General features: G+C 36.0%; 1 protein-coding gene and 1 pseudogene across 1 annotated transcript; both read left to right on the plus strand.

Annotated features, from left to right (window-relative positions):
* The first annotated feature begins 10,443 nt into the window (after window positions 1–10,443).
* On the plus strand, window positions 10,444–13,290 carry LOC143566557 (protein RICE SALT SENSITIVE 3-like). Its single transcript, XM_077053226.1, has 7 exons — window positions 10,444–10,910; window positions 11,007–11,057; window positions 11,136–11,243; window positions 11,413–11,518; window positions 11,601–11,642; window positions 12,289–12,345; window positions 12,487–13,290. The coding sequence occupies exons 1-7, from the start codon at window positions 10,780–10,782 to the stop codon at window positions 13,183–13,185; spliced, it is 1,194 nt and encodes a 397-aa protein (XP_076909341.1). The 5' UTR covers window positions 10,444–10,779; the 3' UTR covers window positions 13,186–13,290.
* A 17,267-nt stretch (window positions 13,291–30,557) lies between these two features.
* Window positions 30,558–32,080, plus strand: LOC143566559 (26S proteasome non-ATPase regulatory subunit 13 homolog B-like; annotated as a pseudogene).
* The last annotated feature ends 40,009 nt before the right edge of the window (window positions 32,081–72,089 follow it).

The following is a 72,089-nucleotide window of genomic DNA, read 5'->3' on the forward strand; positions in this document are numbered from 1 at the left end:
TGATGCGTGTGACAATGTGTACATGTGTGTAAAACATAAGTATTTGGTCTGGAACTGGTACCTCTCTTAGAGCATTCCCAACCCATCCCCCATAATCATGTGAGGGGAATCGGTAAATTATAGGGTGGAGTTTTGAATGGTTGTGAGTGTAAATTATAGGATGGAGAGAGAAATGTAGTGATTTTTTTGTAAATTTGGGGAAACAAAGTTTGTCCTTATTTATTTTTTAATATTTGTTGAATTTGTTGTGAGTAGATGAGAGAGAAAACTGTAATGATAAAAGTATAAAACGTATTATTTAATTAAACAGGAAAAAGAAATGTAGTGTTTTGTAGTGTAATTATATGGATAGGGATGGGGGACGGGCTGTGAGCCTGTGAATGCTCTTAGCCACCTCAACTCATTGGTTTTACAAATGTGAACATGTGTGATTTTGGGGAACACAAAATTCTGATGTTTTCAATCTAATAAGATCTGGAAGTTATGGTGAAACATTGTGATATTATAACATATACTTGTTCATGTACATTTTTTCCTTGATAAACTCATTAATGTTTGTGTTATGATGTATGTTTTTCTGTATTGTTCATGTCTCTCGTGATTGTACTTCTTTACAAGGAATGGGATATTTGACTCTCGGAATTAGTTTGATGATCGTACATGGTACGTGGATAGTTTTTTGTTTCCTTCTACGAGTGACTTGTCACTCAATAAAGCAAGCATAACACAATGTCTTCTACTCATCCTAAGCTATCCTCTTGGATGAGTCAGTAGTGGACTAGTTGGCAGCCTATGCGGCATACTTCTAGATATAATCAGCATACTACATCCATTTTGACCATTTATTTGCTTTTAAAAAGGTTGGACATATTCATGCTATTAAAAAGGTTGAGGGTATTCATGATATAAAAAGGTTGAGCGTATTCACATCGTAAAGAAAGTTTAAAGGTATTTATGCTATAAAAAGGTTTAGCGTATTCACGTCGTAAAGAAAGTTTAAACATGCATATTCACGCTATAAAAAGGTTGAGCGTATTCACGATATAAAAAGGTTGAGCGTATTCACGCTATAAAATGGATGAGCATATTGACGCTATTAAAAAAGTTGGGCGTATTCACAATGTAAAAGGTTGAGCGTATTCACGACATAAAAAGGTTGAGCGTATTCACGCTATTAAAAAGGTTGGGTGTCTTCATGTTAAACATATTTATGCTAATAAAAAGGTTCAGCGTATTCACCTTTTGATCAGTTGTTCAACTAACAATTTCTATGTGTTCAATTTCACCAAATCAAGCTCATAATGCTAATAACTCAGGTTCGGTTACCGGAAAACCCTAGCGGTGGATTATGAACAAGTTTGGTAGCTTCAGGATCGGTTAATTCGAGTTAGAAAGGCACCACGGAGGCTCCGGCTTCCCGAATTCAAGTCGGCCTTAAGTTTCAAATCTTGTCTTCTTGAACATCGATTGAGCACCGATTGAACAAACAAAAACGTGAGGAGTTGTACGGTGGTGGCTGTATGTGGGGGTAGCTTATCGGCATGATGGGTGTGGCTGTGTGTATTGAGGGTGGTGGTTGGGTGGGAGAGACAATGAAGAAGACAAACAGGGGCTGGGGTAAGATATTATTATAATTAACATTATAAATTATTATTATTATTATTATTATTATTATTATTACTATGATTTTTATTATTATATTATTAGAAAGAGCCACGTCAGCAAGAACAATGTCATGTCAGTAAGAATAATGTCACTTTAGCAAAAAAAAAGCTAACGGTGTTAGGGTTCGTTAAGTTCGAGAGTGCCAAAAACAAATAGAGTGAAAGTAGGAAGTAGTGGGTAATAAATTGAAAGTTGAAAGTGACATTAACCAATGAGTGAAAATTGAGAGTATTAAAAACCTATATCTCTTCAACTTCTAAGTTTTAACTTAAATGTTGATTATTTAATTTAAATTAATTTCAAAACTTGAAACATGACTGGTTGGTGCTTTTAGAATTTTCTTTTACATTATAAGTTGTTAGATTGAAACTATAGTGATACAAACCCATGTGTCTAGACCCGACCTAAAGCTTTCCAACGTCAAGTTGACAAATACTCGACAAGAAACATGACTGAAAATTCAATGCATTTATTTTTTGTAGCTATGCTATTACTTATACGATTAGACATTTTTCTTTCATTTTTAAAATTTCAGTCGTAAACTGATCTGGTTTGGTTTTTAAATTGTTGCAGCCACACCTCACAGTGTTTAAGATCTTAAAAGGAAACATTTTTTCCATTAAAGCTACCAATTTTATCATGAAACAAACACGGAACACCCAAAACTTGTAAAACCTCCTTCCACTCTTCTATTTGTTGAAAATCAGGCCTAAGAATCAACGTAAACATAAAACTTGATCTCAACCAGTGAAGACCTTTTCTGTTTATTATAATTCTTAACACTTGCACACAAATTATATGGCCTTAACAATCTATTTTCTATACTATATATAATACATTAAACAAGGGCAAATTAAGACACTTGATTTTAAGAGTTTTACAAGTGCTAATACATAAAGTACATGTGTAATTAGGGGTAAAATTGTCTTTTAAACACAAATCACTCAACTTACAAGTTTGCCCCCTCATCTTTAACCATATTCTTTTTTTAGTTTCAATTTTAAACCAACTTCTCACCCATGATTTTTAAATATCAATAACTTTTTCATTCGTTAATATTTTTGTAAAATTATTGCACCATAAAAACGAGTATTTTATTATCTTTAATTTAAGTATAATATTGTTATAATTTTTTCAATTAAAAAAATTAATATGTTACGTAGGGGTGTTTAATGACGGTTTTGATTGTTTTTAAGTTAAGCTTGTGAGCTCAACCGTTAGTACCCATCTTTTGTCATCCAAAACCAAAACCAAAACTAAACCATTGAAAATTGAAAGTCAAACTTCTATTAACGGTCTGGTTTTGGTTTGGTTTAACGGTTTAAGCTTTGATAATAGAATTTGTTTAAAATTATTATTAATTTAACCGTATCATCAATTCCAACTAAGTTAAAATATGATAGTTAAAATGATAAAGGAAGTAAAACTACCGACTAAAAGAAAAAATTTCAGCCGTGAAACTAAACCGATGACCAGTTTCAAGGTTTTAAACCGAACCATGAACACTCATAACTGTTACGTGATTAATAGGGTCCGCGTTCAAATACCCGCTGCATCGCACGGGTACTCGTCTAATGTTAAATAACATCTAAGCATGCTATGACCCAAACTCTTATTTTCAAGACTTTCAAACTAATAACATAAACATGCAAATAAACAAACATACTAACTGATATCTCTAAACATTTAAATTATTCATTAAGAACAAATTAATTAAACCTTTTCAAATAACCCCTTTAAAGCTTTACCTTTCTCTTTTAATACTTTTCAAGATTAACTTCTTTTAACACTATTTGCCATTTACAAGCTCGCTTTTATCCTCCATAATAACCATCAGTCTCATCAAAACTAACATGTTAAATAGAAAATACACAAATAATAAATTGGTTTAGATTCACAAACTAACTCAAACTTAATAAGTGAAACTCAGACTCGATCTAACTCACCAAACACACTTATTTTTAAGGGATAATTCCCAAGATAACCCAAATGAAGAAAGAGAGAGAAAAAAATGATCTAAAAAGTCACAAGACTCCCAAAATAATCCAACGAATTTGTACTGAGACGACACTTTGGAAATATAACCGACGGGATTGCAGAACCAATTAAAAGTTGACACTTGGCATTAGTCTGACAAACACGACCAGATTTTTGAAAATGTTGGGGTTCTCGTCCAAATTTCTTACCTAAATCCTTTTGTTAAAAGCATTATCTCAAAATGGTTTATTTATGTTTCTTATATGGTCCATTCAAATTCTATCTATATTGAGAAAAGAGCTTTTTGAAATACGTCTTCCAAGACGCATTTTAATTGAATTTGTTCCAAGAAGATCAAATTCTCATCTTTCTTATCTAGTAAGATCAAATACGATATTCTTATATCTTATGATTTATCTTATCTTCTAAAGTATTCACAATCAGAATAACCGATCCACCATTATCATCATCTCAATGTTTCCACCATTTTATATAATATTTAAATTAGTTTAATTATTTTCAACCATAGTTTATTATATATATTTATATGACATAAAAACTCAATAATGATTATATAGAAACGATAAGGATGGAGTTGCGATTGGTGAATTGTTGGGAAATATCTTGTTGAACTTCTGGTGCTCTTTCTAGTGGCTTGAAACAAGTTATTAGAACCATGTATTGTAGATGGTCCTATGAGATCAAATTGAATTTGTTTGGAAGTATACTTGAAGTTGAAGGTTAAAGTGGAAGAAGATGAAGATAACCATTATTAAATATAATTGATAGCGTAATTTAAGAAAGTGGGGTCCACCTGAAACCTAATTAGAAATATAGTCGGAGTAGACGAAATATTTAAACACTCTATCGAGACGGAATACCAAAAATCCTATCGTTCTAGACGAGATTTAAACTTTCAAAACTTATAAGAAAAAAAGATGAGAATTTGATCTCCTTAAAACAAATTCAATTAAAATGCGTCTTGGAAGACGCATTTCAAAAAGCTTTTTTCTTTAGATAAATAGAATTTGAACGGATCAGATAAGAAACATAAAAAAACCGTCTATAGAGACTGCTTTTCAAAAGGATTTAAGTAGAAAATTTGGACGAGAACCACAACATTTTCAAAAATCTGGTCAGGTTTGTCAGACTAATGCCAAGTGTCAACTTTTAATTATATTGGTTCTACAATTCCGTCGGTTATATTTACAAAGCGTCGCCTTAGTACAAATTCGTTGTGTTATTTTGGAAATCTTATGACTTTTTGGATCATTTTTTCTCTCTCTTTATTTGGGTTATTTTACGAATTGTTCATATCTTTAAAAAGCTCGAGCTCATATAAACTTGACTTGATAGTTGATACCAGTACTACTACTTTCATATCAAACTCAAGTAGTCTACGACCAAATAACTACTCATTTGCGTTCAATTTACTATAGGATGCAAAAGGAATATTATGGCCACGTGACACCTTACATCCTACAAACTTAATGACGTTGTGTAGAAACAAAACAGAATAAAACCAAATTAGAAAATCTGACCCACACCAGATACGCTTCGTGGGGGCTGTACCAGATTCCTCGGCCGGGATATTATTATATATTTCACGCGCCGGTACCGATCACCGCTTCCACGCGCTAGCTTTTTGCAAGTAGGATGTAGCGCGAGATTCCACGTGCGAGTGGGTTAAGATTGTAAAAACATAGAAACCGCGAGTCTCACCGCAACTCGTGCGCCAGAAATATTTATTTCGTTGGGGGCACCGACTCACTGGTCATGGCACGTGAGCACGTGACACCTTAATCTTCGTTTATAATTTTTTAAGTAATAGTAAATCCTTTGATTGTTATAAAAATATTAAATCCAAATCTAATCCCTCAAAAATCCCGTCCTGCTTTTGACCAGTAAAGATTCCCTTCTACTCGTCCTAACGAATATTCGTTGTTTCTAGTTTTTTTTATGGGAAATTATTTGAGATTTAAAACATTCTAAAACATATGTAATCTTTCAATATTTTCGTTGAATGTAATCAATTATAAGTATTATTACTTGATAAATTCCATCCTATGTAAGTGTTTCTGGTTCAACATGTTCTTCATATCCATAAACATATTTTAGATATTGAGCATAATAGAAGTTGGTGCAATATATTACTATGGTGACTTGTTAGTGTATTTTGATTTGACCAAGGGTTAACTAAAATAATCTGATATTTATGAGCTATAGATGGAAATTCACATTCACTTTTTAGTTATTTATATGCATCATGAGGATACAAGTTGGCAACTCAATTTTAAAAGTAACTAAAATTTAAAAATTAAACTTGTTGATTGAAGTCAAAAGCTGTTCATATTGACCAAACAACTTGCGCATAAAAAGTTTTAATATATATTTGCTTTAAAAAGTTATAGTACTATATAAATATATAAAATTAAATACATAAAACATGCGATGAGTTAAGCTACATTGAAGGTCGTTTGCAACCTTGTTCTGAATTATTAAAAACTTGTCTGATTGAGAGGTAACCCTTAAATTGGTCAACATGTATTCTAAAATTACTAATTAAATGGTTTCATAAATAATTAAAATGTGTCTTTTAAGTTTGCCAAACACATTGTACTTTGATCAATTTAGATGCAACATCTTAATGAAATCATTAATAACCTATAAAAAATCCTCCTAGTTTTTTTCTAAACCATTTTAATTTTTTTTTGAACGGCCAACTAAATAACGCCGGGTACCCCGTACGCGCATTGGCTAAACCATTTTAATTGTATTAGCATGTCGGGTATAGTTTGTTACTAAAAAGATATGTACAAGCCTATTTTTCAATTAAGCGTAACAACGTTTGGGTTTTGTTATCAATTACATATAAAATTTAATAGCAAATAGCCAAATAGTCTAGTGGCCCTAAACTATTACATTACCATATTATATTTACTTAAATTGATAAATATATATATCACAGAAATATATCTTATGCATACAGTAATAAAAAAACAAACTATCGAGATAATACAAAACAATTTGGGCGGTTATGATAAAAAAAAATGTAGCCTTGTGCGTCATTAGTTCATTACCCGTTGTGGGTTTGAACCCTAGCTTCAATCGTTTCAACTTCATGCTCAGTAAAGCCGATTGAGAGCAGTTTTGGTTATTGAGACGCTTTTAGGAGGGCATTTTTAGGATGACGTTTTTTGTGAGAAGATGGCGTTTTTGTGCAAAGCCAATTGCGTGTAATCGAAGATTGAACACGCGTAATCGGACGGAAATGTACGTTACGGACATTAAAACATGCTTAACCATCACCACACGTGTAATTCATGCCGATTATCTGTTTTTCATAATTTTAAAATTTCTTTTTCTGAAAATTAAATAATGTCATTTTTTTCTAGTTTTATTATTTATATTTTTTGTTTAATTTGAAAAGGCAATATATAATTATCTTTTAGAAACTTTTAGTAAACTTATAAACTATATTATATAACATCAAATTAAAAGAATACACCAACAATCATACCTACTAATATTTACACATAGTAAAGATATTTGTGGAATTTGAGAAGGTTAGACGTTGACAAATCATACATTTATGCTCTATCGGCTTCCCGGGAGACATCCAACTATAAAATTCTATATGGACCTGAAAAACATATTAGACACGTAGAGTGCTTCTCATGGAATTTAAACAAAAATGTATAAAACCACGTATCAGTGAACTAGCAAAAATAAAATTGGTGAAAAGTTCTAATAGTAACAAACAATTAATCATGGAGATAGATTGACAGGAAGAATATAACTTGAGAAGGTTACTAAAAGTATATGATAAGTTAAGCCTCTTAAGACAAATTTATATGCTCCTTTTAAAATCATTAATCTTAATTTTACGTTCTTTGGCTCTGATTCTATTCACCCTAGCACTGTCGTCTGTCTTATATTCACTAGTTGTGTACCCGCACGATGCAGCGGGGCGCGCACGCAACTTTACATTGAACGTATAGTCTGTGTCGGTACATACGTCACCTGATAAAAGTGTGCACGTAGCCTAAAATTAGACACGCAACTCGTGCAAAGCCAATTGCGTGTAATCGAAGATTGAACACGCGTAATCGGACGGAAATGTACGTTACGGACATTAAAACATGCTTAACCATCACCACACGTGTAATTCATGCCGATTAACGGTGTAGGGTGTTGGGTTGAGCCCTTACCAAGATTGGGTTATGTGCGTTACGTGGTGTTGGACACGTGTTTATCGGCCCCGTTACATGTAAACAACTGTATCTGCGTAACATGTAACAAAAATCAAAAGGCAAACCTGAAATATACAGTGTTTTGAAACAAATCATTTTTTTAAACCAGTCCGTTTTGGCCCCAAACCCGTTCCGACTCGACGGCATTCTGACCTAGCCCCTTTCTACTCGAACCTGAACCAAATTAACCATTTTTTTGTATTGACTCATTCTGACACTAATGTACTTTTACAAATGACCCGAGCTCGCCTGACTCGAAATGTTACCTGGTTTTAAATGCTAACTTTTAAAACTAAAAAAGTATAACAATATCATACTCAAATTAAAGAGAATAAAATGCTCATTTTTATGATGTAATTTTTTTGAAAAAATATTAACGTGTGAAAAAATTATGGTCGTTAAAAAGTCACGGGGCAGTTAGTTTTGAATTAGAAGGCATAGGTGTAACTATGATTAAACTTTACAAAAAAGTTAGTGAAGTTGAGGGACCAAAGTTGTAAGTATATTTTGAAAAAAAATGGAAGTTACGTAACATTAGTGAGTAAAGACTTGATTACCCTTAATTTTTAAATTTTTGATGTATTATGTGTTATATATAAAGCAATGAATTTGGTACATCTTAAAATTTAAGAGGTCTCTACCTCATGCTTCTTTATATATAAGCTCAAATTACCATCATATACTAGTCACTCTAAATCTCCTTGTGGAAAACCTCGGGTGTGTTTGGTAAAGGGCTTTTAGGAGCTTTTTAGGGGCTTTAAGCTACAAGCTTTTAGAAAAAGCTCATATCTAATAAAAAGTATTGTTTGATAAGAGAAGCTTAAAGCTTTTAGAGGATGAGAAAAAACTCATATCTCATATCTTATTCAATCTAAAACCATGTGTGTGTAAACATCCACCTCAACACTCATCTTCGCTACTTCTAGTGTATGTGTCTTCTTGATGGCCCAACAATCTACTTCTTATAACATAATCGATTTGACTCCAACCTGATATAAAATATTAATTGAGAATCTCCTGTCGCACAAAACCCACCTATATAATAATTTATTTCTTTTGTGTAATACACTTTAACTTGCATAACTATTTTACTAACTAGAAGTTTGTTTTATTATTGCAACTTAGTTTAATTTGTAAGTTAGATTTGGAATAAAAGCAATTTGGTAATTAAAAATTAATGTAAATCGATCGTAGTGATAATATGAAAATTGATGTCTTTGATGTATGTGTGAAAAATCTGATATATTAGTTGACTAATTAATTTGTGACAAAATTGCATAAATTATTATTTATGTTTGTATCAAATTTCAGTGATTGTTTTTTATTTTTTTAAGTAACATAATTTGTACTTTACGTTTTTAAATGTTACACCGTTTGTCCTTTTAGCCTAACCCAGTTAGTTTTTCTCGTTAAATCTGGTCATTTGCGTTGCACATGAGGGCAAGTTCGTCAATTTACCTATTTAATTATAAACATTTTAATAAACAAAAAAAAAACAATTAAATAACTTATACACACACAAACACATATCTCTCTTTCTCACACCCCGTTACCACCACCACATGTCGCCACCAGTACCACCGCTAGCAACCACCTGCCAACACCCACCCAACATCGACCTTCATACAAACCCTAATTATCAATTTTCCATGGGCTTCTCTGTTTTCCCTTATCTCTTCTTGGCTTTCCCCAAATTACATCAATTTACAAAAGTTGCAAGTTTCTAGGGTTTTTATCAATCAAAATTAGTGTGAAAATTGACAAAAAACGAAGGGGTTGAATCAGTCTTTTGTTTGTGATGGCGGGTAGTAACCACCAATCTTCGTTTGACGTCGTTCACCGGACCACCAATATTCTCATCTTCTCAATCGGCTTTACTGATGTGATCGGCGAGAAGAAGATTTTGGCCAACAACTCGGTGCCAGAATTTTAGATCTAGAGAAACGGTTTGTAAACGGAAGTTGATGAGGAAGATAGTGGTGGTTGCGAAAGCTTTGCCAAAGATTTTGGCAAGAGGAATTTTGGCCGTTGTCACTTATACACCAGATGGGTCAAGAAGTAGCTGATGGTTGGGGCCATGGTGCTTTAGGGGCTGTGTTGGTAGTTGTCACATTGTGGTTGCCGGAGATTGTTGCCAAGTGGTGGATTGGAGGAGAGAGAGAGAGAGAGAGAGAGAGAGAGTCTTATGTGTGTGTATGTATTATATTTTTTGTTAGTTTAATTATCAAATGTTTTTTTAATAATAAATAGGTAAATTGACAAACTTGCCCTCATGTGCAACGCACATGACCAGATTTAACGAAAATAGCTAACTGGGTTAGGCCAAAAGGATAAACGGTGTAACATTTGAAAACGTAAAGTACAAATTAAGTTACCTTTAAAAATAAAAGACAACTACTGAAATTTGATACAAACAAAAAGAACAATTTATGTAATTCTGTCTTAATTTGTGGGTCTTTAGCCGTTTGAGATTCAATTGTTATATTATTTTGACTTAAGGCTGAATGTGTCAATTAACATCACCTTTAAATTGACAAAGGCCTTCGGGTTTAGATTTTCATTGCACTTGCTATTTAGAAACATTCATTTTTTTATTTAATTTACATGCACACTTATATATAACTTCTTTCACAAAATAATCAAATTTTAAATTTATTTTTCATATATAAATACTCTAAAGATAGTAAGAAGGCGCGAGTAGAGACACCTCGTTAAAAACAAAGAACAGTCACCCCTCAGTCTTCGAGTAATTGCCAATTAACAACATCATCATCACCAGGTAAAAACACAACACATACATCAACTCATATATTCACTCCCATTACACCAAATAGCTTCTAAGTTCTCACTAAAACCTCCTAAAATTAATATTACAGAAACACACATGGCTGGCTCAGCAGCAACAGACAGAGGCAAAGAAGCTCTAGGCATGATGGCACTTCATGAAACCCTCAGAAACCTTTGCATCAACACTGACTGGACTTACTCCGTCTTCTGGACCATTCGTCCTCGCCCGTATTATTCGCATGCTCTTTTCGTTACTTTACTATACCTATAACTTAAGTTTTTGTTACTTCATTTGAATATTTAAGTATTTAACCATTGTTTCAGTCGACTTCGAGGAGGTAATGGGTGTAAAGTCGGAGACGACAATGGCAGCTTGTGAGTTCGAGTTCTCTTTTATTGTGATCAGTTAAAAAATCGAACAAACGGTTTAATGGTTGTGGGTTTAACTCGCAGGATGTTGATGTGGGAAGATGGTTTTTGTAGAGAAATGGATGGATGTGATGATCAGGTTAAGAAATCATTCAGCAAAATGTCAATTCAGCTTTATAATTATGGAGAAGGGTGGGTACTTGGTAGGTGTTTAATAAATAATTTACTATTTCTTATAATGATTATAAAATCTAAATTTAAGTTTAAAACTTGAAAGTTTGTAAAATGCATAGGTTATTGTTTTAGTTTTAAGGTTGTTTATTAATTTATCCTCATTGTGTTTGGTTTTGTTGAGATGCAGATTGATGGGAAAAGTTGCTTCTGATAAATGTCACAAATGGGTGTTCAAAGAACCTTCAGAATCTGAACAGAATATCTCTAATTATTGGCAAAGTTCTTTTGATGCTGTAGGCTTCTCAAGAACACACATAATATTAATAATGGATAAATTGCTCTTGATTTTATGAGTTTCATTTTTTTTTTTTGCAGATTCCTCCTGAATGGACAGAGCAGTTTGATTCAGGGATTCAGGTGAGCTTTTTGGATAAAATCACCTTCCAATCGATTTTTGATCAAGTGTTGACACAACCTTTTGTAATTGATGTCATTATTGTTCTTTTGACCACCTCTTCCTCATCATCACCGATGATAAAAAGATCCAAGAAATATCAAAATCATGTGTAACTTTAAGCCTTTTTTGTCTCTTGAATACAATTATTTTTATAAAAACAGAAATTAAATAGGATTGTGCTTAACGTACCCCACCGGACATCATCTTGTTATTTCATCTTTTGAAATCACTCACCCGTGTTGTATACATATCTTATATGCCAGTATACATTTAGTATACCCCGTATAACATGTCATATACTCTCGTATGATAGGAGGCATAACAAGTATGGGTGCATTTAGCCAAACCCAATTAAGCCCGGTAACAATTCTCCACATGAATTCTTGCCCTTTAAAAATGTTAAATCAGTAATGATTTATATTTAGTGTAAAATGAAAGGACTTAAAGCCGGGGTCTCATCGCGAACTGACGCTTCTTTATGAGTGAGATTTTAGGGTTTGGTAATGATTTATATTGTTTTTACGAGTGAGATTTTACCAGATATATTTGTTTCCTTTTTTGGTAGTAATGATTTATATTGTTTAGTCCTTTACTTCCTACATACAGACTATAGCTGTCATTCAAGCTGGCCATGGACTCTTGCAACTTGGTTCATGCAAGATTGTAAGTCTAATATTTATTTCACTTCATATATCATGTTTTGTGTGTATAGTGTATACGTACAAACGGGTCGGGCCTGGCTGGGCTGATTGATAAAAAAGTTTCCTTTTTTGTTACTAATTTGATCTTTTGGCATATGGTCAGATACCGGAAGACCTTCATTTTGTGCTTAGAATGAGGCATACGTTTGAGTCGCTCGGCTATCAATCCGGTTTCTATCTTTCTCAACTTTTTGCATCAACAAGGGGCAATATTTCATCACCTTCTACTGCCACAATCCCACTAAAGCAGCCCACCATCCCAACCCGCCCGCCACCCCTCTTCAATTGGGCCCCACCAAGAACAATGTCACCATCGCCCAACTTCCACAACCCGGCCCACCTCGGCTACCCATCAAAAGACGAGACCCACATGTTCCTCCTCCCTCACTCCTCCGAACCACAAATGGAAAACATGATGGGCTCGGGCCCAGACCACGTCCAAAGCGACATCAAGTGGCCCAACGGGCTGAGCTTCTTTAACGCGCTCACAGGAAGAAGTGATGATGCCAAGCTACTTTTTAACTCAGAAGGGGTAGGGAACAAGGCCGAGGAGTGGAACCTGGGCCCGGAAATGAAGAACCCAAATGATTTCTTGAGTTTGGATAATACAACCTCGGATCAAAATGCCGGGAAAGTGGACCACAATAAGTACAAAAGGAGCTTCACTTTGCCAGCGAGAATGACGACTTCTTCTTCGTCGTCTTCATCACTTGATCACCACCGCAAACACAACCCGAATGGAGAATTTAGGAACCCCGAGGCGACAATGTACTCGGATGTAATGGACACTTTCTTGGAATGATGTGATGTATTAGTGGATTATTATAATCAGTAGCTCGTCATTAGTTTGCATTTCATAGTTTGTTCCTTAAAAACAGTGTGTGTTTTAATATAATGTATGTTTCTTTGATCCAATTGTTGATCTGGATAACTAGCTTTTGTTTTGTTTGCATAATTTCTGAATGGTGGCTCTTAATATTGTTGTACGGATTTATGCATATCAGCATTTGTTTTGGCTTATAGACCATTATGCCTTTCATAGATAAAACAGTGCCACGCCCCCCTAGCAAAGACAGGGGGAGGCTCGGAGATTTTTTCTTGAAAGAGGGGCCAAAATACAAGGGTAAATCACAAGGGGAGCTGGAATTATTTTTTTTCAAAAGAGGGGTTACCTCCATTTGTAATGGCGGGGAGTTTTATATATCATAGGGGTGTCAGGTAGTTTCAGGATACGAGGTTGTGCCCTCCATTTGAAATGGCGGTGAGTTTGAAAAAGTGGTCTCCCCTCCGTTATAATGGCGTGGACTGCAAAAAATTACTCCCCTCCCTTTGTAATGGCGGGCAGTATGAAAAAGGTATCTCCCTCCATTTGTAATGGAGGGGAGTCTGAAATAAGTACAGTTCCTTATTTCCTGGATGCACAGATATCTACCATATTTATTTTACATCAAGATATCTACCAACTGTTTCTTTATTGCATGCACATTAAATATTCTGCATGCACCAACCTCCATCCAACATTTAACTTATTATATATTTACATGCTTTGGACTTCATCATACCATCACAACCATCCCACAATTGTGTCCTCTTTGTTTATTTTCCTTCGAAGCCATCAACCTACATGCAACATACCTAACACACACTAAATAATCACATATTTTTTTTATCTCATAACCACCAAATTCAAACAAAACAAAAAATGTTTTCTCCATTTTTTGTTCAGCCATATTGGGGTGGTGAGGTATCATACGAAAACGGAGTTATTTCGTGCGATAATTATACTAGAAACACTACCATTATTATTCAACAAAAACTTTCATACGTTGAATTTTTGGATTTGATTTATCTCCATCTTCAAGTTCAAAAAGAATTTTACAGTTTACAATTGAAGTTATACTACACTCATCTACGCTATTCTCAATCATCCAACATATTTAGCGACCCTAGTCCGAAGTGTTGTATTTTTTAGCGGTCAACGAGGGTAACTTTCGCCCTGCATTTACGCTCATATTGAGCCAATAGTGTCATTCACACAATCCAGTTGTATGGATCTCATGCGTGGTTTTTCTTCTGTGTATGAGGCCCCCCAACAAACAGTTCATTCTTATAATGGGTTTATGAACCCACATGAACTTGAAGCCGGCCCATCTTCCAACGTTCATGAAATGGCTAACGCCGATGCTGACTTTGAATCTGAATCCGAATCAGATGTTGAGCAAGCCAGTGATGAAGAATCAGAACCAGATCCGTCATCAGTAGAAACCACAGACGATGATGATGAAATCGTTCATGAAGTTATTACACAATATAATTCTACAAATATACAAGCATTGTCACACGATACTGTGAATTATTCCCACAATCTTGATGATTTAAGAGCTTATGAAGCTCCTGATTTTAATGACGGCGACATCGATGAGGATATGGAGGTATGGAACAAAACTGTTCCATACGTAGTGCGTCTGGGTATGTACTTTGAAAACAAAGATGATGTTATGTTTGGTGTTCGGTCGTGGAATATTGAATGTGGCAAGGAGTTGTATGTTGTTGAAAGCAAAAGTGCCAAATGGAGAGCAAGATGCAACTCAACAAATCCTAAGTGCAAAACTAATTATAGTAGCGGCCCTCCATGTAATTGGTATGTCAACGCCGTTAAGAAGAAAAATGATCACATGTGGCAAATTATCAGATGGGTTAATTCACACAACTGCTACGGGACGGTAGTTGGAAACAACAACAGAAGCTCGAAATCTAGGGATATTGCCACACGTATCATCCACAACATGCGTGAAGACATTGCATATTCTGTAAAACAAATTTGAGCGTCGATAAAAGATCAACTTCACGTTGATGTTTCTTATAGCAAGGCTTGGAGATCTCGGAAAGAGGTGGTAGAGAGGATCTATGATTCTTGGGAGAGTAACTTTCGGGAGTTACCACAATACATTGCAGCATTACAAACATCTAATCCTGGTACCGTTGTTGAATGGCTACATGCTCCCACCAGACCTTCTGATTGTTTTACGTTTAAATTTGTGTTTTGGGCATTTGGGTCTGCCATAAAAACATTTCAACATTGCATGCCTATTATATCAGTGGATGGTACTCACTTGAAGGGATCTTACCGGGGCAAAATGCTAATTGTTGTCACAAAAAATGCCAGCAAATACACTGTCCCTATCGCTTTCGCAATTGTTGATGAGGAGACGGTGGAAAGCTGGAAATGGTTTTTCACTCAACTTTGGGTTCACATCGCATCACATCGGGGGGAAAAGTTGTGTGTTATTTCGGATAGAGACAAAGGTATCATTAACGCCCTAAAAAACCTTCGAGTATGGAGAGAAAACGGCGTTCATCGATTCTGTCTAAGACACATTCGAAGCAATTTAATGCAATAGTTTAAGGTGTCTAAATTGAAACACCTTTGTTGGATTATTGGTAGCACCACACAGGTAAGGAAATGCAATCATTCGGTTGGTATAATGAAGCGCATGAATACAAATGCATGGGAGTGTTTGAAAGGTATTAAAGATGTTGAAGAACCCCCCATTTGCATATCGTCAAGAAGGTCAAATGGTGAGGAAAACATATCATAACTTGCCATAATTAATTGTGAAGACTGCCCGAGCGGATTACTTTGGGATAGACTAAGATGCGGGCTTGCCATTTGACTCGTATGTGGGCTGCCCATATGACTCGTATGTGGGCTGCTCATACGACTCGTATGTGGGCTGCTCATATGACTCGTAGATATGCCACTCGTTTGCTCCCCCGGGTTCGGTTGCTCTACATTAACTCCACGACCCCTTACATGTCTTCTCCGGATTCGTTGGGGGATAGGGGGCACTTGACGACCAATATTTTGGGTCTCATGAGTCGAATAATAACTCATATGATCACCTAAGCTAGCGTACCCCATGTAACGACCGACCAACTCTCTCACCGGATTTTCGTTTGACGTTTGATGCACCTGGCTCAATCCTTCCATCTGCATTTAACTTAGTATTAGATTTATTATTTAAATATATAAATTAATAGCATGCAATTTAAAAGAAATTAATAAATTAAATATTAATAAATATTTCACATACCAACATCATAACCCTCACCCCATCATTTGGATACTCTTGCGGGTTTTGGTAACTATGTGTCGGATTAGCCATGTATAAAACTGTATGAGACTTAAACCACTACATGTACTCTGGGCTCACAGCGACCGAAGTCCACTCAACTTGAGTGACAGTCGTGTGACTACTAGCCATCCATGAGCTAATATACCTTTGATGTTCGTTTAACTAGTCGCCACTCTGACCACCCGCACGACTAATGTTGTGGAGTTTCTTATGTTCATCAACATTCAAATGTGTATTCATAGGGATTGGTTGAAACATGCCAAATTGTCTCAAAACCCTACTAGGAATATGGGGTTCGACAATTTCCCAAGAATTGAGATACGTCTCACTCCTCCAACATTGTTCACCATTTCTACAAATTTGGGGAAGTCTATGAAGGTCATCATCGTATGGCTTACACATGAATTGAAACTCCGAATATGAATTAACCTCCGAACGGTATGCACTAAGTACGTGTGATGAAGCTTCAAGAAACGTCAAAGGACCTTGCAATCTTTGGGAAAAAAATTATTTAAACAACTAAATTATATTAATAACACTTTGCAATTTTTTCATATATTTTTCTACAACTATATACAAAAATATAACGCATACCGTGAAGCTAACGGTTTATTCCAATCAGTTTGGCGTAACTGTTTTGGAGCTGTGCTAGGAAATCTTTCCCATGCCCATAACTGCAACAAAAAAACTCCACCGGCAATCTCATTTGTATTAATATCGGTGGCTTTATAAAGATTTCTGTATAAACAAGATAAAACCGTGCTACCCCAGCTAAGCTCACCGCATGCAGCTAAATCTTGTAGGTGATTTAAATATTTAACATGCACCCAGTTGCTTGAATTTTCAGGAAATAGTTGACCACCAATTAAAAGAATTATAATCGTTCTTGCTTGCTGGAAACATTGTAATTCTGATGGATTTTCTGGAAATTGTACTTCCATTAAACATTTTAGAATAAAAGGCATATATATTTTTTGCCTGCTTATGCCCGTACCATTTTCGAGTCGAATACCGGTTAAAGAAAAAAATATTCCTGGATTTATTCAACGGTCCAGTGATAATCATTACCACATACGGCATTACCGTCAACCTGCAAACCACACAAGACTTCTACATCTTGTAAGGTTACGGTTACCTCCCCAAATGGCATGTGAAATGTGTGTGTTTATGGCCGCCATCTTTCAACGAGTGCTGATATTAGAGCGTTGTCAATCCTACGGTTGTCACACTCCAATACACCAGCGAAACCGGCCATACGAATATAATGCAATGTTGGCCCAGACGGATCAAACAATCTATCAAACGAACTTATTAAACAAACAAACACGAGATATTGAGGTGACAACCCTCGACTCTTTTCATATAATCAAACGAACATACCAAACGAACTTCACGAACTTATCAAACGTACATGGAGATGAGACACCTTGACTCTCTCTCAACTCTCACCTCAAAAACTAATAATCTAGACCCTATATATAGACCTACTTAACTTGCTCTTCAAGACATACCTTTCCCAATCCTATTACAATTCAAATAACTAAATTATAACTTAACAAAGTAAACCTTTAACTTTACTAATAATTCAAGATTAATCCTTCATTCACCCTCTTAATCTTGAAGTGTATTTCCTTTTGCATTTGTTCCTCCTTTTCAACTGACTGTAGCATACTTGCTTCACCGTTTCTTCAAACTTAGCATTCGTTCCTTCCGTACTTAACTTTGAAATCGCATCGTCATTTTCTTTCTCAACTCGTTCTTGACCTATACTTTCACGAATTCCAAACAAATCATTTGGAATCGTTCCAAACCGAATATCCTTCACTTTCATAATCGGTTTCATATCATAACTTTCTTTCTTATCATCTTCAAAGTTATTAGGATTACAACATACCTGAAGCTTGATGTTGTACGTCATATTCAGATTTCTCTGAACCTTCATCAACAATCTCTCCTTTTGATCATATAGCCTCAACATCCCACTGGCTATTTCAATCTTACATCCTTCTTCATCTAACTTTCCCAAACTAAGAAGATTGTTCTTCAACTTAGGGATTTAGAAAACATCACAAAACGTTTTCTTTTCACCAGTCTTACTTACCACAATCACATTACCTTTACCTTTGATTTCGATTTCGGATCCATCACCAAACTTCACTTGACCCGAAACTTGTTCATCTAAGGAAGTGAAAAACTCTTTCTTTCCTGACATATGATGACTTGCACCATTGTCTAAGTACCATGTACCTTCATTCTTTTCATCCTTTTCAAACACACCAGGGATAACCCTTTCTTCATTCAAACTTACTTTCTTTATTGAACCAACTGCCATGAACAAAGAAGGATCAACATCATCTTCTTTCTTTGTCAAATTCACTTCATCATTCCCTTTACTTGGTTCCTTACATTCATTCGAGTAGTGCCCAATCTTATCACAGTTGTAGCACGTTACATACTTCCTTCTATCTTCCCATTCTCCATGGTTCTTTTTCTGGTATTCACCCCGTTCATCATTCTTACGCTCACCATTCCATCTTTGGTTCCCTCTTCCTCGTTCGTTGTATCTTCCACGGCCTCTACCACGTCCTTGGTAGTTTTCAACTTTCTTTTCGGTTTGGGTGAACATGAGCTGACTTTGGGATGAACTTCCATTCACATTCTTGAATTTGTTTCTTTCTTCATATGCCTTCAAGCGTCCAACCACATCTTCAAACGCCATTGTTTCAATGTCTGCGAGTAGCTCCATCGAAGAAACAACGGGTAAATATTTATCCGGCATAGAGTTCAAGAACTTTCTTACCAAAACCTCTTCTACAAGTACCGCTCCCAAGCTCTTGTACTTTGATTGTACTCCACCCAACTTCGCTGCATAATCATCAATACTTTTTGGTCTCCCCCATCTTCAATGCATCTAACTCGGTTCTTAGCATTTGAACACGAGCTTTCTGAGTTCTTTCTGCACCAAGATAACGTACTCTTAACGCTTCCCAAACATCTTTCGGTTCTGAATACTTGGCCATCTGAAGCATCACATCTTCAGGTAGGGTTTGAAAGGATAACACCCAATGCCATAAACTTCTTTCTTTCTTCAATTCCCGCACCCTTTTCTTTATCAATCGCATCATGCAAACCATTCGCACCCAAAATAATTTTCACCATAACCGACCATGACGTGTAGTTGGTCGACGTTAACTTCGGTGCTTGCAAAACAAAACTACCTATCGATTCTTTCATTGTTCCCGAACTTCTCGCTTCTTTATCACCGGCCATGTCACAATCCTAACGCGGTCAACGAAGAATTAATCGATTCTAGTTTAACTTTCCTTTTTCCTTTTCGGTTCAGCGATGAACAAAAAATAAATGTGTTGAGGTGACTTCCAAGGTTTCCAAGAAGCCAAACAAGTTGCTAAAACCAAGAAACAGAATATATGATGGCTACTGGTGTTATACAAAGTCAAACCATCAAGGGTTTAATATTAAAAAAAAACAACTATCGATTCTTTTCTTTGCAAGTAACAACAAACCAAGTAACAATTGCAATACTTTTGACCAAGAATTACTCCTTGAAATTCATGTGACAAACCTTTTTCCTTCTTGCTTCCAGATTACGAACAACCTTATTCCAAATCACCAAAACCTCTCCACCGAACAAAACTTTCGACGTGAAATAATACTAAATTTCACGTGAATACGAGCCGTGGCTCTGATACCAATTGTTGGCCCAGACGGATCAAACAATCTATCAAATGAACTTATCAAACAAACAAACACGAGATATTGAGATGACAACCCTCGACTCTTTTTATATAATCAAACGAACATACCAAACGAACTTTACGAACTTATCAAACGTACATGGAGATGAGACACCTTGACTCTCTCTCAACTCTCACCTCATAAAACTAATAATCTAGACCCTATATATAGACCTACTTAACTTGCTCTTCAAGACATACCTTTCATAATCCTATTACAATTCAAATAACTAAATTATAACTTAACAAAGTAAACCTTTAACTTTACTAATAATTCAAGATTAATCCTTCATGCAACACGTTCTCACTAATTGGATTTCTATGAATGTAACCTCATAATTTTTCATCACCGCGTCTAACTCTTAAAATCCCGCCTTTCGGTACGTCTTTTGGTTGTTAAAACACGTAATCTGCTCTGTGGTTACTACTTAAAAACAACAAGTCGTCTTCCAAAGGTCCAGAAGTAAAATGTCTTTCCATTTATATGTAATTTGGCGGGGAATATAGGAGTGAAAATTGGAAGAGAAAATGGAAAATTTGAAGTGTGAAAAACCTTACAAAATCTTACTGATTAGTTGAGTTGTGTAACAGAATTAATTGTCTTTAATTTTGTGGTTGGGGTTAGGTGGGATGGTTGATCAATAAATATTGTGTTAATTAAGTGTATCTTTCTTTTGAACGTGAGTTTTTTTTATTAAAGGACGTGTGTATGTATATATAGTGCATGTTCCCAACGTTTGATTGTACTTATTTCAGACTCCCCTCCATTACAAATGGAGGGGAGATATCTTTTTCATACTGTCCGTCATTACAAAGGGAGGGAAGTACCTTTTTGCAGTCCACGCCATTTGTAATGGAGGGGAAACCACTTTTTCAAACTCACCACCATTTCAAATGGAGGGCACAACCTCGTATCCTGAAACTACTGGACACCCCTATGATATATAAAACTCCCCGCCATTACAAGTGGAGGTAATCCCTTTTTTGAAAAAAATAATTCCAGCCCCCTTTGTGATTTTACCCTTGTATTTTGGCCACTCTTTTAAAAAAAAATCAGGTTCGGAGGGTGTGCGAGACACACTATCGGCCGGGGCACATAAGTTTCGTGTACAAATTTTTTTATACATATTACATATATATGTTTTTTGGTGTTAAAAATAAGATTATTTGCAATGGTTTATGAGATAATTACATGCTAAGAATGGTTTCTGCTTATAATAAATCGGTCGATAAAAGTTTTATCCATATACATTAGCGAATCAAAAATTTTCGTTAAGGCCTACGGGCATTTTAGTTTTGACTCGACCAATGTATTTAAATTCTCGAAAACGGCTCTGCAAAAACAATAACCAAAACATACGCACATGTGCCTGACAAATACAATCTTGTTCAATCACATGATCTAGAAATTTTGTAGTTTGCATCTCAGTTTCGGAATCCTTAGTAATTTAACAAGGTAAACTTGAGACATCTTACTAAATAATCATAAAGATAATACCAATTGATATAACTTGAGTTATATCTTATTAAACAATCTCAAAAGCAAGGGGTAACCAGGATTGGGTTCGGGATTTTTTTTGAGACGGCCGAACGCTTGTCAATCACTGATGCAGTAGTAAAATGATAACAAAGATCAAGTCACGTTGATTTTACGAATTCCCGTGATGAACTTCCTAAAACCCACCAAAATCTCATCCAAAGGTCAAGGAAAATGAAAAGAAAAATATTTATTAATAAAATTCAAGTCTGCCTCTTCAGATTACATAAGCAACATATAAATATACTTTCTATTACGAAATGGGCCCAAAAAAGGCCATGGGCCAAACACAAACCCAAAAAGAAAAACGTAAAAACTGACGAAAAAACATAAAATGACACATAATTTTATTTATAAGGCGTTTTTGAGCTTTGGACAAGGGCCAAACCGCCATAGGCATTTGCCACAACGTGCTCGTCTCAAGATTCGATTTCACTGGTAATGGGCTTGAAACGGAGCTTCGCAGGCCAAGTTATGCCCGTTTTCGTGGGCCACCTTTGGAAGCATGATCATGGACCTCCAAATATAACATGTCACGTTCTTCAATACTTGGGCCTCCATCAATCACTAACGTTCAGGTCTTTATGTCCGCTTCGATTTGGGTCTTGCTTATATAGATTACAAGTAAAGGTTTGGGGAGACGTTTTATCGAAGTAAAGGTTTTTTCAGGTACTAACATTGGTTATCGCACTTATATAATGTAACAACTAGAATTTTTCCAGTTATTATTTTATCCGTTTACCCGACCCGTATTTAAAGTCCGGGAAATTTTACTGAGAAAATATCGCGTTTATTAAATTATTATAATTATTATATTATATTTATTATTACTTATTATTATATTCATTTATAATTGAAATATATATACATATATAAACTTTCATTTATATACACTTTTAGCCCTAAGTATTAATTTAACCTCATTGTGCATCCATGATCAAAGATCAGGGACTAATTTACAAATCTGGCATCTTTTAACCCGTTTAACCCGGTTCCAACCCAAACCCATTAACCCTTTCGCAAACCCGGTTTCAATTTGGGATTACTTGGACCTTAATTATCGTAATCATTATAGAAATTGAATCTCATACCCTGTAATACATTCCATTTACGGCATAACCAACAACCTAATTTAGTTAACTTGATCACAACGATTCGTCTTGCCATTCGCGATTTGGTCGACACTAGTTTGGGCCTGTTATACAAGCTATCATCTATAATAACTCAATTAAACTTACAGGCACGTTCTCTTAACCATCGCCTACTGTAACCCCCTAAAAAATTATATTATCATCATTGTTTCAATCGCGTTCTTGATCCTCCTAATGTTGTCAGTACTTCGATCAAATTGAACCTCGTTACAACATCATCTGAAGTAATTAATTACATCATCTTGTTCTTCGTTCTTCATACTATCATAACCCTAACATTAATTTAATTAAAACTTACCGGATAAACGGATTAATCAATCTAGGGTTCATAGTACACTGGTTCATATTACTGTGTGTGTAAGTATAATCGTTTCTGATCTGTTATCCAGTTTGACACCTGCCTTGATGGCAGGTGCAAGTTTTCTTAAAACACTTGAACCGGCTGGAGGCGCGGTTCGAATCCCTCCAGCCTGGTTTTTGAGTTTTTATTTTTTTGATTATGTTTCTAATTTGTTTTAATAAATTGTAATTGTTATTAATAATAAACAAATATTATTTTATTAAACCGACACCATTATGTTATTGTTCGTCGATTAATCCCGTCCCAAGTTTTCATGTGTGTATATATATATATTAGTTGTTAACATTTGTTAAAAGTTTTATTAATTAAAAAGAGCTTAAATCTAAAATATATCTTATATGATTTTGTTAATCACGTATTAACAATATAGCTCAAGTGTCTTTATATAAAGATCATATTTTTAAAAATAAATATTATTAACTATTATTTATTATTAGTAAATATATTAATGTATTATTAGTTTAAAATAAATATCTTTAAACAAATCTTTTTAAGTAACCTATCCAAATTTTATAAATATTTATTTAAGTATTTTAAGTACTTTGGTATAAATAAATCATATTATTTACGTTAAAACTCTGATAATAAAATTAAGAATAAACTTAACTTTCGTAAGAGTATACTCGATCATCAAATCCCGAACCTCTATTTAGTGTTAGCTTCGTTATTCTATTCATATTTATTTCCTCAATTATTGTAAATAGGATCCTTGTCAGTAAATCCCGAAGAGCTTGACTTGCCGATTTTTAATTTAATCATTTTCTCTTGCTTAATTGCTAAGGTGAGTAATCACTCCCCTTTTTACTTATTTTTAAACCTTTTGGGGACATGTACGTATCTTATATATATTTATCTATTATCTAGTATTCAAAACCGCAACTGTTAATCCTTGTGTGTATATCAGTTTATGCTTAACTTGCTATTTGCTTACTTGCTTTATTTGAACGTGGTTTGCTTACTTCGGAAACCGATGTCCATTTTTATGGCAACGGTTTAGTCCTTTCTTGATAACCAATGTCAATTTATATGGATTGGTTGAGCCCTTTCTTTATGGTTGATTTCTTTATGGTTTCTTTCTTTATGATTTGATTGATTGTTTATGTGATATGGCTTAACTGTTTATTCTCATGGGAACAATTTGCATTTTTTTATTTATTATATAATATTATTGTAGTGTCTTAAACTGGTGTCTTACTCACTCAACATGTGTTGTTGACAAAACTTTATTTTATACGCATATGCAGGTTGGTGAAGACTTGGTGAAGAATTTAGTTCATAGAATATTTTAATCAAGAAATATAAAATTTGTATTGTTATATGAATTATGTAATTGTTTGTATTGGATTTATTTGATAATTGAATTCAATTAATAGATATTGTCATTTAAATATTGCATGATAGTAACATTGTGAGCTGGACAATCAGTTCATGCCCCGACATTTCCGCCTTAGGTTGGGGTGTGACATATAACTCGTAGTGGTCTAACTCTTTCAGATAAGAAACTGTCATTCAAATTGAAACGAAGAAAATTTCCCGTTGAGGTTTGTTTTGCAATGACCATTAACAACAGTCAAGGCCAATCACTAGCAAGAGTTGGCATATACATGTGAGAACCGCTGTTTACATATGATCAACTATATGTAGCTTTATCACGAGTGAAGAGTAGAGACAGTGTTAAAATGCTTATATTAGACAAGGAAGGTAAAGTTACAAAAAAACTACAAATGTGGTTTATAAAGAACTATTTAGTATATGTAATTCTCATTTTGAAGATTTAATTATCTATCTAATAATTGTAAAATGGATGTTATTTTCGTTGAAACTTATGTTTTTATAATATTTTATTTTGTTATCGATATAATTAACAACTATATATCATGTTGTCGTCTCCCCAATTATATATGATATTCTATTTTCTACTTTCATATTACGTGTGGTTGTTACATGATTTATATATTTCCATCTGTGTCGTACACGAGTCAATAGCGTAGTTTAGCATTAAACACATTAGAAAAAGGAATATCAATGTTACAAGATTGCTATATATATATATATATATATGGATAACTTATTTTGAAAACCTTATTATTAGTGAAAAGTATGGAAACCTAATATCAATCATTGATCCTGGAGATCAATGGTTGAGATCTACCCCATATCAAAAAGTAACAAATAGTTGCAAAGGATAGTATGGTAAAATACTATAAATGTGTTCTTTGCATGTGGGACCACATTTCCACGTTTTCTCTCTCCAAAAAAGTTGTAGACAACGTATTGGAATGCATGTTAGGGCTTCTCTCTCCAGCTTTTGGAATGCATGTTAGGGCTTCTCTCTCCAGCTTTATTAAATGTAAAATATGCAAACTATTCGCAAAACATGCAAACTCTTGTAAAAAGCAAACTATTTGCAAAACATGCAAACTCTTGTAAATATGTATGTAACATATGTAAATTCTTGTAAGTTCTTGGTAAAACATATAACTCTTGTAAAACCTAAACTCTGGTAAAATGTGTAAATTCTTGTAAAAGATGTAAACTCTTGGTAAAACATGGAGCTCTTGTACAAACGTATATAACATATGTAAATTTCTGTAAGCTCTTGGTAAACTCTTGTAGCACATCTAAACTCTTGTAATATATGTAAACTCTTGGTAAAACATGTAAACTCTTGTAAAATGTACGTAACATGTGTAGTGTAACAAATGTATACTCCTGGTAAAACATGTAAACTTGTAAGCCTTATGTAGGGACATAAGTCGTAAATAAATATACAAAATGTAACAAATGTAGAAAAATACATAAGCTTAAGGTATCCTGTAAATACATATTCAAACATGTTCTTGATAGTATAATTTTCCGTTCACCATTTTTTTTCCCGCACATCAACATTTCAAATGTATATAAGACGAATGTATGTAACATCCTACTTTCGATGATAATAATAAAAGAAAATTTCGTATATTTAATAATACGTTATGATCTAGTTTAGATAAATGAAATATTTGAGTGTGGGTTTGGACATTAAAAGATGGAATAAAGGATGATGATGGGCCTCAGGCTCACGGGCTTAATGGTATATAAACCCCTTAAACCTCCCTAAAACCCTAAACTCTCATTCTTATCATCTAGCTTCCATAACACACTCAAAAACACACACAAACACCCTCCTTTATCTCGGACCAAGAACCGGAGGAAAAGACCCGAGCTCGTGGGTGTTAGATCATCTTGGCAAGCAAGACATACACAAAGACTAGATTGTGTTCGTGAAACCGATTCGTCTAAGGTACGTTTATAACGAAAAATTTGTTCGACTCGTTTAGTATTCCTGGATCTATGTGTAAATAGTAAAAACGAATCACACGCAATGATTCTCATTGAAATTCGTTAACATCTGATAGGTTAATTAATCGAATAAAGAACCAGTTAAATATATCAATCAACCGCACCATTTAAACGCGATGTTTTTAGATTTTTGGATGATTGGGGTTTGTAGGCGATATGATTACGAGTAGATTGATGCCAATTTGGTGTTGTTTCATCATGATTTGAGGGTTGATTGCAGATTTGGTGTATGTTGCCTATTTTCTGTTCTTGACGATTTTTACTTTGACAAATTGAGTCAAAGTTTGGATAAAGACTGATATTCATTCGTTATGAATAGCGAATAAATGATCATTCGTTGAACCATCATAACGAATAAGATACATTCGCGTGTCTTGTAACAAATGAACCTCTCATTCGTCTTATAAAAGTCACGAATGGTCCTATTAATTCGTTACTCATTCGTTCGTCATGATAAGACAACGAATCAAGCCATTCGTTATAAGATACACTCGCATGTTCTTGTAACGAATGAACCTCCCATTCGTCTAAAAGAAATCATGAATGGTCTTAGTAATTCGTTATTCACTCATTCGTCCCGATAACACTCAGATCAAGCCATTCGTTAAACACTCAGATCAAGCCATTCGTTATAACGAATGGAATCATTCGTCATAACGAACGGGATAGCGAATGGTGCTTACCCAGAAGAAATTATTACTTAAATATTTAATGAAATTGGGTTTTTGATGAAATATTAGTAAACGACGTTTAATAGAAATAAAATTTTTCCAAGCTGACCTGGCAGCTTGACCCCAGCCAGGGGCTTTGCCCCTTGAACCCTGCTAGGAGCTGCCGCCCCTAGACCTTGATGCCAGGGGTGCTGCCCGAGCCCCCCGTTCGTTGAAGGTTATATTAGACTAGAAATACGAAAGAGGTAGTGATAGTTAATTGATACGTGTAATTGTTATACAGTTAGTTGCGACCAATTAAATAGAGGAGTTACCATCAACTCGAAAAGGAACCGAGCTCAGGTGAGCTTCTAGCCCCACTTCCTTGTTATGTTTTCGGGGTTGTGTGCAAACTCGATGTGAATAGTTAATACACTTACCTTAAGTGGTAAGTGTATGATATGTGATTCTTTTATAATTGATGTATGAATGATATTTGAATATTATAGAAAAGATTATGAGTATGTATAAAGTATATAAATATATTTATAAATAAAAGTATGTATGGTTGTATGGTATGAGGGTGGCAGACCATAATAATATCTGTAAAGGAGGGTGTCAGACCCTAATAATATTTGTGAATGAGTGTGGCAGACCCTAATAATATATGTGAAGGAGGATGACATACCCTAATAATATATGTGAAGAAGGGTGGCTGACCCTAATAATATCTGTGAAGGAGGGCGACAGACCCTAATAATATCTGTGAAGGAGGGTCGTAGACCCTAATAATATCTGTGAGGTTATAGAGCAAAAGGCTATTTAAAACGTATAAGTATATATGTAAAGCAAGATAAAATATGAAAGTATGAAAGAAAGAAAGAATAAAAAGAAAAAAGAAAGAAAGTATATACTTATGTATGTACTAAAGAAAGATAAGCAGCTTAAGTAAGTAATATGTATCTACGGATACGTATGAATAAGTTTGTGAATGTATTGTATGTTACTTGCTTTAACTAGAACTCACTCATCGTAGCTGACTTTTAGTATGCACGCAGGTTAACAAACTGAAGTCGTTAGCTTGAGGGGCATATGGCAGGATCTGAAGAAGCTGACATCTGCAGAAAGATTTGTCATGATGTTAAATAAGATGTTTTATGTTATGTTTTTAAATACAAGTTTGAATGTTTGTAACGACCGATTGAAGTTTTATTTATTCCGCGAATTAACTATGATATTTAGAACTGTATTTATGAGTAAATCCAACGCCAAAGTAGGACACCGAGAACGAGGCCTTACAATGTAACTAAATTAATTATTATAAAACATATGTAAGAAGAATGTAACTAAATAAATATTGTTAACGCAATAAATGTTAACTAATGTAAATGAACGTGTCCACTAACATATTCAAAATGTAAAAATAAAAAAATATATATTCAACGATTCGAAGACTCCCAGTCAATAAAATGTAACAAAAGAAACTATTAACAAACTTGGAATATTACATGGATCTGATTTTCACTTTTGTATTTTGCAATATGCATTGCTAACAAATGGATCTTTTCTACCAAATAAATCTAACTGTAATATTAAAAGAAGACTTACTGACCACATGGCATTCAAATAAGCTTTCTACATAGGATGTCAAGTAGATACCAAGTAGATGCAATGTCAGCTATCTCCTATTAAATCATGATCTATGACCCGTTTTCCTAGTATAAGTCAAGACCCGTTTTCTATGGCAGTAAGAAATTTTAAATTTTGAAAATAAGTTATTGTGTGACACAAGTCTCAAACCCAAGACCTCTTATTTCAAACTAATTGTGTTGGATTTTTGACTTAACATATATAAATATGTTTTTTCTTCAAGTATAAAACCAAAATTATATTTAACTGTTGTAACTGATGTCATTATATGTTCGTATTCATTGGTGGATGTATGTTAATACTAGCGGTAGCCTCCGCTACCCCTCAACTTCTCGTCGGTAGTGTGGAAAAAAGTAATTTAGGTCGGTTTTCGTGTTTCGTTACCCCTAAAAAAATTACGTTACCCCTATGCCTTTTAAGCCCAACCAATTTAAAATTTTAATCCAACTAAAGCCCAAACAAAGGTGTAAAGCCTAACTAATAAAACTCATTAACCCTTAAAATAATATATGTTACACTTAAAATAATATATACACACTTGTTAGACGATATTTAGGCCTATCAAATGCTCTATCAAAACGTCTTAAAAAATCAAGACTTGTTAAAAGCGTCTAAGCTGATAAGCGGACAAACCGACATCTAAGACAAAACGGGTTTGACAATATGTTGGCTAGACTGACATCTTTTTGTGAAAAAAAACAAGATTAAGATGTTAGATATGACGGAAAGTTACGGTAATCAACGAAACCGAAAGAATATAATTACTAACCGACATCATTTTGAAGTTGAAGTTTTTAATCCCGTTTTAAATATGCGAATTCAAGAACTTGGAAATAGATTCAGTGATGTCTCAACTAGTTTGATAGAAAATATGTCTGGTTTAAATCCTTGTGATTCATTTTCTAAGTTTGACGTAACGAAGATAATGACATTTTCTAATATGTATCTGAATGACTTTAGTAATGAAGAAAGAGGATGTATTTTGAGTGTTCTCACGACTTTTTATCACACTTTAAATTAATATGATAAATTTGCAAAATTGGGTGGAACATGCAACCTTGCTCGTGTAATGGTGGAAACCAGATAACACCTCACTTTTCCTTTGGTTTATCGTATATTGAAGCTAGCGTTGATTTTACCGGTTGCAACCTCAACCGTTGAAAGATCTTTTTTCTAAAATGAAGTTTATCGCAAAATCGAATGAGTTATAAGTATTTGAACAATGCTTTAATTTGTGAGGTCGAAAGAGAAACTCTTGATAAAGTAAAAAAAGAGGATGTAATGGCTCGATTTCAAGCTTTCAAAACCGAATGGGGGAAATATGCGGCCCATGTGTTTAAACTTATTTATCATCGTGGTTGTATTTTTGTTTTGTTTACAAAGTATGAAATACGGTTAACCAAATTTTTGGAACGCTGGTTCTAGATCTGCCACTGTTCGTATTGTATAATTTCTAAATAATTTATAGTGTTATCCGGTTCTTAACCTGAGCCAACCGGGTGAACAAGTAGCGTGTCTGGTTCGATGTTATAAAAACATTGCTTTGATGAGCTATAGACATTTTCTTGACTAAGTTTAAAAATAAAGATTTTATGAAGTTACCGTTTTGTATACCTATTGAGTTCGGGGGCCCGCTGGTTCCTCAAACACCCATCCGTTGTGAAAATCATGTGATTTAGAATTTTAGTATCTCCAAATCAAACAAAGATAATTAAATTAAATTCTGTCTGGTTCCCTGGCGAGTACCTAGAAGCTCTTGGAAGGGCTCATCCGGAGCTTCTTTCTGGATTGGTGCAATGCGCTTGCCTATCTCTACAAAAAGAAGCTATGGCACCAACTCACTCTCAAGCTTGACGAATTCATCAAACACTCTGTTTTCCAGGTATCTCCGTACACCTCACTGGAGTCTCTGTCAGATTCACTCAAATGGGTATGGTTTTATTGTTTTATCTAATATAAATCTCATCAGGGTTCGATTCTATGTATTTCACTGTCATATGTGTTGCATTTTTAGGAACTTGCATATGGTCTATGTTATTCTGCTTTGATGGGAGAAAACACTTACAACTTTGGAGAACTACTTCAGCATCCAATTGTGAGTATTTTTTTTATAACCTATAATATTTTATTCAAATACTTTGTTTTCGTTAGTGGAGATGATGTTGAGTTAGAGGCCTTGGATAGATCATTAGTACCAGAAGATGCAGGCATAGGTAACGAAACACTCAAACACTAGTGTTTTGATTTGCAAGTGGACTGCTAACAGAGGTATTACCAGAAGAAGAAGAAGCATTTGAAGTAGAAGTATAAAAATCATACTCATTTGAAGTAGAAGTACCTTTCACACGTTTGAATTTTCACCATTAAAAATTCACAAACCTAAATCTGCCATATAAAGTTGCCTTTTAAAAAATTCATAAAAAGGTTGAGTATTATTACAGATATGACTTGAACACTAATAATATTCTGCATCTGAACTTGTGCAGATACAAGGTCTGGTAGGGACGGAGAATGAGTGACTCTACCGTTTTCTTAAAGCTTTCAACTCTGGAAATCTATATCGTTATCTAGTTGTACGGCGCATTTATGCTAGAACTCTCTTCACCAACCATGATTTTGGAGATGATCAGATGATGCTTTCAGAAAAGTTTCGCATCATCTGTGTGATGGAAGTTATCTACAGGTTTCTAATTTCTTTGCTAATACATATGCCTTTCGATTGCACAAATTGTTTTTAATACACTTTTTTTTGGGCTTGTAGTCGACCACCAGAAGGCAGAACCATTCCATTGAGTGTCATTGCAAAGCAGACTAGAATTTCAGTTGACAAAATAGAACGCCTTCTCATGAAGTGTTTATCTGTAAGCGTAGCTGTTCTTCCTAGATGAATTATTACTTTCTTACAGTTATGATGAAAGTTGTTGCTGCAGGTGCATCTTATCGAGGGGACAATTGATCAAGTTGATGGAACCATTTCCGTGTCGCGGGTGCAACCTAGAGTTCTCGGTATAAGCCAAATTAAATGTTTGCGTGATCAGGTTGACAAATGGGTCCGGAAGGTACACACTGCTTTGTATCTCTTGAAGCAAAGACGCCGGATTTAGGTGCATCTTAAGCCCCCCCCCCCCCCCCCCCCCCCACCTCTTACATGTCTTATCTTTAGAAGACAAAAAAAGGGTTGTGCTTAACGTACCCTACCAGACATCATCTTGTTATTTCATCTTTTCAAACCACTCTCTTGCGGTGCATACATATGCTATACTTCCGTAAAACACGAGGTATAACAAGTAGGGTTCGATTAGCCAAAGCCAGTTAAGTCTTGTTACAATTTGTTCACATGAACTATTGTCTTCAAAAATTGTTAACCAATATTGATTTTTATTTTCTGTAAAAAGTAATGAACTTTTTTAAGTTGGGTCTAATTTTGAACAGTCTCTCTATCTTCTAGGTTAGAGGAACTTAAACTCCTTCGACCATATTTTATAAGGAGGATTTTACTTGGTATGATTGTTTTTAATTTGTTTGCAGTAATGATTATTATGTTTTGTGTTTTGTACTTCACTTTCTTCATACAGACTATAGTAGTTAGAGGTGCACAAAAAAACCGGTTCCGGGCCCGCCCCAGCGGTTCCTACCCGGAACTAGACCCGACCCTACCCTTCCCGCGAGTACGGACCGGGCTTTGGGTTTCTCCCAAAAACCGGAACCAACCCGAACCCGGTGGAACCGGAACCGGAAACACCTGGTCAAAACCCGACCCTACCCTACCCAAAACTCGAAAAAAAACCCCGAAAACCCGGTCAAATACCCGACTATACCCGGAACCGGTTTTGACTTTTGTTGACCATACCCGGAACCGGTTCCTGAAAATACCCAGTTTGTACACCTCTAATAGCTGCCATTCAAGCTGGCCATGGACTATTGCAACTTGGTTCATGCAAGATTGTAGTCTTAACTTATTTCACTTCATGCATCATGTTTTGTGTGTAGTGTATACATACAAATGGGTCAGGTCGGGCCGGGTGGGGGCGGTTGATAAAATGGACACTTTCTTGGAGTGATGTATTAGAGGATGATTATTATTAGTTCTTGTCATTAGTTTGCATTTCATAGTTTGTTCCTAAAAAAGTTATGCGTTTTAATATCTTTGATCCAATTGTTGTTGGTCTGGATAACTGGCTTTGTTTGCACTGAGTGGTGGCTCTTAATAGCTGTACAGTACAGGTTAGTTGACAGAGCGAATTTATGCATGTGTGTTTTGGCTTGTAGTCCATGCATGGTGCCTTTTCTAGATAAAAAACAGTACCAACCCCAACCAAGCAAGACAAGAACCAAAAATACTCACATGTACCCAAAAATACGGTATTCTTTTTTTTCAATGAGGTCCATTTTTAATGGTGGCTAGATTTGTCGCAACCATACGCTAGAATTTCCGGGCTGTGTCGGGTGGATTAGAGAACATAATAAAATACCATATGATATGTAATCATTAGAAAAACACACAATAAAATCACCATATCATTATAACAGGAATGTGTAGACAAGTAATACCAACAAAGCCAAAGATCAAGAAAAACACAACAAAATTACGACATCGTTTAACCTGCCCCGATTGATAATGAGGATCCAAATAGAAAGACAAGACTATAAAACGTCAATGACGGGACTCTAGTTTTTACCAACCTAGGTTCATGTTAGCATTTAGCACCAACAACTAAACCCAAATAAACGAACGGAACTTTCCCCACATTGCAGTTGATTTTATTAGCCTACCGTTCAACATTAGTAGTGTCCACACCCAACCCAAACAGGATGATAGAAAGCTAGATACTCTTGCTATATAAAACGCAATGTCTTTTAAGTTTGGTTAAACACTTGCTGATATTGATAAAAACCGGATGAAGAAACTGAAGGAGTGTTAATCAACATACAGTACACCCAATTCTTGTTCTCTCTTCCTCAAAGTTATCCTCTTGGTTTTAAAATGTGCAATGTGCTCTGCTGCGTTTTGGTCCCAAAGTCCGAAGTGTGATTCCGAATTCGTGGTGCGAGCGCATGCTTAGGCGATGCGTTTGTTAGAAAGAAGACTAAAAAAGTAATTATACATAATAATTATTTTATTCTTAATATTTAAACACAAAAATATATTTATAAGTAGGGGTGCAAATGAGTTGAGTTGCTCGCGAGCTACTCGATGTCGGATCGATTAAAAGCTCGAAATGAGCCGAGCTTTTACAAGCCTGAGCCAAGCTTGAGCTTCAAATAAAACTCGTCTTGTTATTGAGTCCGAACTCGAGCCTTGAATGGGAAGCTCGTTTTGTTATAATAAGCCTTGTATATTTTAAGTGTGAGTGTTTGACCTCTTTTGAAGTTTGATGTATTAATTTCACACTACAGAGCCGAGCTTGAGTCGAGCTTTGGCTCGTTAAGGTGCTACACGTCGAGCCGAGCTTAGGCTTGTTTAAAGTTTTTCTTTAAATACATAAACAATAATTATAGGCATATATAAATTGTCCAACAAATAATAAACGATTCGAGCCCGAGCTCAACTCGAGCTTGAAAAAAACAATTTACAAGCCAAGCTCGACCTTTAGAAAAAAGAGCCCAAAACAAACCGAGCTCGAGTTCTCATAAGTCAAAACGAGTCGAGCTAAGACTCGGCTCGCTTACAACCCTAGTGCAACTAATTAACTTTATAAGGCCACCCGTAGTGGGCTAATTGTTGGGGCGATAGGGGCGACAACACCACCCCCCCCCCCCCCCCGAAATGTGGGGCGATAGTGGGGGGGGGGGGGAATGTGGTATATATATATGTGTGTATATATATATATTAGCCTACAACACCATTACACCCCAAACACAAATTCATGCCCATTGCTTACTGGGCGCCACGTGTCGCAATTCGCCCAATTTATAGCCCCTCCACTACACACAGCCTAACGCTCACGTAAGGCAAATAAAAAGATCAAAAAAGAGAAAAAAAAATAATAACAATGAAAAGATGAGACTAGAGACACGACAAAATTTATGACAAAAAGTATAAAAAAAATATGACAGGTCACTATCGTAGTACCGACTGCGACACATCATGAAACAACAAACACAAAAACTAAAACAAGTATAGATTTGTCTTTATCTCACCATCCCTCTTCCGTTTTTCCTTTATTACCTCCAACTCAACACCTCCACAAAACCTGCAACTTAAACTAATGTTTAAACATATTCAAAATCCGCTCCATCTGATATCGCACACAACAGAACGCATCACGCTATTTTCGTATTATGCGATTTTCGTTGCATCAATCTAGCATCATAGAATAGCAATGCATCACCTCATTGATGTGTTTTTAGCATCACATCACGCATGATGTGCACATTTTAAAACCAAGTTTATCCCTAAGGCTAAACGTGGATGGGCTATATGAAACGCCGCCCCAAAAATTGACATCAAGGCTTTAGTCCTTAATGTTGTTTGTATGAAGGTCATATATCAAGATCTTCTTACAAACTACATTCGTAAAAATGTTTCCATCAAAATTGTGTATCATCACCAGCTTTGGATAGTTAAAAGGATTAGAAATGAGGAAATTATCCACCATAAACAGTCTCATGCTCTCTTATAATCCATATTGAGATAGCGGCGTCAAAGGAAAGACACGGAAGAACATCTGTTACTCCTAATGATCGCAACACATCGCATCATTGATGTGTTTTTAGCATTGCTTCACGCATGATGTGGGCATTTTAAAACCAAGGTTATCCCTAAGCCTAAACGGGGATGGACTATAAGACACGCCTCCCCAAAAATTGACATAAAAGCTATAGTCCTTAATGTTGTTTGTATGAAGGTCATATATCAAGATCTTTTTACAAACTACATTCATAACAAGGTTTTCATCAAAACGGTGTATCATCATCATCTTCAGATAGTTAAAAGGACTAGAAAGGAGGCAATTATCCACCATCATCTCAAACTTTTTCCATGACTCTATAGTCTCATGCTCTCTTATAATCCATAATTAGATAGTGGCGCCAAATGAAAGATACGGGTGAACATCTATTACTCCTAATGATGGTACAGTTCTCGTAGAATATATAATCTCTCCTCATACAGAATAAAAGGTAATGCTAAAAGAATCTTCGTATTCAGGTTAAACACATATCCCAAAGCTCCCATTTTGATACGTTAACTACTTTATAGTGTTATTCAAGTTTATAGTAGTTTGCTCAAATATTCAAAGGTCATCAATGAGACCGTGAATAACTCTCCGTTTACACGTGCCAGTAGTATATACATGTATAGTGATTTCAGCCGGTTGGCTTGTTACCACGATTTTAAGTTCCCTATTTATGTCATCTAAACGAAAACCACGGTACGTAAAACAACAATTATTATTATCACTGCCTATGGAGCCTAGGGACAAGGAAGATTTAGTACTTGATGGTTCATAGGGTTATACACATAAACTCAGGTTCAAATGTAGAAAACCGACTTAAAAACACTAATATCTTAACAGAGGAAAGGATAATGGTTTCTTACAGATAAGGTTAATGTAAACATGTTTGTCAAAGACATGAACATCAACAAATTAGTTTCCAGCAAATGTACCATTTCATTTGGTAAGACGTTTCCCTCTTCTAGGGCATTAAGAATGTGTCATGTTGGGTAAGTATATAACTTGAACAATGTCATCTCTACCCATGAGTGTGATAGGTCGGCTCTGTCCATCCTTCAATATCTCGATCCAATAATATCTGTTAACATTTGCTTAATCTTGAGATAACAAGGAGATGTAGATGATTCTAAAGCAGACAAGAATATCACATAATTCCGCATGTCAATTATTGTTTCTAGGTCTTTAATTTTAAATATTTGTATATATTGTAGAACGCCAAAGGATTTGATGAACACCAATGGCCGCGATGGTTGAAGCCTCTACTTCAGGAAAGCTCCTTCATTCAATGAAAATTACACGCTGATTCGGACAAATCAAAGTGCAATTTGTACTATTTGGATTGTGTTAATGGTGCTTTTTTTCAACTTGTCTCAATCACCATGAGGATCACTATCTAATTCAAGTAATTGTTCAATTTTAATATTAATTTCCCCAAAGTTTATAAAATTTGAAGTTAAATTTTAGTTTAATTTTACAATGGTGATAATTAATTTGTAGATTGTGATTAGGGTTTATAAGATTCAAAGGATTTTTGATACTTGTTCAGTGCAAACAATGTGATTAACAGTCTGATAGTTGTGCTCTTTAACGAATGCACGCAGCCGAGGTCGGGAATCGGTGTGACGAACACATGCAAAAGTTTGTGAGTGTGGTCTTCTCAATTCGTTTCAATTTTGTTTTTGTGCGTTTGTGCCTTTAATAGCAACCAAAAAAAGAAAAATTGATGTTTTGCTTTTAGGGTTCCCAAATTTTACTTCAGTGTGAATGCTTTTTTAGTTTGATGTTAGAAATTTTCATTTTTATGATTTGTGTTTTTATGCTAATAATAGCAAAAAAATTTGTTGTCATGCTTTTAGGGTTCACGAATTTTACTTCTTTCTGGGATAGACAATGTCGTTCTCAAATAAGGATTATGATGAAGTAAAAAATGACGATAAATGTTCATTGGTAAGTTCGAATAATTGTATCATATTTATTTCGAGGTAATTCTTATTTGCGTCCCTGTTGTTTCGAGGCGGGCCACATTTGCGCCCATGAAAGCCAAAAAGACACTAATGAGTCCTCGTGGTTTATGAGTCCCATCGGCGTCATTGTTGTCAGTAAGTTAAGTGAAATAACTATCATGCCCTTCAAAAATATAGTATTGCGTCCTTGTAGTATTAAAACATTTAGTTTGCGTCCCTCCGACAAAATTTCCTCCAGATTAATAAAAAACTTATAATTACACTAAAAATTAAAAAAAAAAGTATCATTTACCCTCCGGATTTTTATGAAAACTTAAGTTTTATAATCTTTACCATCTAGTTTTCACCAATATCATAACATAATCATCCATTATAATACAAAAACTAACATCACATAATCATACAAACTTGCAGATAGTAAATAATGAAACTAATCTAGGAAATCAGTGACTAAATAAAACCTTAATCAACAAAGCACATTTGATCCGCAAAAAAACCATTATCAAGCCCACTATTAGACATAATTATGTATCATTATTAGTCATTAATTTTGTACATTGTCACCACCAAGTCGATAGTCCTACACAGTGAGTGGCCATTATTATCGGCAGTAGACTGATAAGTTAGGTAAGATCGTCATGGCAAAGTGCAATGTCAGGTAGATTTATGTCATAGTAACACGGAGTCAGACTATAAAAAAAGTCAAATGTCAAAGAGTTGTCAACAAAACTAATCCAAACATTAAATTATATTTATCTAATCAACCATTCAACCCGAATTGAACTATATTTTCCCAGTTAACTCCGACTGGACGATGGCATTGAAGTTGAAGTTTATTTCGGTGGTGAGTACGGTGATCGTGAGTATAGTGTTGAGGACGAGGTGAACCTAGGGTTCGAGATGGTAGAGCAGAAGATGATTTGGAGGACGATCGGTGGTGGAGACAGTGATTTGGAAGTCGATCGGTGGTAGAGAAGGTGATTTGATGGAGGCCTTTTGGTGATTGGAAGTCCGATCAGTGGCGGCGATGGTGATTTGGGGGTGTACGATAAGTGCCTGATGATGATGGAGATGGACGATCGGGTTCAGATGATAATGAAGGTGATGGCGGACAGCTTTTTGGTGATGAATCAAGTGGAGGGCAACAAAGTTGTGTAGAAAAAGAATTGTTGACGGTGTTTGCTGATATAGAAAAAAAAGTCAAGGAACGTATAGTGTGTGAACTGGGGAAACGTAAGGGTGATAAATAGAATAGTGTGTTTGGTAAAGGTGACAAGATCATATGATGAACCGAATCATGTTTGGCTAAACTCCTTTAATTCAATAAGATCAAATATTATCTCTGAAATTATCTAAACATTCAACCAAACAAACATAATAAACTTTACAAACATAATTACATACCAAGTAGTTATGTAATTTATCTAAATTAAACTAAATGCAAAAAGTAAATTCACAGATTTGGTTGTTTGGTTTTGATAACAAAAAGAACAAAAGCAATAAACGAGTTTTAATCAATATGCGAAAATATGCCTTCCCTCGGTTTCAGGTTTCCATGAATGTTGCGGTTAGTGTTTAACTGATATGAACAATAAGTAAAGTTCGTGTTTATGTAAACGAATGTGATAAATGAAGATCAAGTACTTGGATTATACAACGCAAGGTGATCAATAAAAAACCAATTAGTTTATCTAACCCTAAATCCCTCCCGATTAATCTTGATTATTTAAAGAACCAAGAACTGACAGTTTAGAACACAAAATCGATAAACTAATAATCTATCAATCAATACATAAACACCATAATAATGAAATCAATAAGATCAAACATTATCTCAGAAATTATCTAAACATTCAACCAAACAAACATAATAAACCTTACAATCCGAGGGAAAACATAAAGGAGTTTAGCCGAGCATGATTCGGTTCATCATTCCTTCGATTATAATTTGCATATGAATAAAAAACGAGTCTTTAATGATTTACACTCAAAATAATGTTCTTGTCTCCAAAAATCGCCTCTAGGTCGTCTCCAGATCAAAAGATATGATAATAATACCAAAAGCCGTCCAAAATACAAGTAAATAAGGGCTGTTACGATTCCAGCGTCGCGCCCACCGTAAGCTACAGTGGCCACCGTAGCTTACGGTGGCCTCCAAAAAGCCTACGGTGGCTTTAAACTGCCATACGGTGTCATTTTCTTCAGATCCCACCGTAGCTTACGGTGGCTTCACTGTAAGCTACGGTGGCCTTTAAGAAGGCCTTCTTGTTTTCGTCATAACTTTCTCGTTCTAAGTCCGTTTTCTTCACCGTTTTCACCCACGTTCTCGTAATTACATCCTCTATCTTCTCCTACCTGCAGTTATATGAGTAACCATAGTCAACTAATTCAACAAGATAAACCCATTAAACACATGATTATTATTGTTCTTAAACCACTTAAGGGTTGTCCCATGGACCACCCGTCACATTCCCACACTTACCAGTTGCTTGCCCTCAAGCAACATCTAAACACAAAGTTTTTATTATTTTCAACTTGTAGCCACCGATCTTACCACAAATCCGGTTCGGTTAAGATCCCAAGTCATACCCTATTCCCTCATTTTTATCGGTTGCACTAGTTCACTTGACTTTCCATTTAAACCATATATTTTTAACCAAACCTAACATGCTTTCGGTTTTTACCTTACATAACACACATTTACACAATATAATTTTCTTGGTGATTGATATGGGCTAAATTATATACATATTACTATACATATTTCCTATTTTTTTAGTTATTTTTGAGCCATGTTTTTATTGAATATTCTTATTAATTGGTTTATATGTGAATTTAATGGTTCCAAAAGACAACGAGTTAAAAAAAGGATATTATTTATATTAAAAGGAAATTCGTCTAACGAACTGAAATATAAATCAAATTTTAATGTAACGAATAAATTAGTTATAAAAATTAATTATATCTCATTGGTTTATGTATGTTGACAGCGTAGATGTCAACTTTAGTGTTATGTTGAATTTTGATTTTAATTTATAGATTTTTTTGTTTCAACAGATAACATGAAATCGAATTAAAGAAAGGAAGAAGGTGGGCCGGCCCATATTTGGAGCTAAGGAGAAAGAAGAGAAAACTTAAAAGGCAAGCCAGGCCTGCTAAGGGTTTGTGGACACAAATATTACATAACCAAGCAAGCAGACATGAGGTTTTTGTTTTTGGGATCGTTGTGTTCGTCCGAAGGAAGAAAAGTAAGCAGGCACACAAGTTGCTCTATTAATTTAAGCTGGCTAGAACACATGTCAATTAATTTAACTAGACAGGCTAGTAGCTAAACTTATTTTATGATTCTTTTTTGATGAACTCTTTTATAATTATTTATTTTATTGTTTTGAACATGGTTATTGCTAAATACTTTTTAGTTATCTAGGCTTGTGATGATGTTTTGTTGATTGCTTTGGACTTGTCGGTTTTCGGGTTTTATTTATGGGATTTTGATTAATTAAAAGTTTTTATCTGTTTTATTGGATGTCTCTCATGAGTATTTACTTTTGATTTGGGCTTGAATGAATGTTTCACATGTTACTTGATTGATTGTCTTTCAATTATAGGTTGCATGTTAGGGTTGTTTACTGTGTGTTTACAACTTGTTTATGGTGTATTGAGCTCATTCACCATAGAAACTGATTTTTGGCATATTATTAGAAGATTATATTCTTACTAGCTTAAATATCCGACGAGTGATAAGTTGTCGGGTTTGTCTGCGTTGTTAGGGTTTTAGGTTAAATTATCTGACAGGAGGTTTGCCTATTTTTACCTTAATTTCACTGTTTACCTGTGTCCTTTAGACTGTTCAAAAACCACCCCGTGTACTTAGGTGCATTGAGATAGTGAAACTGACGGGTTAGCTATTTTCTAGGGTAATTAATCATAGTTGGTGAACAAACAGGTGAACTAATAAGCCGGTGTTTTTACATGATCTCTAAGATTTCTTTTTCGGTAACACCTTGAGAGTGATTAAGGATCCATTAAGTTTCCTAGATTTTCATATCTTTAGATTCCCGGTTCCCATAGCATTTTCCCGTAACCGATAAAAGCCCGAGTCGTCACAATTCGGATTCCTTGCCTAGATAACTCTTGCTCTCATTTGAATTTACTAAAGTCTTATTCTGTAATTTAATTTTTTAGTTTACTTTAATTTAATTAAGTAATTAGTTTAATTAATTATTAGTTTTTAAAATAAAATAAATAAAAATCTAAAAATAATATTTTCTTAATTGTTACTTTAAATTAGCTTTTAGAACTAGTTTCGTTAATTTAATAAGTGTCTTTAGGGTTCGATATTCCCGGTCTTCCCACAGCTATTCTATACCCGATAGGTTCACTTGCCTGTTGCTAGTGGTTTGGTTTAGGGTATTCTAGGTTTTTATTACTCGTTGTGCTTGATCATTATTTGCTAAAATTTTATATACCACTTTACGCACATCAGTGATCGTCCATACATTTCGCATTTAATCAATTCTTCTCGCATACGCTTGTACAATAATCAAATCTCCACCTATGTAAATGCATTTGACATGAATGCAAATCAAGAGGTCTTAAAACGGGTTGTAATAAGAGCAAGGAAGGGAATATTGAAAGTAGCTCAAACGATCCGATCCGACTTATTACAAACAAACTAAGTAAATAATAAAATAAACAACTATAAACATCACTAACTTCTCTTTTTCTTTTCTCTTTTTTTTTTCTTCTTTTTCTTTTTTTTTCTTTTCCCTCAATAAATAATACTTTGAACTATGCATACATAAACATTGCAACTCTAATACAAACTTTTTTTTTGTAAGCATAATAAACATAATGCTTAATACTAATTGACAACTACTAAAACAATTACATAAAAACCTATTAAGTCGGATCGTTTCGCAACATAACACCAGGGTTGATTGAATAAAATAATAGGCCCAATAAAGTTTTTTAAAGGAACCAACCCCCCGCCCCTCACATAACCATCCTCATATGTATAATGTATGAGGCCCGAACCCCCCTGTTTCCACACTCTCGCTCATCCAGACGAGGCTTAACCTAAGTGCCTCTATCACTTTTGCACTCATGTCACGCTAAGATCTCGAAATGCACTAATTGTACAAGTTCTATCGGAGAATATCAACTTTTCCACCAACCAATAGTTCCTCAATTCTCAAGTGTAAATGAATATGTTATGCAAGTTATTACACCGATAGCATGCTAACCTTGATTAGAAAACTACATAATCTCCTTTTAAAAACCACTAGGCACATGTTATTTAAGGAATTGTGACCATGAAAAGGGACCCAAACTTTACCCCGCCATCTTACCACTTTCTGATTCTTTTAAACAATTTTTTTTAATGTTTTTATTTTCAATTCTATTTTTTTGATTTTTTATGTTTTTATTTATTTTTATTTTTTTTATCAAACGAAAATTTTTCAAAACAACGAAATTTTTCTTATCCCCACACTTGGGATACATTGTCCCTAATGTATGAGTTTTTTTATTATTTTTTGTTTTTTTATACTTTTTTTAAACATGAAAATTACCCTACACCCAACTTAGTGTCGAAGAGAAATCCATAAGAATTTTCCCACACTTGGTTCTTGCTAAGATGATATGCTTAAAATACCATTAATAACAATCAAACTAGAAATTGTAATGCAAAATAAAAATAAAAATATAGAAAATGTACAATTACCGCATGTTTGAAACTTTATGACATTCAAGGTGGGTGACTGGCCCACTCCCGTGCAGCCTTCTCGTTATCAGCACACTCTTTTTCAAGCAACTGTTGCCAGTCTTCCGGTAAACCAGGGTCGAGCCCGAACATCCTCAATCTCCACCCTGGATCATTTAGGTTAGGTGGATGTCTAACTTTCGTCTTCCTTGGTCGGCCACCTTTTTCTGTCACCTTCTCATTCTATTGATGCTCAACTTCTTTCTTCTCAACTAATATGTCAATCACAAAACACTCCTCTTTCGTGTGATCCTCGCTCAAGGATACACATGTGTTAAAAAAATCCGCCTTCAGGCTTTCCTTGTCAACAAGAGTGTCAGTAGTATTTTCAAATAATAATAACCGTTTATCACGATTCCCAAATTTAATTCCCAATGTCCCTTTAGCACAATCAATCACTACAAGTGAACTGGCAAGGAAGGGTCTACCCAATATGACTGTGGGTTGCGTGTTAGTTACATTTTTAGCATAATCAAGACTAAAAAGTCAACTTGGTAACAGAAATCCTCCACGTGTTCCATCACATTATATATCATGCCTCGAGGAAGTGTATGGGTTTGATCCGCTAATACCACGGTGGTGTTTACTTTTTGTAGCAGACCAAACTCATACTGATCATGTAAACTACCGGGCATGATACTAACACAAGCTCCAAGATCTAGCAGTGCCCGATCAGTTTTAAATTCACCAATTTGGATTGATAAAAGGGGCACTCCTGGGTCTTGAAGTTTACTCGGTATAATATTATTATCAACTCTCTCATCCCTTATTTTGGTTAATTTGTCATTTAAACATTTATCACAAGAACAATTTTCACAAAAAGATGTTACATTTGGTTGTAATTCAGAGTTATTTTGAAAAATTGTTTCATAATTACCCACATTTTCAATCTCATCACTAATATCTTTCACCACCCCCTCAACAAATTGTGGTGTTGGATCAACTTGAACAGTAGAAATTTCAAAATTAGATAAAAGACTTACCGCGTTGATATGCACGTTGTTTCCCTTCTTTAAGCTCGAGTCGTTTTTCTTCAAATTCGCTACATCGGTTGCAAGTTGACCCATTTGAGTGGTCAATGATTGAATGGCTTTGTCGCGGACTTCATCCTTTTGCATGCACACCTCATCAAGTTGATTCCTCTTTTGCATGTCTTGTTGCATCATTCTAAGCATATCCATGACTTCATTCCCACTTGATGAACTTTGACTCGAGGACCTACTTTGACCACCACCCCATTGACCTTGGAATCCTTGATTGTTCCAGCCATAAGAATTACTTTGATTGTTATATTGTTGGCGAGGAACATAATTTCCTTGATTCCCTTGGAAATTCGGGTTGGATTGAGTAGCCAGATTTCCATATCGAAAATTTGGGTGATTTCTCAAACCGGGGTGGTAAGTATTGGAGTTCATATTGTAATTCCTACCACCTCGCCCTTGAAGTGCATTCACCCCTTCTACTTGTACTTGACTTACCGCACATACCTCTGATGCATGACCCAACTCGTTACAATTCGTACAAACATCAATTACCTGATTAGTGGTCTGTACGTTTCCTTCTTCCATGGCTTGCACTTGCGGTCTACTAATCGTCGGTCGTGCTCTTCTTCCGGCTTTGGCCTTTCTCTTTGAGGTAACCACCATTTGTTCCAAATATGCCCAATCATCTTGTTCATAATTGGTACCAAATGTACCATTCGTGATCAACCTCAAATCTCGTTCATCCTCCATACTCAACCCTTTATGAAAAGAATTTAATAACCCCCAAAGAGCAATTCCATGATGGGGACAATTCTTAATCATCATGTTAAACCTCTCAAATGCTTCATGAAACATTTCCTCCGTTTGTTGTTGGAAGGTTCTCAAACTTCTTCTAGCATCGTTGGTCTTTTGGGCCGTGTAAAATTCTTCCAAAAATCTTTGTTGCATTTCGGCCCAAGTGTAAATGGATGTTGAAGGCAAAGTGTAAAACCATCTCTTTGCCTTGTCTTCCAACAAAAACTGAAATAGAACCAACTTGACTTCATCCGATGTAAAACCTTGACCCCCAATTGTGTTGCAAATGGAGTCGTATGCCTCCAAGTGGAAGTAAGGTTCCTCTGTTGCTAGACCCTTATACTTCGGAAGACTTTGAAGGGAATTGGTTCTTACTTCAAATGTCCTCCCTTGTTGATTGTGAGGAATAACCACCGGAGACGGATTATTAGTAATCACCGGTCGTAAATGGGCTTCAATCCCCCTAACCGTCTCTCTTGCATGCCTTGTTGGTACCCCTATTGGTACTCTTGGTTGACCCATTTGCCTATAAACGGTCCTTGGTTGCGCAAATTGTTGCTGAAACTGGGTTGGGGCATTTGTGGTTGGAATTGTTGATCTTGAGGTTGCCCTTGCGGTTGTTGAAAAATCGGTGGCGGTTGAACTTGATTAACAACAACCAGTGGTTGTTGAGCTTGTTGTATAACTGGCGGTTGTTGAATGTGTTGTTGGGCAATCGGCAGTGGTTGTTGTCGATTAAGCTCTTGCAACGGTTCCGATTGTTGCCATTGACCATAACCAAAATTTCCCTGATTTACCCTTTTGCTTGCATCACCTCCCAAGTAGTAACCTTCCACTTCATACCCCTCAAATTCACTATCAAAACCATATCCGTATCCGTCACCTTGTGTTCTTGAATGTTGCATAAAAGGTTGGTGTTGGTATTGGTAGCTTGATTGTGATTGTTGAAAGGGTGGTGGTTGATATTGTTGAGATGATGATGACGTACCAAAGTTAGGAAAAAGGTTGGTAATAGGTGGTAATGTTGATGATGTTGAGTAGGTGTATTGGGCAGCTATGGGTTCGGTTGTGGGTGGTGGTTGGAGTTCACTTGATGCTGTAGGTATATTAGTAGTGATCGGTGGAGGTGGATTTGGTGGAGGTGTAGTCGGGATTGTTTGACCTGAAGTGGGAACTGGTGAATCCATGTTGCTATTTGATGCAGTTGGAGAACCAAGAAGCTTGTTCTCTCTAAGTAAAACTCGGTTTCTTCGAAGTGTTCTGTCAATCTCGGGATCAATAACTAGCGGTGATGACCTGTTAGAGCCTTTAGTATGCATACACCTGTAGGTACCTGCACACTAACACAACCAGCGTAAACCCGAAAATAACAAACAAAAACTACTTAAACTAACACACGTTGCGCACTACTCCCCGGAAACGGCGCCAAAATTTGACGTGAGGTCGAAGACTCACTCAAAATTAAACCGATTACAACTATTAGATAGCGATAAGCGGGTATCGAACACAGGGAGTTTGTGGAAATTGTGTTACCAAATATTTATGTAATTTATCTAAATTAAACTAAATGCAAAAAGTAAATTCAAAGATTTTTTTGTTTGGTTTTGATAACAAAAAGAACTAAAGAAATAAACGAGTTTTAATCAATATGCGAAAATATGCATTCCCTCGGTTTCAAGTTTCCATGAATGTTACGTTTAATGTTTAACTGAGATGAACAATAAGTAAAGTTCGTTTATGTAAACGAATGCGATAAATGAAGATCAAGTACTTGGATTATACAACGCATGGTGATCAATCAAAAACCAATTAGTTTATCTAACCCTAAATCCCTCCCGATTAATCCCGATTACTTAAAGAACCAAGAACTGACGGTTTAGAATACAAAATCGATAAACTAATAATCTATCAATCAATACATAAACACCATAATAATGAAATCAATAAGATCAAATATTATCTCATAAATTATCTAAACATTCAACCAAATAAACATAATAAACCTTACAATCCGAGGGAAAACATAAAGGAGTTTAGCCGAGCATGATTCTGTTCGTCATTCCTTCGATTATAATTTGCATATGAATCAAAAACGAGTCTTTAATGATTACCACACTCAAAATAATGTTCTTGTCTCCAAAAATCGCCTCTAGGTCGTCTCCAGATCAAAAGATATGATAATAATACCAAAAGCCGTCCAAAATACAAGTAAATAAGGGCAGTTACGATTCCAGCGTCGCACCCACCGTAAGCTACGGTGGCCACCGTAGCTTACGGTGGCCTCCAAAAAGCCTACGGTGGCTTTAAACTGCCATACGGTGTCATTTTCTTCAGATCCCACTGTAGCTTACGGTGGCTTCACCGTAAGCTACGGTGGCCTTTAACAAGGCCTTCTTTTTTTCGTCATAACTTTCTCGTTCTAAGTCCGTTTTCTTCACCGTTTTCGCCCACGTTCTCGTAATTACATCCCCTATCTTCTTCCTACCTGCAATTATATGAGTAACCATAGTCAACTAGTTCAACAAGATAAACCCATTAAACACATGATTATTATTGTTCTTAAACCACTTAAGGGTTGTCCCATGGACCACCCGTCACCATACTACCCCTCAAATTAACATCGTTAATGACTGGCGTTAGTCGTTAGACACTACTGATAGAGGGACTCATAAAAACACGCCAAAAAACCGCAGAGGCTCATTCGTGTCATTTTGACTTTCAGGGGAGCAAACGTGGCCCGCCCCATAACCACATGGACACACATAGGAATTCTCTATATTTATTTATATATTTTTGTTAGGTCATAATAATAAAAATTGAGGGTGGCATGTGAAGATAAAATACATGATGTTGGAGATGCATAAAAATTGAAGTGAATGTTGATACAAAACATAAAGGTTTGAGGATTGAAGATCAAGTAGCTAAAAATGATATACCATGTACGTATATATAATACTAGGCTATTGACCCGTGTACGACACATGTGGAAATATATAAATCATGTACAATCACACGTAATTGTAAACGATAAAATACTTTATGATATATATTTGTTGGGACAAAAACATGATATATACTTGTTAATAATACCCGTACAAAATAAATGATTATTAAACATATATTTCAACCAAAATAGCATTCAATTTACAATAATTAGAAACATAATTAAAACTTCAAAATAAAAATTCATAAACTACTAAATACTTCCTTATAAACCACATTTGTAACTTTACCTATCTTGTCTAATATAAGCATTTTAACACCGTCTCTACTCTTCAATCGTGATAAAGCTACATATAGTTGACCATGTGTAAACACCGGTTTTTGCAGGTATATGCCAACTCTTGCTAGTGACTAGCCTTGACTTTTGTTAAGTGGTCATTGCAAAACAAACTACAATTGGAAATTGTTTTCGTTTCAATTTGAATGGAAGTTCTTATCTGAAGGGGTTAAACCACTACGAGTTATATAGTGCGATAACCAATATTAGAACCTAAAATAACCTTTACTTCGACAAAACGCATGCCCAAGTTTATTACTTGTAATCTAGTACCGTTGCACAGACTGTTCTTCTGATCAATATTCCTTAATAATATTATTGTAACACCAACTTTTAGAACCAATCCATGGTTAGGCATTTCTAACATTTTTAAACTATTTAGAAAATCTGGTGAGTGTAATGCTGAATCGAAACAGGCCCAACACTATCAGACTGATATATACAATCAGAACCGAGGTATTCAACTTCTTCTCCAGGAAAAAAATGCCAAAAATCTGTCATTAATGTCTTGGACAACCTCATTTAAAGGTGCAAGTATGGCCATTTGTTGAAAGTATGTAATGCCATTAAAATTGTCCAATAATGAAAGATATACAAAATCAATCAAATCAGAAATAGGATCAAATGAATCACCAATCAAAAGATCATTTGGTATATCTATAATGCCTTGGCCCATCACTTTGACTACCAAGATTTCCTCCACCAAGTTCTAACAGCCATTCTGTAAATCATCTTCTGGTACCTTCCATATCTGATGATTGACACCCGATAGTTAACCTCATGTTTTAAGTTAACCTAAGCACCTTGCATTTAGACAAAATGTGGGACGAACTAAGTGAAGCATTAACAATGTCACTCCGTGATCCATTTTGTACCACCGGTAGGATTTGTCTAAAATAATCCCCAAAAACAATAACTCCCCCCCTCCAAATAGATCTTCACAAGTGTTACGGTTACTATTTTGGACAAAAATCTGCTAAGGATAATGTATCCAAATCTGTTATGTTAGGTTTAGTGCTAACACGGAAATTATGAGTGTGTAATCGTAATCTTGGTGAACTCAATGATTTGATCACGAGGGAAAAAGCCCTTAATTACGATAATCTTACTTCGGTCAAAACTTAACAAGGCAATCTTTGATAAAATGACTTCGGTCAAGGATTAACAAGATAATCTTTGGTCGAATCACTTCGATCAAGGATTAACGAGGTAACCATTGGTCGGATAGTACGTGATTATAGTAATCTCCGGCACAAAAAACCCTCGGACGGTGAAAACTGTCACCGTCAAGTTTATTAATGGTAAAAATCGGGTTACAAAGGTGGAGATATGATCAAAGATTACAAAGAATATCTAAGTGTGTATGTGTATGAACTGCTAGAGAGAGTTCTTGACAAAGTATTGTGAAATGTCTGCAGCTAGTGGGTGTGTAATGACCTAATTATGATCATAATCTCAATATAAATAAAAATAAAGGCTAACTAACTCCTATTTTTATGGCACTACTCCCACTAGCTTAGTCTTCACTATTTACCACGTGCTGGAGGTGCCTTGTAGCATAATATTAGGTAGACCACGTCCTTGAGCCGTTACACTTGATAAATATCAGCCTTCATATAAGAAACCACCGTTAACAGCACCAAATACCGAGGATCCATGATCCTAACATAGCTCTGGGATTCTTCAGAAGGATAATTGATCTAGACATGTCTTCAAGAATAACATATCCTCAGTACTCAGTTATTTGTGACACAACAAGAAGTCCTATAAATCCGCCACTTCTCCCACTAAACGTGTTACAACCATTTGACCACGTGTTTGACAAGTCCAATAGCGAGATACCCGGATGAATAAGTCTTGGAGCCGTTATACTTATTAAATAAGAACCTACACATAAGAAAAAATTGTTAATAATACCAAGTACTAAGGACCACTGATCCTGACAGGATCTGTCTAAGGATAACTGATCCAAGAACATATGTCAGGATAACGTATCCACAATGTCAAATTTCCGTGCCCTAACAATTGCCCCCAAAATGGCGGTTGTGATAATATCGCAGCTGTCATTTTGCCTTTGAATTCAGACTTCCAGCAAAAACATATGAGATTTGACAAGTTGGATATAATTGTCATATTTCAATGGAGTTTCCTTGGGAACTTCCCTTCCGGCTGTATATTCTTCTCCCTGCAAATCACGAACAACTAGTAACGCCTGTTTAACCCGGGTAGATGTTCCATCTTTCGAATGGTGAAATCCGGGATAAGATTTTTGGTAATTGCAAGTGATTTTAATAAATATTATCTTTTAACTATCTGTTGATTGTCTGTTATTTTAAAAGTTTGTCTGATATAGCTTTAGACTTGTTGAAAGTTTTGAGAAATATTCTTTAGTAAAAAGTTTTTTAGCATAAAAGATCCTTATGAAAATTGCTTAGGATAGAATATCCTTAAAGAATAAATAGTAGGATAAAATATCCTTAAGTTGATAAAAGTTTTCTAATAGTATTTCCTTGAAGGACAAATTTTAGGATAGAGTATCCTTAAAATAGGTAAAAATTTTTAGTAATAAAACAACTATAAGGGAATAATCCTCTAAACTGAAATATCAAAATTTATCGCAACCAATACGATACATAAGTTAATTAACAGAGATCATACCAGAAGGTCTAGATAGACCTAAGTTACCATAAGTATTGAACTCTCAGTGATCCTTGAAGGAATAGCTTTAGGATTCGGGATCCTTAGAATTTTGATCCTCATAATCTAATTTATGATACATGAAGCAAATAACTTATGATATTATCTGGGATTAAACCCATTAAGCAGGGGCCAAGCCCATAAAATAAACTGGGGACAAGCCCGTGCAACTGGGGACAAGCCTAAAAGATAAACTGGGGACGCCCCTGCAACTGGGGACAAGCCCGTGTAATCTGGGGACAAGCCCGTGTAACTGGGAACAAGCCCGTGCAACTGGGGACAAGCCCATGTAACTGGGGACAAGCCCAAAACTGGGGACAAGCCCAAATACGGATGTTAACTGGTGGTATGGTACGTCTACCATAAATCGTAGAATCCTCCATATAGCTGAAGACAACGAAATTGTCAGCCACTAAGCGTGTACTGGTCCCGCTGCCCCGGACTATACGTTGGATAGCGTGAGCTACAGGCGATCGTAAGAAAGGTGAAAACCTTTAAACCGTAGGGGATATGACCATCGGGGGTCATATCCAATCGTGGGCTAGGCCAAGGGAAATAGTAAAGTACCTTAAATGTAAAGGAGAGGTTGCCAACCTCTTAGACATTGAACCTCTTATTAAAATCTGCATTGTTACTTAAAATCTTGGAAAAGATAAATGTTAAGAATACATTATCCTTAAAATAACAAGAATATGAAATGAACAAGTGATTAGATAGATATTACCAATTTTAGGCTCCTTGATCCTAGATGGATGCTTAATTTTCGAAGGATACTAGATCCTGACTAGAAAAAATACTTCTTGAGATGGATAGCATTCCTTGCTCTTGGTAACCTGTTGCCTTCCATGGTGAGCAAATGATATGCCCCTTCCCTGTTTCTGACTCGATCAGATAAGGATCTTCCCACTTGGGTGCTAGTTTCCCATCTTCCGGATTGGTTGTGTTTTGAAAGGCTTTCCTCAAAACTAAATCTCCTTCTTGAAATCTTCTGATCCTTATATTTTTGTTGTCTGCCCCAGCTACCCTTTATTGATAGGTTGCCATTCTGATCTTGGCCATGTCTCTGAGTTCTTCAATAAAATCCAAGTCTTCAAGAAGGATTTGTTCATCGGCCTCAGGATCACGGATGCTCATTCTTGTCGTAGGAACCAACATCTCTGTAGGAATTACTGCTTCCGATCCAAACACCAATGAGAAGGGTGTCTGGCTTGTTGCATTCTTGGGTGTTGTCCTGTCAGCCCAAAGAACATAAGGAAGTTCCTCAGCCCACTTGACTTTCTTGGATCCTAGCTTCTTCTTCAAGTTGTTGATGATAATCTTGGTGCTTGACTCTGCTTGACCATTGGCTTGAGGATGAACTGGTGTTGAAGTGATCATCTTGATGCCCCAACTGTCACAAAAGTTAGTGGTTCTTTTCCCGATAAACTGGGAACCATTGTATCAAACAATTTCAGAAGAGATACCAAATCTAGTTATAATATTTCTTTTAATAAAGGATATAACTTCTTTTTCGCTTACTTGAACAAAAGCTTCGGCTTCTATCCACTTTGAAAAGTGATCATTCATTACAAGCATGAATACTTTTCCTCCTGGTGCCTTAGGTAGTTTACCCACAATATCCATGCCCCACTTCATGAAAGGCCATGATGAGGATATAGGATACATAGGTTCTGCTGGTTGATGTAATATGTTTCCATGCTTTTGGCAAGCATCACATTTCTTTGAGTATTCCATGGCATCTCTCTTCATTGTTGGCCAGAAGTATCATGTTCTTAGAATCCTAGAAAACTGAGCTCTACCTCCAGTGTGATTACCACAATCACCTTCGTGAAAATCTTTGAGCACCTCTTGGATTTTAGGATCCTCGATGCACCTCAAGTATGGACCTGCAAGAGATTTCCTGTATAGCATATCATCTAATAAAATGTATTGTGATACCTTGAGTTTGAAGGATTTGGGATTCTCTGTTGCTGGAATCTCTCCATCTTGAATGTATTTTTTGATTGGGAGGATCCAGGATCCTTGGTTGTTTGAGAATGATGGATCCCAAAGTACAATGTCAGTTTTTATCTCCCCAACTTCTTGTTTTCCTATTGCTGGTGAGAGAACATGAATGATTGGAATCTTCGTGTCTTCTGGAATTTTCAAAGATGAGGCTAAATTTGCCAAAGCATCTGCCCCGGCATTTTATTCCCTTGGTACCTGTATAATACTAAACAATTCGAAGGATTTTGCTAATTCCTTCACAACATCTAGATATTTGATTAGTTTTCACCTTTAACAGCATATGAGCCATTAAAGTGGTTAGCAATCAATAATGAATCTATATATACTTAAAGATACCTGATCCTCATGCACTTAGCTAATTGCAAACCTGCGATCAAAGCTTCATAATTTGTCGCGTTGTTCGTTGCTTGGAACTCACAGGCTATAGACTGGGGTAATATGTCCCCCTGTGGCGATTTCAGTAGGATACCTAATCCTGTTCCTCTTACATTGGAGGCTCCATTGGTAAAGAGGATCCAAGGATCCTTAATCTCTTCTTGTTGTTGGACTTCTAGATCAGCTTCCTTTTGTATATCATTGCTGAAATCAGCCACAAAGTCTGCTAGTGCTTGTGACTTGATGGCTGTTCTTGGCTCTTACTGAATATCATATGCACTCAGTTTCACAGCCCGCTTGGCCATTCTACCTGATAATTCTGGCTTTCTAAGAAAAATCTTAACAGGATAGTTAGTGTTTTGGATAAAAATTCTGCTAAGGATAATGTATCCAATCTGTTATGTGAGGTTTAGTGCTAAAATGATAACAACGACTATGTAAACGAAATAATGATGAACACAAGGATTTGTTACGAGGAAAAGCCCTTGAACTTGGTCGGATCGCTGGCACAAAAACCCCGGGTGATGACAAATCGTCTATCACCAATTTTATTAATCAAAAAAGGGTGTTACAAGGGTTGGAAGCTATGATCAGCAATTAAAATGATGTCTAAGTGTGTGTATAATGCTAATTTCGTATAGAGCAGAGTGTGTTTGTCCTAGCTGATCAAGCTTCAATTTATACAAAAATACTATAACAAATATCCCTAATTTTAGCCTAGAATCAAGCCTTTCCATAATTAGAGCTGTTTCCTTCATTATCCACGCGTTTTCTTAACTTGACATCGAGATTATAGGTTGGACCTGGTCATTAGCCGTTATACCTGCCATAATTATCAAGATAACAAAGGAAAATCGTTAATAAATAATAAGTACTAAGGATCATTGATCCTGACAGGATCTGCAACATATTCTAAGGATAATTGATCCATTATATGCCAGGATAACATATCCACAGTGTCAAATTTCCGTGCACTAACAATTGCCCCCAAAATGGCGGTTGTGATAAGATCACAGCTGTCATTTTGCCTTTGAAATCAAGCTTCCTGCAAAACAGATGAGATTTGACAAGCTGGATATCCTTGGGAACTTCCCTTCCGGTTGTATATCCAACACTATTAAGTTACCATAAGTGTTGATCCTTCTGTGATCCTTGTAATTGAACTTAGGATACCTGATGCAAATAACTTATGATATTAACTGGGATTAAACCCACAAACTAGGGACAAGCCCAAATAAACTGGGGACAAGCCCGTGCAACTGGGGACAAGCCCGTGTAACTGGGGACAAGCCCGTGAACTGGGGACAAGCCCAAACTAGGGACAAGCCCAAAAACTGGGGACAAGCCCAAACTGGGGACTGGCCCAAAGATACGGATGTTAACTAGGGACTCGCCCAAACCGGGATTTTACCCAAACGTGAGATAAAGTGAAAACGTTATAAATCGGTGGTATGGTGCGTCTACAATAAATCGTAGGATCCTCCATATAGCTGAAGACAACGAAATTGTCAGCCACTAAACGTGTACTGGTCCTGCTGCCCCGGACTATACGTTGGATGGCGTGCACTCCAGGCGAGAGTGTAGAAACTCTAATTTATAAGAAAGGTGAAAACCTTTAAACCTTAGGGGATATGACCATCGGGGGTTATATCCAATCGTGGGCTAGGCAAAGGAAATAGTAAAGTACCTTAAGTGTGAGGGAGAGGTGGCCAACTTCTTAGACATTGAACCTCTTATTGAAATCTGCATTGTTATTTAAAACTTGGAAAAAGACAAACGTTAAAAATATATTATCCTTAAATTAATAAGAATCTGAAATGAATAACTGATCGGATAGATATTACCAATTTCAGGATCCTTGATCCTTCTGAGGATACTTGATCCTGATTAGAAAAAGTATTTCTTGAGATGAATAGCATTCCATGCTCTAGGTAACCTGTTGCCTTCCATAGTCAGCAGGTGATATGCCCCATTTCTGGCTTCTGACTCGATCAAGTAGGGGCCTTCCCACTTGGGTGCTAGCTTTCCATCTGCTGGATTAGTTGTGTTTTGAACAGCTTTCCTCAAAACTAGATCTCCTTCTTGAAATCTTCGAAACCTGATATTCTTGTTGTATACCCCAGCTACCCTTTGTTGATATGCTGCCATTCTGATTTTAGCTAGGTCTCTGAGATCATTAACAGTATCCAGATCTTGGAGAAGGATTTCGTTGTTGGATTAAGGATCACGGATGCTTGTTCTGGCAGTAGGAACCACCATCTCCGTAGGGATTACAGCTTCTGAGCCAAACACCAATGAGAAGGGTGTTTGACCTGTTGCATTCTTTGGTATTGTTCTATCAGCCTAAAGAACATATGGTAGCTCTTCGGCCCACTTGCCTTTCTTGGATCCTAGTTTCTTATTCAAGTTGTTGATAATAATCTTGTTACTTGATTCTGCTTGACCATTAGCTTGAGGAGGAACTGGTGTGGAGGTAATCATCTTAATGCCCCAACTGTTACAAAAGTTAGTGGTTCTTTTCTCGATAAACTGGGAACCATTGTCACAAATAATTTCTGAAGGGATACCAAATCTAGTAATAATATTTCTTTTAATGAAGGATATCACCTCTTTTTCGCGGACTTGAACGAAAGCTTTTGCTTCTATCCACTTTGAAAAGTAATCAGTCATTGCAAGCATGAATACTTTTCCTCCTGGCGCTTTAGGTAGATTACCCACGATATCCATGCCCCACTTCATAAAAGGCCATGAGGATATAGGATACATAGGCTCTGCTGGCTGATGCAGAATATTGCCATGTCTTTGACATGAATCACACTTCTTTAAGTACTCCATGGCGTCTCTCTTCATGGTAGGCCAGAAGTATCCTGTTCTCAGAATCCTAGAGAATAGTACTCTACTTCCGGTATGATTACCGCAATTTCCTTCGTGAAATTCTTCGAGCACCTCTTGAATTTCAGGATCTTCGATACATCTTAAGTATGGACCTGCAAGAGATTTCCTATACAGAATATTATTTAATAAAATGTATTGTGATACCTTAAGTTTGAAGGACTTAGGTTTCTCTGTGGCTGGAATCTCTCCATTTTGAATGAACTTCTTGATCGGGAGGATCCAAGATCCATGATTACTTGAGGATAATAGATCCAAAGACACAATATCTTTGTTAGTTGTTATCTCCCCAACTTCTTGTTCTCCTATTGTTGGTGAGAGTACATGGATAATTGGGATCTTCATATCTTCTGGAATCTTTAATGATGAAGCTAAATTTGCTAAGGCATCTGCCCCAGCATTTTCTTCTCTTGGTACCTGTATAATACTAAAAGAATCGAAGAACTTTGATAGTTCCATCACAACATCTAGATATTTGATTAGTTCTTCACCTTTAACAGCATATGAGCCATTAAAGTGGTTAGCCATCAATAAAGAATCTACATATAATTGAAGATACCTGATCCTCATGTGTTTAGCTAATTGCAAACCTGCGACCAGAGCTTCGTATTCCGCTTCATTATTGGTGGCTTGGAATGCACATGCAATGGACTGGGGTATTATGTCCCCCTGTGGCGATTTCAGTAGGATACCCAATCCTGTTCCTCTTATGTTGGATGCTCCATTAGTAAAGAGGATCCAAGGATCCTTGGTTTCTTCCAGTTGTTGAACCTCCAAATCAGCTTCCTCTTGCATGTCACTACTGAAATCAGCCACAAAGTCTGCAAGCACTTGTGACTTAATGGCTGTTCTGGGCTCATATTGAATATCATATGCACTCAATTTCACAGCCCATTTGGCCATCCTTCCTGACAATTCTGGTTTTCTAAGCACATTCTTAACAGGATAATTAGCTCTTAAATTAATAGTATGTGTTTCAAAGTAGTGTCTCAACTTGGTTGAGGCCATAATCAAAGCAAGAATTAATTTTTGAAGGTGAGAATACCTGACCTCTGTGTCTAACAGGCTTTTACTTACATAATATACCGGGTGCTGTTGTCCTTCATGATCCTTGGCCAGAACAGCACTGATTGCATTACCTGACACAGCTAAGTACAGAGACAGCGGCTCACCATCTATTGGCTTCATCAAAGCAGGCGCCGAGGATAGATAATCCTTAAGAGCCTTTAGTGCATCTTCATGCCTTTGAGTCCATTCAAACTTTTTATTTTTCCTCAAGATATCATAGAAGTCTTTGCACTTCTCTGAGGATCTGGAAATGAATCTGTTGAGAGCAGCTATTCTTCCCGTCAGTCTCTGGACATCTTTAGCATTCACAGGTGACTTTAAATTAATGATGGTTTCTATCTGCTCGGGGCTCGCTTCTATTCCCCTTTTGGTCACCATGTATCCTAGAAACTTTCCAGCCTTAACACCAAAATGGCATTTTGACGGGTTCAGTTTCATATTGTATTGATCAAGGATATTGAATGCTTCTTCAAGATCTCTAAGATGATCCTCAGCCCTCTTCGACTTCACTACCATGTCATCTATGTAGACTTCCAAGGTTTTGCCTAACTGATCCTTGAACATCATGTTGACCAATCTTTGATATGTTGCCCCTGCATTTCTTAGTCCGAACGGCATAGCAATATAAAAATATATGCTGGTAGGAGTCATGAATGCTGTATCCTCTTAATCAGATGGTTCCATCTGAATTTGTTGAAATCCAGAGGAAGCATCCATAAAGGTAAGCATCTCATGCCCTGCCGTTGCATCCACCATGGAATCTATATGTGGTAACGGGAAAGGATCCTTGGGGTATGCCTTGTTTAAATCGGTAAAATCGACACACACCCTCCACTTTCCATTCTTTTTAGAAACAACAACCACATTAGCCAACCATTGAGGATACTTAACCTCTCCGATCATACCAGCCTTAAGAAGTTTTAAAACTTCCTCTTGTATGATCGCGTTCCTCTCAGGAGCGAATTTCCTTCGCTTCTGATGAACGGGTTTAATAGAATAAACAAGGCCCAACTTATGAGTAATTACCTCCTTAGAAATACCTGTCATGTCTGAATGTCTAAAGGCAAATGTGGATTTTCGTCGCTTTAGGAAGGATACTATATCCTCCTCGATCTCGTCAGGGATACAGGATCCTAGGAACACCTTCATGTCTGGATCTTCAGGATCTAAAGATACTTCTTTTACATCTCGCTCCCGAGCTTCCAGCACGTCCCTAGGATGTTGCTGTAATTGCTATGCTATCGTTTGTTTAGCTGTCGGCTTCATTGATGAAGAATAATAATTCTTGGATTCCACTTGGTCACCATCTATCCTTACTACCCCCCAAGGAGTTGGTAGTTTGATGCACTGATGGTAAGTAGAGGCTACAGCCTTCATTCCATGTATCCAAGGCCTGCCAAGAATAACGTTGCAACAATAAAAACTGTCAATAACACAAAACTTTTGGTAAGAGTTTAACCCTTCGATGTATATTGGGAGTTTGATGTCCCCCAATGTTTTCTTGGTTTCACCATTGAAACCCACTAACACCGACGTTCTTGGGATGATTTCTGAGCCCGGGATGTTCATTTTCTGTAGTACGTCATGTTGGATGATGTTGACCGAGCTTCCACCGTCGACTAGGATCCTGCGTACATAATGGTTAGCAATAAATAAAGTTATAATCAAACCATCGTGGTGAGGATCCTGGATGCTTGTCTTATCTTCTTCGTCAAAGAAGATTCTTTTGTCAGTCTTCAAAGTAGTGGATATGACTGGTCGGTCTCCGTTCTCCAACTTCGTTTCTTTGTCGTGTCTTTTTGCTGAGGAGAAAGAAGTACCGCATATATCTGAGCCACCGGAGATGAAGTTGATTACTTGTGCGTTTGGTGGGACGGAGTTGCTTTCTGTGGTACATCTTCAGGATCATGGATCCTAGACTTTTTTTCTTCACAAGAGCTCTTTGAAATGACCCTTACTCAGGAGGTATCCAATTTCCCTTCTTAAACCAATACAACCTTCTGTCTGATGGCCAAAGTCTTCATGGAATGCACACCACTTGGACTTGTCTTTGAAGGATGTTGTTTTCTCATTTTTTCGAGGCCACATTGCTTTCTCTCCAAGATCCTTCATGGCACAAATCAAACCATGGGTATCAACAGAGAAGCAATACTCGGAAATACTTGGGTAGTCCTCATCATCTTCTCCTTCTTCAACTACCCGGACATTTTGATTGTTGGATTTTAAGTACGGCTTTGAGTCATTGTTCCTGAATGAGGATCCTTGTTTCTGGTTAGGTGACTCTTGTTTCATTGGAGCTCCTAATCATTCTTGGATCTTCTTGTCATCTTCTAATCTTATAAATCTGAGTGCCCTGTTTCTGACTTCATCTAAAGTCCTGCATGGAGTCATCACAAGATCGTCATAAAATGGGGAGCCCCTTTGAAGTCCTATCTTGAATGCTTCTATAGCTGTAGCCATATCAAGACTAGGGATCTCTAGGGCCTCCCTGCCAAACCTTGTAACAAAATCCCTAAGAGATTCATTATAAGGTTGGACAACTCTATACAAATCACTAGTTAACTTCTCAAATTTCCTACTACAAGAAAATTGGTTGTTGAACAAGTTAACTAAATGTGAAAAAGAAGTAACGGAAAAGGGAGGAAGACTTAGCAGCCATTTTAATGCAGATCCTGTTAGTGTGGATCCGAAACCCTTGCATAGACAAGCCTTCTTGAGTTTTTCGGGAATTGGATTGATTTCCATTCTCTCCCTGTATTGAGCCACATGCTTTTCATGATCAGTTGTTCCATCATACACCTTCATATTGGGGGTCTGAAATCGTTTTGGGACTTCAGCTTCACAAATAGGGAGCAAATCTGGACAACTTGTGGCTTCCTTCTGGTATTTCAAGAATCGGACGGACAACTCCTGGCACACTGGATATCATATCCTTAAGCTTCTGAAGTTCCTTAGCCATAGCCTGGTTGATACCTGTATCCTGCATAGAGCCAAGGTTAGTGTCTAAGGATATATGATTATACATGTTACCTCTCGGTTGATTGAACATTGACATCCCAGAAGTGTAGCCAAGGTAAGAAGCATCTGTTATAGGAGTTAGTCCACCATAGGAAATGGTTTGCATGGGGATTATGTCTCCTTCATGAACTTCTGAGGATCTTTGATGTTGTACCCCTGAGGATCCTTGATTCTGCCATAAGGATCCCTGAGGTTGGGAGCTGAAGGATCCTTGGTGATACATCCCAGAGGACCCTGGTTGAAGGAACGAGGATCCTTGAGTTTGCTGACTCATGGATCCCTGTTGAAGGATAGATGATCCTTGTTGAAGGAACGAGGATCCTTGAGTTTCTGACCCATAGATCCTGGTTAAAGGATAGATGATCCTTGCTGAGGGAACGAGGATCCTTGAGTTTGCTGACCCATAGACCTCTGTTGAAGGATAGATGATCCTTGCAGGAAAATCGAGGATCCCTGAGCGTGTTGACCCATAGATCCTGGTTGAAGGATAGATGATCCTTGCTGGAAGATGGAAGATCCGTGAGTTTGTTGAGCCACAGATCCTGGAGTAGTGAAATCCAGAATCCTTGGCATCAAAGGAGTCTGATCCTCCAGTGGCCTCTTATTCTTCTTGAGATCTTCAATTTCACGTAGGATCTTCTGGTTGGTTTTGTTCTGCTGCTCCATGTATGCCTTAACCTTTGAAAACATAGCAGAAACATCATTGTTAGAGTTAACCACCGAAGTGGCAGTAGTGTTCTTTGAACCCTGGAAGGCTGAAATTTGTGTCTTGTTTCCAGCCGCGGTGGTCCTTGGTGCTCCCGTAATTGGAGGAGGCATCGGCGGCAAAGTCTTTGATGAGAGAGAAACCGAAGATGGCATGGTTGATGAAGCAGAAGTTGATTGAGAGGCCATTAACGGTGATATGGGTATGAAAGGTTGAATGTTGATAAGGTATTTTCTGGATTATAGCACCAATTGCCCCACGGTGGGCGCCAAATTGTTTTGGATAAAAATCTGCTAAGGATAATGTATCCAAATATGTTATGAGAGGTTTAGTGCTAAAATGATAACAACGAATATGTAAACGAAATAATGATGAACATAAGGATTTGTTACGAGGAAAAGCCCTTGATCTTGGTCGGATCACCGGCACAAAAACCCCGGGTGATGACAAATCGTCTATCACCACTTTTATTAATCAAAAAAGGGTGTTACAAGGTTTGGAAGCTATGATCAGCGATTACAATGATGTCTAAGTGTGTGTATAATTCTAATTTCGTAGAGAGCAGAGTGTGTTTGTCCTAGCTGATCAAGCTTCAATTTATACAAAAATAATATAACAAATATCCCTAATTTTAGCCTAGAATCAAGCCTTTCCATAATTAGAGCTGTTTCCTTCATTATCCATGTGTTTTCTTAACTTGACATCGAAATTTATAGGTTGGACATGGTCATTAGCCGTTATACCTGCCATAATTATCAAGATAATAAAGGAAAATCGTTAATAAATAATAAGTACTAAGGATCATTGATCCTGACAGAATCTGCAACATATTCTAAGGATAATTGATCCATTATATGCCAGGATAACATATCCACAGTGTCAAATTTCCGTGCACTAACAGTTAGTTCTCAAAATAATAGTATGAGTCTCAAAGTAATGTCTCAATTTAGTAGAAGCCATAATAAGTGCATGAATTAATTTTTCTAAATGCGAATACCTGGCTTCCGCATTTAAAAGACTTTTACTTACATAATAGACGGGGTGTTGTTCACCTTCGTGATCCTTCACAAGGACGACACTTACTACATTTCCTGAAACAACTAGGTATAGATACTTATATTCTCCATCCACAGGCTTCATCAGAACTGGTGCAGAGGATAAGTAATCCTTTAAGGCTTTGAGTGCTTGTTTCTGTACGAGGATCCTTTATTCTTGTCAGGGGATTCTTACTTCGTTTGAGTCCCCCAAACGATCCTGGATCTTCTTGTCATCTTCCAATCGTATGAATCTAAGTGTCCTATTTTTGACTTCATCTAAAGACCTGCAAGGAGTCATCACAAGATCATCATAAAAGGGGGAGCCCCTATTTAGTCCCATATTTAAGGCTTCTATAGCCATAGCCATGTCAAGATTAGGGATTTCCAGGGCCTCCCTGCCAAACTTCGTGACAAAATCCCTAAGGGATTCATCATTGGGTTGGACAACTCTATATAATTCACTAGTTAACTTCTCAAATTTCCTACTGCAAGAAAGTTGGTTGTTGAACAAGTTAACTAAATGTGAGAAAAAAGTAACAGAAAAGGGAGGAAGACTTAGCAGCCATTTTAATTCAGATCCTGTTAGTGTGGATCCGAAACCCTTGCACAGACAAGCCTCCTTGAGTCTCTCAGGAATCAGATTGATCTCCATCATTTCCCTGTATTAGGCTACATGCTCTTCAGGATCAGTGGTACCATCATACACTTTCATGTTCGGGGTTCGAAAGCGTTTTGGGATCTCCGCGTCACAGATTGGTGGAGAAAATCTGGATAGTTTGTGGCTTCCTTCTGGTATCTCAGGAATTGGACGGATCACCCCTGGTACACTGGATATCATATCCTTGAGTTTATGTAGTTCCTTAGCCATAGCTTGGTCGATACCTGCATCCTGCATGGAACCACGGTTAGCATCTAAGGATACAGGATCATACAAGTTACCTCTTTTTTGCGTGAAATTCGACATTCCAGAAGAGTGGCTGATGTAACAAGCGTCTGCTACAGGAGTTGGTTCACCAGAAGCTATGGTCTGCATGGGGATTATATCTCCTTCATGGATTTCAGAAGATCGTTGACGTTGGACTCCTAAGGATCCTTGATCCTGGTAGAAGGATCCTTGAGGCTGGGAGTTGTAGGATCCTTGATGACACACCCCAGAGGATCCTTGTTGAAGGATTGATGATCCTCTCTGGAACATGGAGGATCCTTGGACCTGCTGACCCATCGATCCTGGATTAAGGACTGAGGATCCTTGCTGAAACATTGAGGATCCTTGTATCTGCTGACCCATGGATCTTGGATCTAGGATGGATGATCCTGAGTGAAAGATCAAGGATCCTTGAGTTTGTTGACCCATGGATCCATGCTGAAAGATAAAGGATCCTTGCGAGAATAATGAGGATCCCTGAGCTTGTTGACCCATGGACCCTTGTTGGTGGACAGATGATCCTTGCTGAAAAGTTGAGGATCCTTTAGCTGGTTGACCCATGGACCCCTGGTGAAGGATAGATGATTTTGGCTAAAACAACGAGGATTCTTGAGTCTGTTGACCCATGGAACCCTGTTGGAGGATAGATGATCCTTGTGAGAACTGAGCCATGGATCTCGGACCGGTGAAATCCAGCATCCTGGGCATTAGAAGAGTGTGATCCTCTGCTGGCCTCTTAGTCTTCTTGAGATCTTCAATCTCACGAAGGATCCTCTGGTTAGTCTTGTTCTGCTGCTCCATGTATGCTTTAACCTGCAAAAACATAGATGAAACATCACTGTTAGTATTAACCACCGGCGCAGCAACCGATTTTTGAGCTCTGAAAGACTGGTAGTTGCGTTTTGCTTCCAGCAGCAGCAGGGCGTTGTGCTCCCGTGATTGGCGGAGGCATTGGTGACAAAGTCCTTGATGAGAGAGAAACCGATGACGGCATGGTTGATGAAGCAGAGGTTGATTGAGAGGCCATTGATAATGATATGAGTATGAAAGGTTGAAAATTGATAGGAAATAATCTGGATTATAGCACCAATTGCCCCACGGTGGGCGCCAAATTGTTTTGGACAAAAATCTGCTAAGAATAATGTATCCAAATCTGTTATGTGAGGTTTAGTGCTAACACGGAAATGTTGAGTGTGTAATCGTAATCTTGGCGAACACAATGATTTGATCACGAGGGAAAAAGCCCTTAATTACGATAATCTTACTTCGGTCAAAACTTAACAAGGCAATCTTTGATAAAATGACTTCGGTCAAGGATTAACAAGATAATCTTTGGTCGAATCACTTCGGTCAAGGATCAAAGAGGTAACCTTTGGTCGGATAGTACGTGATTATAGTAATCTCTGGCACAAAAAACCCTCGGACGGTGAAAACTATCACCGTCAAGTTTATTAATGGTAAAAATCGGGTAACAAAGGTGAAGATATGATCAAAGATTACAAAGAATATCTAAGTGTGTATGTGTATGAACTGCTAGAGAGATTTCTTGACAGAGTATTGTGAAATGTCTGCAGCTAATGGGCGTGTAATGACCTAAGTTTGATCATAATCTCAATATAAATAAAAATAAAGGCTAACTAACTCCCATTTTTATGGCACAACTCCCACTAGCTTAGTCTTCACTATTGACCACGTGCTGGAGGTGCCTTGTAGCATAATATTAGGTAGACCACGTCCTTGAGCCATTACACTTGATAAATATCAGCCTTCATATAAGAAACAACCGTTAACAGCACCAAATACCGAGGATCCATGATCCTGACATAGCTCTGGGATTCTTCAGAAGGATAATTGATCCAGACATGTCTTCAATAATAACATATCCTCAGTACTCAGTTATTTGTGACACAACAAGAAGTCCTATAAATCCGCCACTTCTCCCACTAAACGTGTTACAACCATTTGGCCACGTGTTTGACAAGTCCAATAGCGAGATATCCGGAGGAATAAGTCTTGGAGCCGTTATACTTATTAAATAAGAACCTACACACAAGAAACAATTGTTAATAATACCAAGTACTGAGGATACCACTGATCCTGACAGGATCTGTCTAAGGATAACTGATCCAAGAACATATGTCAGGATAACGTATCCATAGTGTCAAATTTTCGTGCCCTAACAGTTACCACCTTTTAAAACATCTTTTAAAGTCCTATTCAAGGCTTCAAAAGCTTGTTTATGTGTTATAGGTGCATACCCTAACCTAATGCGGAAATGCCGGAGCGCGAACTGATTGTTCACAGCTCTCAAGGTACTATCATGCAATAATTTAAAAGCGGAAATACTTATAAATTTAAATTAAATATTCAAATAAATCAAATACACAATCTTGATATAAAAGGAAAGATATGAATACAAATTTAAAATTTTGATAAGTCTTGATTAATTCTTCTAGCATAAATCAACCTTAAGTTCTTCACCAATCTTGCAATCAATTCAATCTAAAACCTGCATATGATTATAAAATTAAGATTTGTCAACACTAGGTTGAGTGAATAAAAAACCAGTTAGTTACAATATGAGAAAAATAAGCAAACTGTCCTTATGAGATATACAATCAAATCAATGAGCAATTAATGAGTGTCGATAAAACCATCGTCTTGTGAAGTGGGCTTTGGCTACTACGATGATTATATGATTATACTAATATGTGAATATGATGGACCAATCCGAATGCGTTCAAATGAACAATTAACAAATAGCAATTAAGGAAATTAACTCATATCACACAAGGTTAACAGTTACTAATGTGAGTAACAAATAATATTTGCGAAGGTTACAGGGTTACAGACCCTAATAATATCTACGAAGGTTAAAGAGTTGCAGACCCTAATAATATCTACGAAGGTTACAGGGTTGCAGACCCTAATAATATATGCGAAGGTTATAGGGCGAAATGCTCTTTAAAACGTATAGATAGTTATGTATTTAATGTACAGGCTAGAAGAATGAAAGTATCAAAGAAAGTATGTATGCATGTATGAAAGAAAGGTAGACAGGTTAAGTATGTAATATGTATCTTCGGATACATATATATGTAAGTATGTGAATATATTGTAAATTGCCTGCTTAACTAGAACTCACCCAGCGTAACTGACTTTTAGTATGCACGCAGGAAATAGGATAAGGCAGCTCGCTTGAATGAAGACATATAGCATTGGACTAAAGAGGTTTACATCTTTAGAAGAATGTTATGATGTTTAAATATGACTTTTTATATTATGTTTAAGACAAGATTTTGGTTGTTATGAAAAGATTCGAATGATTATGTAATATATGGTTGAAGTTTTATTGTAACACCCCGGCCCAGAAGGGGCTGACGTGTCACAATAACATGGTTTCTGAACAAAAGACATATTTTTATATATTTAATTGTCAAAGGTATAACACATTAAATAAAGAAAACTTAAGGTTAATTTACACACTAGCACGGTTGAAAAGATATTTTATTAGGATCATGATATTTTATTCCTCACTCTTAATCCCGCCCAAAGTAGCTTGTGGACCTGTATATATAAAAATAAAAATAACGGAATGAGCCGAATGCTCAGTACGGAATAATAAGCTCAAAACAATTAATGATTTAACGAAACATAATATAGATTGAACTTATAGTTGATGATACGATGTAAAGTAACCTTATTAAGATAAATAAAACATATAATATATGGATGTACCCATGAGCGAACATAAAACGTGACAATATACAGGTAGCTACTCCAGTATATTTATCACACGAGATGGCGAGTTGGCATACCTGCTATCCATCTCCTTAATATTAATCCTAGGATCGATCCATACGCCTCCAAATATCCATATGTACCACACTTGTACTTAAGAGACGCCGTGAACTGATCTCACCGTCACGGTTGGTGCACATGTTTTCGATGCCGCAACAACATGCTCGTGGGACACTCCACGAAAAGCGGAACTCATGGTATCAAAATACATGTCTTATCACATAACTCATAGCAAATATACTATCGTAACATATATCGGAACATGCGATTATGAGTATAATCAAATATAATAATACCGCATGGCATGAAAGTTAAATTCAATGCTTAATCAGAATTGGAACCCAATGGAAATCCTAGTGAATTGATAATTCAAAGGCGTGATGAGTTATAAAATATATATTAACTAAATGGGTTTATAGCAATTGAATATGCAAGCAATGAAGAGTGGGGGTAAGGATCCGTACCTTTAATGTTCTAAAGTGATCTTAAGTTGTTTATGAGTGCGCAAGATTATCTACATAAAAGTTATATTTTATTAATTATATTCGGAGTTTCATAATTGGTTAAATTTTATATCAACAAAATATATAGTTTTGAATAAATATCTTTTAAATATACTCATGAATGATCAACACCTTAAATATTATGGTATTTTAGATTCTGAATCATATGACATAGAAACGTTTTAGTTGTTCGTCGGTAATCGTTTGTCTATATATTTCGGATTATTTTACAACTTCATATATACACACACTAAATCATTTCCGTTATTTTGTGATAACAATATACAATAGGAACAAAAATAATTTTATAAATAGAAGATACGTAACACTTATATATTAATTGAACCATCTATTTTGAAAGGGTTCCATAATAATAATAAAAATAATAAAAATAATAATAATAATAATGACTAAGAAAAGTTTGAAACTGACTATACAACCACAAAATTTTATATAGAAGTAATAATTGATAGTCACCAATTTATTTGTTTTCATAAATGAATTTGATTAATGATTAAAGATACATAATGGTCATTCAATAATAAAATAATAAACTTTTAAGTATCCATCTTCTTCACATGCATATAAGAAGACATAAAAACATAGATTCGATCAGTAGTATTCTAATCCATCTATTATGTTTGAGTAGGTGTGTATACATATATCCATATAAGTAAGCATGATTATAAGTAAAAAAATCCATCTTACGTTAAGAGACGAGTAACATGTTGGAATAATGAAGGGTTTCCGGTTAAGTTCAGTTGCGTCGACGTTAGTTGCGGCAGTTCAGGGGTGTTGGGGGGTTGCTATGGAGTGAGGATAGTGAATGGTGGTTCTTGTTTTTGTGTTCACGTTTATATTGGTTTGCCGGAAAAGTACAAGGCGGCCACAAACCAATTTCGATGCTTTCTAATGCTGCATGAATCCATCACATATTTGTGGTAGTACTAAGGTTATCTAGTGATTATGTGGGTTTACTGGAAACTTGAACGGTCACCGGAATTTAATGCCTGAAGGAGTGGTTGAGTGAATGTTAAAAGGTTTAAGAGGATGTATTTATAATATGTTTTCTTTGCAACGAATGCAGAAAGATGATAAGTTCGGACGCTAGCCACGTTAACAAAATTTTCTCTAGATGTTACCTTCACTGAAACCAGCCTTGTACTTGCTCATATCCTAAACTTATTTATGATCTTATTTCTTGGTTCTCTTTTTCTTTTTGTGTTTACACATTGACTATACTTTTATTAATATATAATATGATTTATTTTTAAACATTTCTATTATATTAGAAGTTCCTAAATTCTGTTTTCATTCGTTAGGAATTATATATATATATATGTGTATATATATATATTAATAACTCATTTATTTTTCAATATAGTAAGTTTAAATATATTAAAGTTTATAGTTATTACATTTATATTTCGTGAAAAATTTTAATTAATTCTAATATTTAGAACTGTGATTATGAGTAAATCCAACGCCAAAGTAGGGCACCGGGACCGAGGCCTTACATTATGGTTCAACGAAGTGATGTTGGTGGCGGGTCGACGAGGATGGTGGTAGTGGTAGGTGGTCAAAACCGGTTGTGGTTTACTCATAATTATAAAGAATTTTGCTTTTACACAGAAGTGGTCCCGTTAGTCAGAAACTAACGGCGTTAGCTTACCGTTAGCTTGGGATTGTTGAAAGAAAATAAGTTGAAAGTTCAGACTATCATAAAATATTTCTTAAGTTGGGCTTAGCACCGGCCAATGTGTCAAAATTGAGGCTATTAAAATCCAATATTCCTGGTGATACATGTTTAACGCTATTAGATTTTATGTAACACTTTTTATTACGTGTATTACAATATTAAATCATATGCTATATGTAACTAATTAGTAAAAACGTATTATAAAAAGTTTGATGATACATCCCCTAAAGTTGTTTATTTTCACCTACAAAAACCTCATAAAGAGATATTATCTTCACCATTTTGGGAAACGTTTCTAGCAAATTGGTTTGGTTTAGTCTAAATGGGTTCGAGCCAGTTTCAAGTTGAACCCATGAGCCTATTTAGGTGAATGAGTCGGGTTTGTGTCAACCGGACGGGCTAACGAGTTGACATGTTTAACTCATCTATATTTCATTTTTGGTTGGATATTTTGTGTAATTATTTTAAATAAATTTGTACTTTTGGTTGTAGCTTTTTAATTTTAAAATGCTAATATGTGGAAACAAAATAAAAATCTAAAAATTGGGGTTAAAAGGGTCATGTACAGTCAATCCCGACATTGGATTTACTCGGAAGCACATTTCTATTTATAAGAGTTATTTAAAACTTTAGCGAAATACTAAAATTTTCAGCCATTCATTACATAATCATAATTAAAACAAACTTTCAACTAATTCTTAAGTTCAAACATCAGAAAATATTTTAATATCTTCTTTCTTCAAATACAAGTTTTTGTATTACCCTGTCATGTGTGCTCCTTAAGCCAGTTGTTTCAATCTATTTAGCTGCGTGTATACTAAAAGTTAGCTACATTGAATGAGCTCTAGTTTAACAAGTCACATGTTACATATTTACAATATACACATTCATATCCGAAGACACCGTTCTACACAAACCTGCACTTCCATTCTTTCTTACTTTCTACCATTATACGTTCTTCGCAGATTTCATAAGGTCCGCTCTATGATTATTCACATAAATTAAAAGGGCCGCATCCTGATTCTTCGTGGAAATTTTAAGGGCCGCACCCTGATTCTTCGCATGTATTAGTAGGGCCCACTCTCTAATATTATTGTTCTAACATTCTCATAGAAATTATATATAACAATAGACAAACGTCCACGATATACAATTTTCAAACATAAGTGCGTATATCATTTTATACAAGTAAAAGTATGGACATAGCCCAAAAACGTTAAAGGAGAAGGAGGCTAGAACTCACCTGGATGTTGTTACGTTCTGAATTGATTGTAACCTTTGACATTTGTCAATTTTTATTCGTATTTGTATTTGTATTCGTGAAATCGACCTGTTTTGTCGTTTCAATGTATCCGTATTTGTTGTTCATTATTTATTAGAAAATCCGATGATTTAAAGTTGTTATACGTTTATTTTCTATTTGATGTATTCAAATAACGAATCTCCGGGATTTAAAGTTTAATAAAATAATCAAATTTCAACTATGCGGGTATAATATGCAAATAATTCAAAGATACTAATTTATATCAGGTTTTTATAACATCTCAAAATACAAGGTTCAAAATATAAATTTAATATAAATTTAGTTTTTAATATATATTGAAAGTTCAGGGGGCTAAAGTATAAATATGAATTTAAAATTTAATATAATAATAATAATAATAATAATAATAATAATAATAATAATAATAATAATCCCACCCCTGCACCCCAGTCCCCATTTTTCCGGGCACCGCCGCCGGCGTGGCGTAATATATTCTGGCCACCTTGTTTACCCTAAAGTATCTTGTTCTTTGACCCGATTAATTTGTGTAAAACGTTTCTTCGCTAATTATAATCGCTAATCAAGATAAATTAACACGTTATAACACTTTAAATGTCGATTTCAGTCCAGATAATGGCCAGATATTATTCAAAATCATTAACGACCAATTAATCGTCATACGCTCCAATAACTAGTATAAATAGAACATAAACCTTCGTTCAAACTTGCTGCATCCATCAATTTACACAAACAAACTCTCTAAATAACTCGTCTTAATCTTCAAAGTTCGTTTTTCCAGCCAACTCCGTTCACCATCAGCCAAGAACCATTCCAGGTAATTGTTATATGGTTTTCAATCATTTTTAACCGATAAACAAAACCCCTAACAAAGATTAAGCAAACATTGAACGAATTAATCAGACTGAAATCTAGGGTTTGTTGGTGAAGAAAATGAGATTGAAGATTTACATTTATATTTTTAGGTTTTCACCTAAAAACCAACTTTTATACCTTCCGTTAAGTTTTCTCAAAACCCGATTTAATATTTTATTATTTAATTAATATAATTCGTAAACTTTAAAACGCTAACAAGTTAAATTCCGTTAAAACCAATAGTTTTCTTTGATAAACTTTATAAATTTCCAATCTAGTATTAAATATTATTATAAAAATCATTAACCGATAAGACTTAAAAATTATAATATTAAATTATTAAATTCCATAAAATAATAAAATATATATTAACTTAATTCATAAAATAAAATTAATTTAAATTTAAATATCCTGCTAGCTATTCATTAATTTTCGGATCTTCTTTTTTACTTTTAGTTTTGTGAGGGTCGTCCGCTTCGGTTCCTTTAACGTATATTCGCTTATTATTTCAAGTTATTATCAATTTCAAATGTGAGTTTCTCACACCCCTTTTTATGCTTTTACTTTTTGAAGTGGCATACATATCCTAATTAAATACTTAGTTTTACTTCGTTTCATATATTCAAACTACAATTCGTTATCACGGACTTGTGTGTTTATTTGCTTACTTGCTCAAAGATTACGTGCTCATGGTTTCCTCATTAAGTATGATCATACGCACCCTTTTGTGCTCAGGACCTCGTTGTTATGAGTGGAAAAGGGACCCGCGATCCGAGTATAATTGGTTGTTACCAAT

This window comes from Bidens hawaiensis, unplaced genomic scaffold (genome assembly GCF_021521415.1).
Source record: "Bidens hawaiensis isolate Kalapana, Puna unplaced genomic scaffold, B.hawaiensis_p1.1 tig00022910_1, whole genome shotgun sequence".
NCBI lineage: Eukaryota > Viridiplantae > Streptophyta > Magnoliopsida > Asterales > Asteraceae > Bidens > Bidens hawaiensis.

What these genes read in the sequence shown, in the direction of transcription:
- LOC143566557 (XM_077053226.1), top strand. Translation starts at nt 10,780, where the DNA reads ATGGCTGGCTCAGCAGCAACAGACAGAGGCAAAGAAGCTCTAGGCATG. An exon ending in CTTTATAATTATGGAGAAGG is followed by an intron (nt 11,244 to 11,412) that starts GTGGGTACTTGG and finishes GTTGAGATGCAG; the next exon opens with ATTGATGGGAAAAGTTGCTT. An exon ending in AGTTTGATTCAGGGATTCAG is followed by an intron (nt 11,643 to 12,288) that starts GTGAGCTTTTTG and finishes TCCTACATACAG; the next exon opens with ACTATAGCTGTCATTCAAGC.